The following is a 72,089-nucleotide window of genomic DNA, read 5'->3' as shown; positions in this document are numbered from 1 at the left end:
GAAGTTAAATGTGTGAATATTTACGCCACAGTAGTGGACTTGATTTTGAATAGGTAATTCAGTAAGCTGTCCAAGAAATATGTAGAAGAAATTTATTTTAATCTTATGCAAAATAGAAGACTTTTATTTTGGTTTGAACCTGAAATCATTCTTAATTAAGAAGATTTGTTGAGTTATATAAAGATATTTTTCTTTTTACAATTTGATTATATATTTTAACTAATTAATTATAAGTTATTTCTATAATTTTTGAGAATATTTGCTTTTTATAAATTTTACTTATTTAATTATTATTCATCAGGTTATTACTACTATTATTAGTACTTATAATTATGTACTAATTAGATTTTTTACCCCGACAACAAGTATGACATTTTAAATAATTTAAAATTTCACTTATCATGTCTAATAAAGCTTTACAACCTCATAGTTAATAACTGACACCATTTATTTATTTAATAGAGGAATTAAGAAAGTAAATATTAAAATTCTAAATATTAATACCATTTCTGGAGTTCTGAGAAAAATAAAAAGAGCATACATTCACTTTTTTAACAATTGTTTGAATAAATATAAATGTATATTAAAACTTCTTATACGAAAAATAAAAAAGTAATGGTTAAGTATTTATCATCCATCTTGTAAGAACTCCTTCAGGAACGCAGCGTCACTCGGAAAGGTAAATTATATCGTTATAATCACTTCTTAACTATTTTATAAAATTTATTATTGTACATGTTACATATTGTATCATTACATGTGTTGTTGAATTATTCTTTGAAAATATATAGATTTTTAATAAAGTTTGCAGGCTAATAAATAAAATATACTAATGCAGGGCTGTATAAATATATCAAATATGTTATTTTTATTTCACGAAACATGAGGACTAATACAGTGAGTATTTTATGACTAAATTGATATACATTGCATTAATGATAATAATAATATAAAAAATACCAATCATACCACGTAAATTATGAATTTGACATTGTTTCTAGATTCATTTTTGTTAAATGTATTTATGAATCTGTGATAAGTTTTGTCAATAAATTCATATTCAAAGCTTATTTAGTTGATGTTTATCTCATTTACGCGACATTGTAAATTCATTAAAAATTTGGAGCTCTCTAACTTGTAACTATAGTTTCTAATACACAACATTGGATATTTATATTATTAGTAATCGGTAATTATGATTCAAAGGTCCACGATGAAATCACAGAACAATATTAAGCTCTCTTTCATAATGAATCCGCTTAAATTAGGAAAGTAAAAATGTTATTCTCTGCTAAAAAATTAATTCTAAAATGATCAAAACATGTTATTCGAGGAACTCTCTGATGCTGTAATCCACTTGATGTTGACAGCCAGATTAGTATATGCAGGATTTTCCTGTTTACCAGCAAATTAGAGTAATAGCAGCAAATATAACAAGTCTCATACGTCGTCATATGTTGACATTATAAATGCTTCGTTACGAGTTTTTAAAGAGAACTCCAACACTGGGGCTAATGAAGCTAATTAGGCCCAAAAAATTATCTGACATGCTTCTGTTGTCCAAAAATGATTTGAATTTTGCATAACGCTGTTAAATAAAAGATAAGTTTTACTAGATTCGATTTTATATGTTTGTTACTATTGTTATTTACTATTGATATTTTTTAAGAATTATATTTCATATTTAACCTCACTCTGTCCTTATTAACAGAGATAGGGTTTCAATCAATAGCGGAAGCCTCATAAGAAATGAAAATCGTTAACTATAATCAAAATGGGATTTTTAAGTTTCAAAATCTATATTTTAAAAGATCACGTATTTGTTTTGCAAGGTGTTATACATTTGATTACTGTAAGTTATAAATGAAGGGTAGTTTTTTTTGTAAAAATCATTTGTTACACATAAAAAGAGGTCGATAAATACAAACACTATTAATGCTTTAAATAACTAAAGCCATACTCCGGCTGAAAGCAGGCATTGAACTTTAACAATACTCTTAACAGTTAAATGTTTTAATGTTTCCTCCTCGCTTTGGAAAGCTATCTTTACTCAATAGATATTAAACCGAAACTGCGTATAATATACATACACGTATACAGGTGACATAATATAGGCGGAGCCGATAGCCAATTATCACCGTACAGAAAAAAAAACCTGATTTTATCTTGTAATCCATGGTAGAAAATCCATCTAAGAAAAAGTCGTTCGGCTCCACGCCTAGAATGGAGTTTTAACTCAAAAGGATAACAAAGTATATTTTCTCGCAGATAATATTTTCCTATCTTGAAATGTACTTGGAACACGACCGTCAGACTAGATACTTATCTCTGCCACTTTATCGATCTGTACATTGTTAAAAGACTATGTTATAACATCTATTTATGTTAGGATTTTTAGAGCGTTGAAATGGTTTTAATTTTATACCACTAGTAAATTATGACACAATTTAAAATGTTAATTTTTATTTTTTCAAAGCCTCTGAATTCAAAAACTGTCTATTCAGTTTTTTGACGACATCTGTGATTTTAAAGACCTGCCCAAAATAAAACTTATAGTTAGAGAATGTAGAATAATTTATTATTGGTATATAATATTTTACGTGTCAGAGAATTATCCTTTCCTATGTTTAATTCTTTTGATACTATCCGATTTTGAAGTCTGTCAAGAATAATGCGGGTTGTAATAAAATATTTTATTTTAGGATATTTTGTCTGTCGATTTTAAGAAAAGTCAGGTCGTGTCATTATGCAATGCTGACTCTCAGCCGCTGAGGCTTGATCAACGTGACTTCTTCATCACAGGCTGCCAGTTTATTGATGTTAACTTTGTTTTTAAGTAATTTACTTTCTCGTGTATTTCTCTTGCTAAGATTTCGCTATTTTTATTACTATTAAGTAGTGAATGTTCTCTCGAGTTCTCTTTTCGTTGCAGTACGTTTCTGCCAGTTTATTGCAATATATTATTACGAATATTGTTATTATCCCAGAATTTCAGTGTTAATACCTGATTTAGAGATTGACCCATTCATAATTAATACACTATCCTTGAATTTGGGCCGAATGATAATGAAATTTGACGTTCTAGAGAAATGTATTGGTTTCATAATATATACATTTCGTCTTATGCACAGTTAAAAATATATTCTATTTCTGTAAGAGTTTAATATTTATATAGTGAAAAAACTGCGTATTATTTACTATATTTTAGAGTTTTAGTTTTTTAAGTTTTTAGGCTTTGCTTAGTCATATTTAAGGAATGTAATTTTAATACCCTTTCTTGGCATGAGATATATAAATTGCTAGTACCTTTTTAAATAATACAGTCGCACAATAGTGCCAAAAATGCTTTAGTTATTTTTGGCAACGTCAACCGGGCAGTTCAAGTATCAAGTGTTGCAGAAAAAATTTATTATAAACAACGTTTTTTCATAATCATTTTGAGTGTTTTCGTACATAATCTCATCAACATCCATATTTCTGCTTTTACTCAACTACTTGGTATGTTTGTTGCCGTCGCCTTGGGTAATAAAAATGTCAGCCAGCGACGGAACTAATAAAGAGAAAAGTGTACTCAGTTCTCTCAAAAGATTATGACAACAAGAGATCCGACGGCTATTACTGTTTTCACTCGTGTCACTACTATCTCGAGACAGAAAACAAACATGTCTGTGCTTGAGTGTAAAAACCGGTAATGTTGTGTTGTTCACCCTGCTAGGTTACGCTCACGTATGTAACGACTCATTCCATACACCCATCTCACATTCATTTCAATATTTAATTTAATTTAGAAATTTATTAGTAATAATAATTAAATAATTAAGGAATAACTAACTATAAATTGTCTAAAATTCTAACGCAAATAATAATAAATACAAAATTAAATATATCAAAATTAATCAAAATTCACCTTATTACATATAAAACTCAAAAGTTATAAAGTAAACTAAAGTCAGTGATACAGTGTGCAGGGATGATTGTTGAGTGAAGGCAGCAGAGGTTTAAAAGTTTAAAGGAGAGAGGGATATAGAAGAAGTGAAGCAAGATTTATTATTTTAAATAAAGAAACTGGTTACATTTTATTCAGCAGTATTTCGTTCAAAAGAAAGGTTAATTTATTAAATTCATATTATCACTGAAGTACAGAGAAGCAGAAGACAGACATAGGGTGAGAAAATTCCTTTTAAATTTAACAGTGATCCAATTGAAAGAACATAAAACCCAGGAACATTCGATTTGGATAAGAATTAAATATTAATATAATTAAATTTTACAAAATAATTTTTCAAAATTACAATATCTTTTATTAAAAAACAATACTTAATATTTCTATTTCACTAAGCCAACACGACCACCCTGTCCTAAAATTTAAGAACTGTATTTAAAAATTTACCATTATTGTATCCTCCATCTTGTTTCAAAATTCAAACCTTTATGTAAATTAATTTATCATGATTAAAGTTCACATTTGTATCATACTGAGTTCTTTATTATTTCTAGCTATAATCATCAGAATACAAATTAAGCTTAACCATTTATTTAGAGTATAGTAGTAGTATAAGACATGTACACCGTGTACTTGTAATGTATGTTGTCGCTGACACTGTGCCACACTCTAATCTAAATTTTGTCTAACAGCTAGGTTAGAGCCTAAAGATACGTTTATATGGGCAAGAAATGGTACAGGTTTTGTTTGACATTAACACATTCCTGGTCCAAACGGGTGTTTGGACTAGGACAGCTCTTGGACTTGGACATAGACAGCTCTCGTTTGCGCTGTTTCAAGCCGGTGTCGGAAATTAAAATTTCAATTTTAAACATTGCCGAGATATTACTGTTACGTGTGACCAGATTTTGTATTGACTCTCGCAACAACCAGTGACTGCAGCTATAACAGGTACTCGTGATTAACATTGTCCAGCTTCGTTCATATTAAGCGACAGCATTTACGCAAGTTATTACGTAACTATGGGCACAATTGTAAACAATGGGAGTTAATAAAAAGAATATCTGGTTCTGTAAGCGATAACAGCGTAAAAAATGACAAAGACTGAAAGTTGTGATGGAGCCTTTCCAGCTGTAAACAGAGCAACCTATCACCGGAATTAATGAAGGAAGGTATCCTGCGTTCATTTTAAAGGTTGATAAACGTTAAAAAATTAGAGAAATTGAAACTTTCCAATTACATCAACACCAGTGGAATAAAACATATATTCAATCTCTTAGCACTATTGTAGGTCGTATATACAAATATTAGATTTAGTAAAGATTTTTTCCCAGAACATTTTAAATAAACCACTGTTATACCTATCCGTTGAATGAATTCTACAATGATAAACTTAGGCCTCAGATGTTTCTAAATTCAGTGAAGAATTAATGTTGAAAAGACTGTTAAATTATTTAAATGGGTACAATTTTTAAATGAAAAAGAACATGGTTCTACTAGATGTAAATCAAGGGGAGCAGGGTTTAATTTCTGTTGCAGAACGAATGTATAATTACGTTTATTCAAATAATAAATTCATAGTTATATTTGTTTATTTTTAAAAAGCTTTATATCTCGTAAATAATGACGTTCATATCTGCTTTACACTCGAACAAGCAGGCGTTGGAGGTATTGCAAAAGTTAAAAAACCGTTTTAGGGGAAAAGAAAGTAAAAAGTAGGTAATTATTACATGTAGAAAATATAATTTAAAGTTGGTGAATCTCAGGGGTCAGTGCTCTCCGCAAATTTGCTTTGAACTTTTATTCATTATAGTCTATTAACAATTATTTGGAAGAATTAATATATTTGCTTTTCCTGACGAAGTTGCATTTTCTTACTCTGCCACACACGTTACAGTTTCCAAAACAGTTTTAATTCATAATTTGCTTATATCAAGAGGTTGGCGTAATAAAAAACATTAAAGTTAACAAAAACTAAACAAGTTTTGCTTTATCATATCACATAGTCATATCATATAACATATCATAACATATCATATAACATAATATTTCTATCCCAGTGCTGTAACTTATTCGATGATTTCGATTATCCTTAAGTTCATTTAAATGTAACAATTTATCAAGAAAGGTTTTTTCCAGTAATAATTTGACAGCAAGATTAAAATTTCATAATCTAATAATCTTGTTTCTCTTTTAATTTATTAATAATACTTAAATGTTCAAACCACCTGTGCTCATTAAGCATTAAGACAAATGTTTGTTTCAAAAGATAAGCTTGGAAGTTTTGATGTAAATGTACACGTAAAATTTGTTTATATTTTTCAACTGATGTACTTGCGGCTTTTTCTGCAGCCATCCATCAATGCAATGTCTGATATACATTGCCTATGATTGAGTAATAAAGTTTTAATTATAATTTTGCATTTATCTTAAAAACATAGTCTTTTACTTTAATGATACTATCTGCATTTAACATAAAAAATAAATTTTGAGCATGACTCTTAGTGTGTTTAATTTTGTCCAATAAATTAATATAAATAAATAGAAATACTTTAAACAGTGTAAATATATTTTTTATACAGTAGATATGATTTATAATAGAAAAACCCCAATTAAAGCAGGCTATGTAATTTTTAAGTCTGCAGACGTTGGCTGGCCTGTTTTCTCAGCCAGGCATGACTGTAAAAAGCGTCATTCATTGCTAAAGCTTCGCAGCTTTTTGAGGTTATACACATACTAGATTGCTTTCCATTTGTTTGATGCAAGTAACAAAGGTTATGAAAATATTATTAGTACTTTACATTTTTATAATGATTAGAAAAATATTAGATGTCAATGTTAGTATTTAAAAATTACTTTCAGTAGTAAAACCAAAAACCTTAAATAGATAAACCTATCCCGTAATATAAGAAACCAAATGAAAGAAAACTAAGTAAAATTTTTATCTCCACAGTTAAAAATAACAGAAACTTTTCTTTATTAACTATAAGAAAAGGTAACGTTTAGTGCATAATTTTTAATTTTTCATGTATACCCTCAAATGAAAATTTATGATACAAGCTTTAAAATTTAAATAAATTCAATTTTATACCACACCGTATGAAAATAAATACAATTCTTCATACATGAGGGTTTAGTAGATTTATCGATGATATAACAGAAAAATTTAAAAAAAAATGCTTCTATCTCTCCGTAAGGTTTTATTAATTATTGTATGTAGCTGCAATTAGGCATGTGTCTGTTTTTGATATCATGTATGATTTTTCTAGGATATTTTTGAAAAGTTTTTAAAACTTGTCAAAGAGCATTATTACATTTTAGATACTAGCACAAATCCTTCGCTCGTAATTTCTATGGGAAATCCCAAGTATTTGTTTGATCAGCTCTTGATTACGATTTCAACACTTGAATTATTGAAGGTCAATATAAAGGACTCCAAAGTCGAAATTCATAGGTGTCTTAGAGAAAGAACTTAGTGATGTTATACGATAGGGTCTTATGTTAAAAAATGGAATTAATACTGTCACGCATTATTGGTCATAATTAAGAAGAACCGAGGTTAATAAAGACTGTGAATATTTTTTATTTCAGGTTTGGAACTTCTAATTACAATGTATCATACTCCGACGAAAAATTATAATTTGATATTTTGCCCTGAGAAACTATTAATATACCTATATATAATTTTGTGATGAGGCTAGAATCAACACAGCACAGTTTTGTAAATCGTCTGATATAGATTTTGCTGTTAAAAATTAAAAACTAAAATCAAAATCAATAAAAACTAACATATTTCAATACTTACATTATTACAGTTGTAATCCATATTGTAAAGATCATACATGATACAGTAAAATCCACGTTCTTGCTTCCCAATCCACGTTCGAAACACATACTATTTCCTCGGTCCAGTATAGGAATTATATCAGTGTTTATGTACCTAACCAGTATCGTAAATTCTCATCAATAAGAAACGCATGCGGTGGCTTTTCAACAATTTTCTGTCATAACAGTTGCATTTAGTGTCTTGTGTATTGTTGTTTAATTCTACTTGATGTAATCACGAACTCACTGAACGCGTTGTTATAGTCACGAGAGAATGTTTTATTGAATCAAGGTAATTCCCAGTGCCTCCATTTTGCTTCTCAGCTACTGTATATGAAAACCTACAATTTCTGAAGAAATCATAACGTAAACCTTACACATTCCAAATTTAATATTGTAAGTAAAATCCAGAATCAATTATTTGGTTTGCATGGTTACGATGTTTAAAATAATAATTATTGTTACGTTGGTAATGTTTTCACACTATAAATGTGAACAAATTAAAGATAGTGGTTATATGAATTAATCATGGTAGTGCTGTCATAATACAATGTTTACAGAAAACAGTTAATCACATTAAAAAACTCTTTTAAAATCATATTACACACTCATATTACACACCTTTGAAGAAAAAAAATGGGATTTTCTGCTGCTTTGTAGATCAGTAGGACGTAGTCCATGGGATTTTTTGAAATAAACATAGGGATGAGTTTGAGATCCGTAAAACCCACAACATCTCTTTACAGAATCTTTTTCATTAGGTTATTTGCACTTATTTTTTTCGTTTTAAATTATTATTAGTTATTGGAATAATGGTTACTGATTAATATATACAAGAGAACACTTTCTAAAACTGGGTTTAAAAAGTTGTATGAAACAACAGTCCATTAAAACTTTAAAAATAAAACTAGCATGAATTAATATAATATTTACTAAAATTAAAATATTAAGGTTTAATAATCGATGTTTTAAAGGACCACTTGCCATTAAAAAGTGTTCTGTATAAACATTTTTCTGTTTTTAATCAAATAAATTAAATTAAATTTGACTCTTTAACTCAAAACTAAAACTGAACTATAAATAAAACTTTCTTATAAAATTCTATTTAAAACATACTCTCTAATGAACTCAAAATAAAATGAACCGTTACTCTATTATAAGCGAAGCTAAATCAAACGTATTTAAAATATTTGCTGAAAACTTCAACGAGAGTCACTTCCTGTTACTGTTGGCACAGATTCAAACTGAAAAATTTAATTATTAAAATATAAAGAAATTTAAATATTATTTACTACGTACTACAAAATATTGATGTTTTAAATTTATTATGTCTGTTGAAAAATAAATTTATATTGCAAACAATATTTAACTACTATTAAAGTTGAATAATTTACTTTAACAAATACTAATATTACTGTTGCGATGTTGAGTTAATAATTGAGAATGATCCAGTACTATTTTAATTCTTTTGTATCATTGTAATAGAAGATTCCGCAAAATCTCTTGCAAAATGGATTTGGAAAGAAAGAAAGAATAAGTGCACCACTAAAATAATACGCCGAACATTGATAAAATATACCGTCATTCGAAAGTCGGAGTTTATATACCGACCCCTTTTACAACCAAAACTACCTTATCACCGACGCTCTTGATCTGCCTTCGTCAATCCAAACATAGGACTAGAGATATTAAATGTCAACTGTTCTACCCCTATTGTAATCAGTTATTGTAGTTGACATCCAGATAAAAAGCTAGCTTTCTTTCTGTACTATTCCTACCTTCGCGTACCTTTTATTGACAAATTACATTTAAATAGTTCTAATGGTAGAGCAAATCTTGTAATATTCTAAAATATTTTCTTGTAAAATTTTTCTCAGAAACGTTAGTTAATTAAATTAATTTGGATAAGTAGCTACAGCATCTATTCATTCCAGGTAATCTAAGAATGTAAAATGTCAGTACAATCAGTGGAATGCGTTATGAATGACAGCAAAATAAACAAACAAAGGCACTTTCGCATTTATACCATTTACTAGTAGTTTACCCGCATCCTTGAACCCTAGTTCATGTATGGTCACTGCGTGTTTGAGTGAATTATATTTTTAAAGCCAATGTTTGATTTGTTACTACGATGAAGAAGATACGTTAAATATGTATATTTGTGGCTATTGTAATTTACTTTGTAAGCAAATATAAGTATAAGTGTGCCTATATTATTTATTTCGTAAAGTTAAACCGTTACTTAATTTTGAGTATCTGCGGACAGCATACATTGGACTTTTCCAGTCTCAGATAAAGTATGGTATAATTCTATGTGGACATTAAAATGAAAGTCATAAGATGTGACTGTAACAGGTAAATAATTAGGATTATGTTAGGGTGCGGTCAGTGGAAACACTACAAACCATGTTATAAAAGAGTTAATTTATTAGTAAGTCAATAATTTAGAATGTGTTCAATTATTCGGGAATCGTATACAATTACTAGTAGTTACCCGCGGCTTCAACCGCTAGTTCGTGTACGGATTGAGTGAATTATACGAGTATTTCGAACGTCAATGCTTGTTTTTATTGCTATAATCAAGAAAATTTGTCAAAAGTGTAAATTTACGGCCGTTGTAATTTACTTTTTTCTTAATATTTGTTGTTCCGTAGTTAATTTTGCGATACCCCGATCATGAAAATATATATATATATATCACAGATCAGAGAACCCAAGTTCTGTCAAAAGACAACTAATATAAGATTTACAACAGTCTTTAAAGGTATAGTAAGAGTTAGATTGTAAATTTGTCTTTTATATCTAATAATAAATATTTCCTTAAAATGTACAATTAAAAAGGCACACTAACGTTTTACATGTTTGTTTCTAAATAAACTGAAAAAAAATGGTAATATCTTAGAACATTTACAACTGTATTTGATACATTAATACAAAAGAACAGTCCAGTAAACTTTCATATAGCACAGTTCTTGACGACTACTTCAAAGGGAGTCTTCACTCTTACTTAGGGAGTCAAAACTCTATTAATCTTATATTTTGGTACATTTTTCTAAGGTATGTCAGTTTCTAAGGTATTTTCAGTTAATTTACACGCTATGAATATAAAAAATTAAAACGTGGTAAAATGATACATATTGGTGTGCTGACACAAAACATTTTAAAACTGAATAGTAGATTACATTTGACAGGCGTTGTCAATTAATATATTGTAACTTTAGCAACCAAAACAGGATTTTAGGTACTTTAGAGATTAGTGGGAGGTATCCCGGAGGGATTTTCAAAATAAGAATGTTCCTATATACATAACAGGGAGGTTTGGATTGTTCATGTTTAATTTCGGCACAATTGGTTGAATAATTTACGCGTGAAAGCAAAACCAACTAACAAAGGCACTTGCGCATGTATTATTATTAGGATTTCATCATTTAAGTATAATATAACTATCACGTAAGCCTCTAATATTGTTCCAATATTGCTATATAGAATAAAAAGTAACTATTTGTATTTTGTCCGATATCTACAAATGTTTTGTAACATTATGAACTAATATATTTATAAATAGAATCAGTTGAAATTTTATAAGGTTTTGACAAACCTATGTGTTTGATAGTTTACGTAAAGATCTTACTACTTATTTGAAATTTAAAATTAATTTTATGTTTAACACAAAAGTTATAAATGCTAGTAGTGCCTCGAGATAGGAGTTAATTTTTAGATTTTTTGATAAATTATGTTATATAGGTGAATTGAGTTGAATGCAATATTTGTTAAAAATGTTTCTTTTTTTAAACTAAACTACATTTCGTAAATTGAGAAACGTATAAGATGCTACTGACGTTATATAGTGTTCAAAAATTATCTAAACTGCAGCTTAAAGTTACGTTATTTTATATATTTTATTAATCCCCGTGGAATACTGTTCCAACTCAGCTCCGCTGGTCCCCAGTGCGAGGCTGGTGAGCGGTTTGAAGTGGTTTTGTGTGAAGCGTTCGTTCAGTCTGTGGCCCTTGATATGAAAAAGTTGGACTTTTAATTAATTTAAACGTGATATAATTATTTTTGAGCCTCAGGCATAAATATGTTTCATAAGTATGTTTCATGTTAAATTTAAATGGTTACACTCAATTTATTTCAGATTTATTATAATTACCTACAAAGGAAAAGCAGAAATGTTCTTTAAGGCTCAGTCAAATCCCAGGGAGTACCAAGCACGGTCATTGAACTCACCTTTGAAAAACGTCAAGTCTATACAGATCAGTTCAGTTTTTCGCAGATCTTTCCCAAGCCCGACGTTTCAGCTATTGGAACAATTTTAACTTGAAGTTTAATTTATGACCAATTAGTTAACTTCACAAATTTGGTTAAATTGCACAACTATCAGGAAAATTCTACAACAAATTTTTAAAATGTAACATTAAGGCTTTGTTCCTTTAGGTGTAATTGGTTTGAATACCAATATTTGATTATTGGTTTGGACCTCCGATATACATAGAAGAAACTATATTATACATTATTGTGAAAGGAGAAGAGAAATATGGAATTTTTACTATGTATAGATACCGATTGAATAACAGGGAATCTTGGGTATATTTGCTGCTGCGTATGGAGGGAGATAATATGCAGTCAGCTGCAGGACTGAGAGGCGCACATTCAGACAGATAAATGTTGAAATGTTTCATCGTATATCAAGTGGTGATATCATCCAATTTGGACTAAACCTATATTTTCTTTTCTAAATATGAATGGATATGCAGCAATTCCATTTCAGAATATTACCACTAATTTAACCATAACCTCATTATAAACTAGCCTACAGTATTGCCAATATCCGGTCTGTAAAAAGGAATGCTGGAAATTGGCCATTTTTAAACTTTAACACTTTAACGACCAACGCTTATGATACGTAATATAAAAACATAAATACAACAAAATACGTTTACATATGCAATCAGAGTTTAACTAGAGTTTTGAAAATATGTTCCAAAAACTAAAAAATAGCCATTTTTGTGGCGCAATGGCGCGAACCTTTTCCAAAAGGTCATATTGAGTTTATCGTATATCGAATTAAAAAAAAAGAATATGTTAATACATTTTGAAAGCAAACCTTTAATTTGGCTACAATTTAATTATTTGATAAATAAAAAACATTATTACCTCTTGTTGTGGAGAAAGTGATGGTCATGCCATGAGAACAGGAAAGCTATGTCTTTTTAATATCTGTCATTTTATAGTATCCCTGCGGTTAAAAGCCTCTTAACTCTACACTGAAATTACTAAATACTGGTATCTTGTAAGCGTTGAGAAGGATATTGATCACACTTCGCTGCTCACAAACAAATTAATTATTCTTAGTTACTATTAATCTATATAGAGAAATGTCCCTTTATTGATCTCTTTAAAAATTGCGTGCGAAGCTACGGGTAACTGCTAGTCTGATAATATCTAATAAGTAACGGTTAAAACAGGTTGCATTTTAATCTAAGTATAAGTAGAGACGATAAATAATGCAGATTAGTTCTATTAATACAGTAGTTACTGTGGATTACGGTGTTGATCACTTACTGGCAAAGCTTAGATGGAAACAGTTTAACTCTCGATTGCAGACGAGAAAACAGTAAACAAGTGAATAAATAACAGACAGGCTCAGGTTTAGTGCTCCAATAACTTTTAGTGATCTCTTTTTAATCGGCATGGGTTTGATTTTTCAATTGAAATCATCAGCAAACAGTAAACGAGTGAATCGTTAGAGAGAAGCACAGTTTTAATGGCTTCGCTTTAATCGGCTTATAAATGTGATCGATTTTCCAATTTACCTCATCAGCTCCTGTTAATTAACCTAGATTTTATAACCAATTTTAGCACTCATTTTACAGACTCGAAACTGAATGTTATTAGTTAGATTTCTCCTGAATAACGTATCGACAGCGCGATACATCAGTCAGTTTTACTAAACCTGCAGTAGCCACATTTATTATACCCACTCTGTTTACTGATTTAAATGTAATACATATCACATTTAGATATAGTTAATGTATTAGAACCCTCAACTGGTTCGTTATGTGTTATTATAAGTGTAACAAATTCCAACCATTTTTAAATCTTTATAGAATTTTAAAAATAAAAACTTTGATTTGTAGTTGTCACGAGATATAGCGTAAAATTTAGACTGACCGACTATTAAGTTCTATAATCATAGCTGAAAATCTAACTCTTTCAAAATTAAAAAAGACATAAAGTGTAAAATTTTTATATTAATGATTCATCAATTAGATAAATTACATAGTCAAACTTAATATCTCTTAATATATCTTCTGCATAAGTACTTCATACATCTAAACCAGAGTTTAGGCCATACAATGTACTATTAAGTCAATTAAGTTAAGAAATATCCAATAGCTGCTGAGGTGTAATTCACGGCGCGATCCGGAATGCTGCATCAACTAGAGTGTGACAGCGGAACTAGTTTCTGCTTGACTTACGAGTATTCTGTGAATCGAGCTGCTTCACTTATGGTTAATTTAACAATTGGCTATTTTCAGTTTAATTTTTACCTGAAATTACATATACTTTAGTTACAAAATGTGTTTATGTAATACAACATTATTAATCTATAATTTAATATTATTAATTGATGCTTTATATGAAAAAACCAAGAGGAAATTTGTGAATTTTTGTGTTTAAGCGTAACATAATATCAATAATTAATAATTATAATTAATTTTGTTCGGTAAAGTACATCTAAGAATATTACACAATATATTCACATATTAAAGATCACACAGTAAATTGCCTAAAAATGTGGTCAAAATTAGGACTTTGATATGATTTGTTGTATTAGCCTGTCCAGAATTACTCTTCTTGTACGCTTATATAATATTCTTGTCCATTAAGGAAAGATAAGGGCTGAATTCAATTTTGACATGTGAATAAATATATTATTCTTTGAATACTAGTTTCAATTCTTTTTAGAATAACCTTGACACATCTTTCTATCTGAAGTAGTCGTGTTTGAGTTAAAGTTATTACATTATTTACATCAGTAAAATCATTAACAGAACAATAACAGTAGACTGTAATTAACTGTAATTAATTGCATGTTTCCATTAGTTGGTATATTACGATGATGTATGCAGGCACGTTATAGTTCAATAATACGGCAGGTAATTTCGAGTTATGTGTTTCTGACACTTATGTTCGTCTTCTTAACGTTATTGTTATAAACACGTAAATTCCTCATTTAAAAGGTTTTGCGTGCTTTATTTTTTTTCTGCTCGAGTAAAAGGTACAACAAAATAAGAAATTATGTTTATGACCTATGATTACTTAGTTAAATTTACTAAAGGAAAACTGCAGACCCATGAGGACGGCCTGTGAGACTGTAAGAACTCATTAATTAATTTAAGCACATGAATTATGGTAATTTATGTAGACAATAAGAAAATAGACTTTATACAAACAAGAAATCTGGAAAAAGCTGTGAAAAGGGTAGAAAACTAATTTTTTTTATTTTGTAATTCTGCATTTTACTAAGAGTTGAGAAACTATCCACAAACTGAGTAATCAAGAAATTAAAATTTATAAAAATTTTTACCAAGAATGTAATACTGGAAGTTGATCACCTACACAAGATAGGCAGATTGTAGGGAAATCTCAACTGAATTGTCAAATTTAATACCGGTTCATAAATAACTCAGTATATTCCGAGTTAATGAGAATTATGTGAGTAGACATTTTTAGTTTTTCCCAGAGAGCCAATAATTGTTTATGTTAGCAGGTTTAAAAGGTAGGATCCACTTTACATTATTAAAGGGTGCTTTTACCTTAATTTGTAGGAAATTTGCTGTCTTCATGTGGACTAAAAAAACACTCAAGACAAATGTACTTTAGTTTTGACATATGATAAACAAAGTGAAAATGCGTTCCATGTTTGGGTCTTTTCATAGTTTTGCTGTTACCAATTATATTTATACAGCACACTGTGTTCTATTTACCAGCTCAAATATGTACAGAACCGCAGAAAAAATTCACTGTTTGTCCAAGATAAGACAAACTTATTAAATAATCAACAACTCAGTGTGGACGCAAGGTAATGACGTGCCTTTACTTAGTCAATATTGACTAGGAGAGGGTTTTTAATGTTCCAATAACACTCATAACTTTTAACAGACTGTACAGTCTGCAGTTTGTGAACCAATATCAAATAATCGACAACGCAGTGTGGACACAGGGTTAATGATATGTCTGTAGATAGTCAATATTCACAAGACAGGATTATTAATGACCCGATACCTCAACTTAGAACTGTTATCTGACAGTTTCATCTGAATTAAACAGATTTTAAACCCATATCAAATGATCAACATCTCAAAGTGAACGCAGAGGTAATAGTGTGCCAGTAATTTGTCAATATTCATCAGGGACAGGGTTATTAATGCCCTAATATCACAACATATATCCGTTCTTCATTACTATTAACTGACAGTACAATTTGAAGACTGCGAAACCCATATAAAATAATCAACAACTTAGTGTGGACTCAGGGGTAAACGATGTGCCTGTACTTACTCAATATTGATTGGAACATGGTTATTAATGTTCTGATTCCTCAACTAACAGCTGTCACCTGAAAAAATAATCTGAAGTTTGTGAATAACCAATAATGAAGAAATCAGTGTGGACGCAGCGGTAATGATCTCACTGTATAAGTCAATATTGACCGGGTCGGGGTTATTAACGTTCAAATACCTGAAAGCCCACAGCTTTGAGTAGCTTACGAGATATTCAGTGCCTGCTCCTTGATAACACTGTTATAAAATTTAATTAACTATATTTCACAATAATACTCTTAATATTTCACTTTAATGAATAGTACATGAGTGAACGAATATCTAAGGGCTCATAAAAGAGACACATTCTATAATTACATATAACAATTTCGGTTTTATTATCATAGAAATATATGCAGTATATGACAAATACTTAAATGTTTCAATGATTTTTATATTGTAATGGATTAACGTAGAACCCATTCAACCATTTTATTTTTATGAAACTTTTCAATAATCTTATTTTTAATTTCAATTACATTATAGTCCAAATTAAAACTTTTAATATACCTTACACTCGCCCATGAATGTGTCTGGCGGTTTACCAAAGAGAAGATAATTAAAGAGTTCTATAAACAACGAGTTTTCTGTACAGAGCTCTAAATCACTTTTACAACGCCAATGCTGAGTTCAGCTCTATTTCACCTCTGTAGCAGCATCAGAACTCTAACACTGTCAAAGCCGTGACTCATAGAATCTGGAGTCTATGTACGGACATAAAAAGAGATAAAAAGTCGGTGACAAATACGTTCACAACAAACTCCTTGCAAGGGTTTTAAATTATAGATAACTTAACACAAGAGAGCTTTTTCTAAAGACCCAAGGCTTGCCATCGTCTGTAAACTGGATGTAAGTATTGCTGTTGTCTTATAAGGTGCACAATAAGTGCTCTACAGCGTTTTAGAACGTGTAAGATTTCAGACGAAGCACTGAGCAGAAAGTGGAGCTAAACTCAACATCAACCTTTAATCCACCCGTGTTAGAAATACTTGTTTGTAAACAAATCATCAATAATATTTTTATTGCAAAATAATGAAGTAAAATTCGTTTATAGAAATTATATTTTATTGTAATTTATGTAGATTAATTAGAGGTAGTTTCTTTGGATCGATATAATAAAACTTAAAGTACGTTAAATATTTTTTAAATAGCTCTCACAAGCTTTGTTATTATTATACATACATTCATTTATATTAAAACCGAATGCCAGTTACTGAGGTATTACTGTATGAGTATACCGGAATCAAAAATCAAAAATAAGCTTAAATATTTTATGGTTTTTTCCTCTAATACTTTATGCCAGAGTATAAGTAATTAACAACATTTACAAGGAATTTTTATTACTTTAATTTATAAATGGTCTTAAACATTAAATCACTTAGAAACAAACAAGATCCCCATACACCAATTTTTATGGTTTACTTTTGTGCTCATTAAAATTATTAAGTGAAGTTTTTGTCAAAACAATGGTTACTCTAAAAAGTAATGCTATAAGAAAAAAAACATATTTTCAAAAATTATTTTTTATCGCATCTAGAGCATTCAAATAATGGAAATTCACTTAAATTCCTCCCAAAATTCAATAATTACTCTTACGTGGAACTTATTAACCCGCCATCACACAAAGACATACAAATCAACAAAAAAACATTGCACCAGCGTACTATAAAAATATAAGTAAATAATACTGTAGGTTGTAAGACTTGATTTCCGCAACGTAAGAACACAAAACGTCATGTAAGATGGAGGTTTAATACTTTCCCGCTGTTATTGTTGAGTGTTTTCGGAAAATATACACGCTTTTAAAACACAAAATAAAAAGTTGCATTACTAAAACTGGCACGAAATATTTTTAGGAGTATATTTTTTCAGAGGGCTGTTTGTTAATATATCACTAGTTTTTTAATATCACTAGTAACTTTGCACAATTTCAGAACTAAAAACATTAAATACATTACCTAAATAAAAATACTCTATATATTATTAAGAAGGTTTTAAATCACGAATTGGACTGCTCTTAAATTTAGGCATTTATTTTTTATAAATATAAAGTATAAAGACAGAAATAAGCCAGAAAGATGCAACAGTAATAAGTGTCTTTTATGTAGCAAAGGAGGAGAATCAATGAAGGTAGGGAAGGGTTTTCCCTAGTGACATTTATACTGTTGTGACAAAGAAAGGTTGAGTTTAATATTTTTCGGCTACTTTAGCAGTTTCCTTTAAGATATGATAAAGGAAAACTTATAGCGTCATTTTGAGGGTAAACTGACCATTTATCGGCCATTGACTAATAAAATGGACTCTGGAAACATCTGCGTGCGGTTCACGATTGAGCGCCTAGTATGGAGCGCCTGAACATTACTCCACTGAATTACATATATTTATTGAGAAGGACATAGAATGAATAACTCACTCTCAACTATTACGTGCGAATAAAGTTTGCTTATTAATATATCGTTTTGGCTTTTGTGAGTTTAAACCATGTTGTAATACTTATGTTTTGGATTTTACGTGTATGCTCACGTCTATTTTTGGTCTAATAGATCTCTCCGCTGATCTATAAACCAAAAGGTTGCTTTCTTATCTTTATTGTGTTATATAATACATTAGATCTAGTAAAATTATTCTAAATATTTAATTTAAGAAAAAGTACTCATAGTTTTGTGTGGAAGGGTAATACTCAATGAAAAAATGAAACAATGCTAATATGCGTAGGACCAATAAACACATATACATTACGTATTGTGTAAGGTGTCCGAAAAGCTACGAGACGGTTAAATATTTTTGGAACCATTTAAGATATAGCTTAAATACTTGGTGTTAGACAACAAATATAATTACACTTATCCAGTCACAAACTATTTTTTTCTGGTGGTACGGACCCACAAGATGCGGAAGAATTTTTTTAAAAAGCATATTTTGATTAGACAATGTAAATAATATTTAATTACGCATGAATCACTGTTATTTTATCCTTAGATTATGGCATTGTGTTGGGATTCAGGAGTAATAAAGCGCTCAAGTTTTTCTTCTGGTTACATTAATCAAACTACCATGAAACTTGTTTACGTTAATCTAATAATCGTAGATTCAACCCACCTTTGAACGGCTGCCATTTCCGACTCAGTTGTCCGTTTGAGGTCAGGTTTGCGGCATAGCTCTAATAATAAACACATTTAATATGATGCGCACAACTAATACTTGCATTTAAAAACTTTGTTTCTGACTCCTAGTGGGTTTTACCTCTAACGAATGAGCTGGAAACTCGATATATGTTAAATTAAATTTTTAATTATTGTCCAGTTTGTACCATGTTTTGTCGGTCTATCTTATAACGTTTGAAAAAAGTATTAAGTTTTTAAAATTGGTGTATTACATATAAATATTATGGTTAACCAATTTGTAATTACAAGAGTAAAATAGTTTCAGAACATCTTTATACAAATATTTAAAATTGTTGTATTGCAATCCGTAAGATTAAAATCGTTCTAGTTGATTCTACAAGGTAGAATATGACTGAAGAATGTAAGAGTATTTAAACCTGTCCACTTCTCAAGACGTCAGTGACTTTCGTGTTCAAATTCAAAGGCACGATTGTGATTGGATGTCAGTATAAGCCTCAGGTTTTCGTACTTCACTGGCTTGTCAACCACAAACTTTCGTCTAATCGAAAGATTTGATCATAAATGGAATATTGAGTGGGTTTACAGGCATCACGGAATCATAATTACATTCGCTAAGATATTCGAATCACTTCTCTATAACTATATTTTTTATAACGTAAAATCTGATATATCTCCCCTGCAGCATGGCTTTTTTTCCTTGTAAATCAACAGTCTCTAATCTAATGGAATTTTATTTTGACGTAGCATCTGAATTGGATACTGGTGGCAGGGTTTGATGTAGTGTATACAGATTTTTCTAAGGCGTTTGATAAAGTAGATCACGATATTTTGTTAGGAAAGTTATCTTGTTTTAATTTATCCCCGCCATTTATTACTTTTGTTGAGACTTATTTAAAGCTTCGCAGTCAGTTTGTTATGGTGTCTAACACTATGTCTATAAAAAGTACATCAGCACTTCAAGTGTTCCCCAGGGATCTAACTTAGGCCCATTACTATTCTTAATATATATTAATGATCTTCCTAATTATTTTACACGGTCTAAATGTCTTTTGTTTGCCAACTATTTGAAAATATATAGAAAGATTCGAGACAATCACGACCTTGCTGAACTGCAATCAGCGCTAAATGTACTTAGCCCTTGGTGCTTAGAGGAAACAACCTATTTTTAAATGTAAAGAAGTGTTTTGCGATGGACTTATACTAGGAAAAAATATTTAACTCTACCATGTTTCTTGTGAGCGAAACCTGTCAACAACTGTCTTAAGAAGTATTTTTTTCTTTTGAAACTTTGTTAACAAGACGAAACCGATCTATTATTTTATACATTTATAAAATTTTACATAACTTAGTTGATAGTTCTTTTTTAGCTGGTAAGGTTTTTCTGCACGTCTCAAGAAATAATCAGAGACCCTCTTTGGTTTTTTTTACACCACGTTGTAATACACTGCAGTTTTATAATTTTTCATTTTTGAAATGTAATTAGGTTGTTAAAACACGTATAAAAATGAATTGGATATATTTAATAATAATTTTAATTCATTTGTAAATAAGCTAAATATTATTTTTTAAAACTTAAGGTAGTAACCTAGTTTTGTTAAAGTTTTAAATTATTATTATTTATTGTATTATATTTTTATTTTTTCTCGTGCTGTAATAGAAACAGTTAATTTTTTACTCAGCCTAATAATGATTTTGTAATTAATTTTTTTCATATACGTACTTATAGTATATTCATATATTATAAATTATTATTATTAACTTGTATTTTCAATATAGCTGTTTTTGGGATAATATTTCTTGTAGCTATTGTACAAAATAAATAAATAAATAATTATACGTTATACATGTAATTAAAAATTGTTTACTCTTTTCATATTTTATTTTGCCCAAGTAATTCGTTAACGCAATTCTTGCTCTTTTGGGGGGGGGGTGGGGGGGGGGGGGGGTGGGGGGGGGGGGGGGTGGGGGGGGGGGGGGGTGGGGGGGGGGGGGGGTGGGGGGGGGGGGGGGTGGGGGGGGGTTATTACAAACGTTCTAGAATGATAATCAAATTTTACATGTGAACTATAACATTTGAAGGCAGTATTTAACTATTTATATTTCCAATCTTCTGTGTCACACTTTAATATGTTTTTAAAGTACCTTGTCTACATAACCTGACGCATTTACATAATTAAGTACTTTTAACAAGGTTCAATGTAGTATATACTTTTCATGCACCTTTGACAAATTTTCTTTTTCCAGACAAGAAAAGGGCGTGGAGCGATTATTGTGTATGCTTATAACAAAAATATCGATTGTAATTTCTTGGACATCGATATTGTTGACAGGAACAGCAATACTGGTATAATGATAACACAGTAATATTTTATGCCATAGTTTCAACATAGCGTTTATCCATTTAAAATATGTTTAAATCAAAATAATTAATGAGAATATTATAAGGAACATAGGCGCTATTGCAGGTTTTAAAAATTCATAAAATATACTATAGTTTATAATAACAACAAAAAATTAGTTTATAAAGTAATAAATAAAAATACTATTTTTATTCCACACTAATGAGGCATCTATATATTTTCCGGAAAAGATATTATACTTCTTAAATAGTAATCATTATATTTATTGATATCAGCATATTGTCAGTTTCACATTGTTTTATATAGCTTGATAACCATCCCAATTTCTTGTTGTATTACGTAAGTACAGAAGAAATACTTGAAACTAAAAATAAAATTATCTATTTGATTATATAAAACTGGAAACAGTCATAATTTGAACAATTAACTGTTAGTTTATGTAGAATATTTGTTACTTGAACATGATACAAATCTATAATGGGCTTTTGTCAATACTTATTCAATAAAAGATTGTATCGTGTACAAACTAATGTAGATTTAATGTTACGTTTAAGTTAACACGATTAAATATTATATTAACCATCCTAATTTAACTTAATTTCCGTCTCGATGTAATGTAGATCAATGATATTTGTGTGGATCAGGGTGTAACTACAGACAGGGCGCATCTCGTTTCAGATGTAAATATACAACTCCCAGCTGGGACACTTCATCAATATGCCCATATGCCAGAAGTTTTCGATTGCCACATAAATAACATGCCTGGGAATTAAATCAAGTACTGCATATTTGCACCTCATCGATACACCATCATCATTTAACGTAGTTACCATGAATATTCAAAATGATAAGATTGGATTGCAACATAAATAACATTTCCTGTCATATAGCTGATATATTTACTATTTAATTAACGTTATCAGTAATTATTTTTATTATTTCGTAATGTTGTTTATTGTATTTTCCAAAATATTTAAATAAAATAATCGTGATAGTTTATGTCATACTTATGTTTTTATTATTCATACGAATGTATATTTTTTATCCTAAGGTCTACTAACTAAAATGGCTAGACGTAAAATTTTAGATGCAAAATAAAAATATTTAATTTTGTTTTGTACTCAATGTGTTACATAAATCTAAAAGGTAATATTAGCATGTAGCAATATAATCGAGCACAAGAAAAAATAATTAATTTTTTCACTCCTACTGATGTATTCCCATCGGTTCTTTGCGTCATTCCTAATACCCTAAACCGGAAACCAATGGGTATATCCCAACCCTTAACCGTATTCTTATTAATACTCCACATGTCTCGATATATATTTCAAAATAAAACCTCTTCGAATTCAATCACACAGTATAAACCACTGCCCCATAATATCATCTGTAACCCACAATCTAATGTAGTCATCTACAATACTCTATATGCTATAAGTTTATGATTGACACATAAGTAACATGTCCCCTAAATAACATCATCAATTTTCCGTGTCTTGAATTTTTTTATAACCACTGTGAATGTAAGCACACGTTCGGACACGCTGCTTAGGTCTCCAGTACTTAACCAAGGTTCACTTAGCCTCACAAAGCACAACAGAGCGGAAAACTGTCATACTAGACTGTCAGTTGAGACAATATTATTTTTTTCTGCATAAAGAGGATTATTATTGAGGATAATTTGGTCTTGAATGTAAAAAAAATTTAATCACATGATGTCAAGTCGTAATCAATCGATACATCTCTATCTCTAAGCCTGCATATCATTAATATTCCATGTGTCACAGACAAACTAGCAAAATCATTGGCGGCGTGCAGACATAATGTTTGTCATCAAGTCGTAACCAATCGATACACCCCTATCTCTAAACCGGTAAATCATTAATATTCCAACAGCACTGACACACTAGCAATATCATTGGTGCGTGCATACATACTGATTGTCATCAAGTCGTAACCTATCGATACATCCCTATCTCTAAGCTGGAACATCATTAATATTCCAACAGCACTGACACACTAGCAATATCATTGGTGCGTGCATACATACTGTTTGTCATAAAAGTCGTAACTTTCGTGAAAATTTAAATAATAATGCATGTTTTTAGAATAGCACGTTACTTTGTTCCATCTAAAACGTATTGTTCTTACAGTATGAGACACTCAATGACAGTTAGTAATAGTTGAGCCTTCAGAATAGAACAATGTTCGAAGAAACAACGGTACTAGCATCGCTGTATTGTGTAGCCTTTAGCGGGGTGGCCTCTAGCCAAGTGTGGGTGTCCTATTGTCATAGAAATATGTTTGCCTTTTAGCTGGCTCGCATGTTGCTTTTAAGGTGGTCTCTGTAGTCGTAGAGCCTTCTCCGTTTCATAATTTGTTAGATACAAATGTGTATCAGGGAATGGAAACAGTGGTGGTACCAAAAAAAAGGTGCCAGAAGTGGTTTCAGAGAATAAAAACAAAAGTGGTATCAGACAATAGATACAGAAGTGGTATCAGAGAAGGGACTTTCATTAATAAGGCTGGAAGTGCAATGTTTTGCTCTAGTATTGAAAGTCAGCAGATTATGAAGAGAACAGTTTTTATTCCTTCAACATATATTACTTGAAACTGTGGGTTGAACAATTACACGGAATGATTTGTTTGGGAGACCTGAAAAATAGACATCGTGTTTGACTTCAGTATCCACGTAAAAATTACATGCAATATTAAAAAATACTCAACATGTTAGGTAAACAAAATCCGCATGAGAAAAAATGCATTCACGCCAACATATTTACATCAAAATGTGTGAAATTGGCAGCTGATACTCTTCTTCAGGGTATTATTTGACTAAAGAACGACTCCTTTATATAATGCATTCTTTATCATGCACAGTTTAACACAACATATTATAAAGCTGTGATTTGAAAATTTATCATATATATGTTCATTTCAAAATTGTCTAAGTTTAGTTGTAAAAACATACATTCTAGTGGAAACTACGGTAAATTGTAATAATATCCATTACAATTAATTGATAGATGTATTGAACATAATCGTATTAATAAACAGATTTTCAGATCGTTATGTAGTATGGGGCACAAACAGACTTAATTAATTAAAATAATACTTTTTCTTTTTCTATAGAGGCTTGATTAATTAAGCAATAGAGTTGGAGAGTTTCTGGTCTCTAAATAAATTTAAAGTACACATACACAGTTTACCGTTTTTTTTTTCAAATTACTTGTAACATTTAAACCATAAATATTCTTGAAATTCTGCCTTTTGGTTTTTGTTTTCCATCATTGCCCCAAAACTGTCTTAAGCTAACTAACCAACTGAGTGTTGCTTATAATAAGTTGAGTGGGTAAATGCTGGGATTATTTATAATATAAATGTATTATTATATGTTATTATTAGAAAACTGTTCTAGTGCAATATTGGAATGCTTCTTAAATATGGCACGTTTTCAGAGGTATTGAACCAATAGAATATGATATTTGTTTTGGCGTGTTTTTAAATTTGATGTAGATGATAATTTAGTAAAAATTGTTTATTTTTATGTTTCATTATGAGCTAGTGAGAGATACATTAGGTTTGTATTATCACAGCGTTTAGCCTTTTGGTATTATATATGCTTTAGAAGAACGTTTGTTATATAATATATTTCAGAAAATCTAAGCGAACTATGAAAATAATGGAATATAAATAATTATATATATATATATATATATATATATATATATATATATATATATATAAATTATATATTAATATATATATATATATATATATATATATATTAATCTTTTTTCAATTAAATTTTAAAGGTGGCAGTAAGTAGCATTCTGTTCAATACTAATTTCAGCTGAACTTCGTACTGAAAAATTTGGAAATGTATTGTCCCAGACATCAATAGATTGGCGGTTAAACTTATCACGCACTTAATATTATCAACTAGACACTACTTTAACTTTAACTTTTTATAGTAGAACTTAAAACCCAGAACCGTTCATCATCAGTTCACAACTGCTTCATAAATGTATTGTCTTAACGTGATTTTTATCCTCGCGATCTGCGTTCTTCAAACTTCTTATCAGTTCGTACATGCAAGAACCTATATTATTAATAAAATGCGTAATTCTTTGAAGCGTTTAAAATACTTGCATTTGATGCATATAATGCATTCGCTATAAGCATTTAGATTATCTAAAGTCTTTTACAAAACAAACATAACTTACTATAATCTGCAATATATGTCATTGACTAATCACATGTACTCTTACAATATAGAAAGTAATGATTCCCAAAATCTAAAATATAATCCAAAATATCATATTTATTATTGTGTAAAGTTCCGATTAAAACATGAATGAGAAGGACGTTTAATAACAAATTCTTTTTCCAGGACTGTTTTACTTTGAACTAAACTTTCAGGAATGTTATAGTGTCAATGGTTTCCAGAAACCTAACTGTAAATTCAAATTACTACTGGAGTGGAATAGAACTGTGTTGGCGTGAACTGAAATTTCCAGAACTGTTGTATTTTAAAGACGGTTGTGCTGATTAGTCTTTGCAGAGCTGTGGTAGTAGTATGAAATTTATAATGCCTTTATAAATTGGGAAGATGTTTATTATACTTATCAGAAATTGGTTGCTTTGAACTATGACGTATTACACCATACTGTGAACTATACTAGAAAACTTTTAATGAAAAAGAATCGAGGAACTGTCCTGTAGTAAACAAAATAGTGAATTGTTTCAATCGCTCCTACAGAGAACTTTAGGTTTTTAATACCAGCCAAATAACACTATTTGTAAGTGTGACAGCGTAAGTTGTTGAACATGGCTTTGGCTTGATAAAATGAAATGATAAATTGAAATCGATTTCCTGTTAGCATAAGTAAATAAGTTCAGCTCAATTTAGCCGCAATAACCGTGGTGCGATTAGCAATCAACGTAACCTATTTTAATTTGTGTTGTTGCTGTAACAGTGGTATTTTTCAGTAATCCTTTGTCTACTACAACAACTCAGCTCAAAAATATCAGAGCAGTTAAAATATTATTGACATATTTACTACATCGTAAGAAACTAATACATTTGTATTTAAAAGACATGTTTATAATAAATTCAGTGTGTATTAACTTTAGGTATATGTATTTTATTAATGGCCAGGTAAGTACGATAGCGTATCGGGATACTCAGCACATTAAATACTGAACATTTAGACTGGGTCAATTCTTCAATTCAACCACATAGCTTTTCCTTAATTTAATTTGTGTGTTTTTTTTAATTTCCCGACTTGTTTGAGTGTAAGAGAAGATTATTTTTATGAATAAGTAATACAGAAATTTTAAAAAAGAGTAATATTTTGGATATATATTAATAACATCATTAAGACATCTTAATCAAATGGATTGCATCGTAAAAAATTATAATAACAATGTAACTCGAAAATCAAAATTTATGGTATTTATGGTGAAATTAATTAATAAATTTATTTATGGTGAAACTTATGGTAAATTAACAGAAGATCCCTTTCAAATATCTAGTAAATTCAATAAAATTTCTACGGCTATGTCTGTATCAAGCTCATCTTTAAGAAGAAACAGCCCTAACGAATATTTACTAGTGGGACCGGTCTCTAACCATTCCATGCTTATGTCTCTATTGGGAAAGGTTTGTAGGTGGTAGTGGTCCTGAGATATTGCAAGCCAAATAAGTCCAGCGACATAAATGGAATGGTAACCTAGCTGATCAAGTGATGCTTCAAGCACATCCTGTCGCTACTTACTAATCTTTCCATCGTCAAAGGCGCTTTCTCTTCGCCATTGAAAACAGCAAGAGTACGTCCTAACCATAATAATAATCTTGGACCGTAAGATATTTTCTTCCTGTTTCCATTCTTCCGGTCTTAACCAAAATTCTTGAAAGGTTTGAAATTCTTAACCCTAAACAGTTAGGATTCAGGGAAAAATCGAATATTATTGCTGTAAACAAAACTCATTCGAATGTACTCAGCATGTGTGCCGACCTATCAAAGAACTTTACCTGTGTATATCACTGGACATTGCTGCATCAGTTATGGACATGTAGTTTTCGAGGTCATAAATGGTTTCGTCATAACTCAGTGGCAGTGAGCAGTGTGTGGAGGTAAAATACTCGCATGTCAATCCATAATGGAAAAGCGAAGCAATATGATCATGACGCAACTCTATGCGTCAGATCAAAATTTGTATGTCATTGAGCGTAACTCTTGAATTGCGCATTTCTCCACAGTAAATTTAAAAACATACAGTTATGATTCAAACGTCACGAATTGTTGGTGCCTTCTCCAGCAATAAGAGCAAGAACTTCTATTAGAGGTAATGGTGGATTACGTTCTTCTGGAAGAACCTGAATCCACTAAGTTCCCTAGAATGAACCTAGATCGAGGTCTGACATGGCACTAACACGTTAAAAGCATTTGCTCTAAGGTTGCATTTGTTTGGAAAAACTTATTATTAGCAATATTCTGTTCTAAGGATGAATTAAGAGTGTTATATTATGGTATGATACATCTAAAATGTCTTACGGCTTAAGATTACAGGGCAGCTATTCCAAATAAAAACTTGAAAAAAGGTCTTAAGTAAAAGAGCTGTCAGATTGATTTTAAAATTCAATCCCAAAGAATTGTATAAAAAGGCCTCTAGGAAGCTTAGATTACTATCTTTACCCTGCCTCTGTATTCTCGAGGTCGTCGTGTTTTCTCGATACAAATAAGAGTTGGTACAGGGCAGTGTTGTCCATCAGTTCAAAAGCAGACGCAGGGAAAACTTTAGAATCGAACAACACGGAAAGATAGCTTTTTAACTCTTCTCGTCTCAGGTTGGTGTCAAACTAGTCAGTAGGCTTCCATATAACCGAAAAAAAATCAAAGCACGTCTAAAATACATCCGGTGTCAAGGTGTTTTACTATGTTCATAATGAGCTATTGGGTTGATCATTTTTTAAATTAGTTAAAGCATTAATGAAGTAATGAGAAACCTCCGGTTTAATATAGAACGAGGACTTTTCATTTTTATTTTGAAACACTATTTCAATTATTTATTTCCTTAATTTATTCCATTGACGCAAAAAATACTGTTGTTAAATTGTCTCTACGCAACAAACACTATTGTGATTATCATCATCAATTATATGTTTATATTTTATTCTATGGTTTAACCTAAGGTGAAACAATATGTTAACAGAAGATTCAGTAAGATTTTTTGATCAAAGGATGAATATCCCAAGCGACACAAGCGATGTTTTTCAGTCCCAGGTGGTAAATGACTCGGTTTCACAATAGTGTGTTGAGAACTACGGCATGTATTGACTTTATTTGTGAAGCCAGTGAAAAATTCCAAATTTATTCTACGTACTCATTATATATTATAATTTTATAAACGTTTATATAATAATAGCAATTTAAATATCATGTAAAAAGTAATTTATCTGTGGCGTTAACAGGAAATTTTCAGACCTCGTTACGCGAGTAAAAAAGTACTATTTTAGATCTGAAATTTAATATCATTCTCAGGTGGAGAATTAACCTTAAATGTAGATGATTTTAGTACTTAGCAAAGAATTAAATCATAACAATCTGTGATGTTACGCATAATTCAGAAATCACAACTTATCCTTGTTTCTTAAAATAAATACTTGAGAGTCCTTGAAGATATTTATATTTGTAAATTATTTTAATATTTCGCCCTACTAATTAATACTTATTCATTTTAGAAATAAATAAATTAACAAAGAAATAACATAAATAAAATTATCATGTATTCGAACATAAAAAACACACGATAACCGACCAACTGGCGCAATAATGTGTGTGGATGCATACATTAAATATCTTTATAAAGGTCAAGAAATATAATTAGCATGTTTTCTATTATTTTTGTAGAATGTGTATTGCTGGATGTAATATGTAACGTGTGTGATATTTACATGATAGATAATATAGAGAAATATAAACAATATTTATAATTTTAAAATCACTCTAATGATGTTACTACAAGTAATAACACATATTGAACTAAATCATTTAATTATTTTTGCACTAAATTTCACATGATTAAATACCGCTGAGGGATTAACAGTAAATATTATCGACACGGTTTAATGTTTTTACTAAGAATTAAACATTTCTTAAAAGTGCTTCTAAATGGTGTAGCGTTTCCCAGGAGATCCTGCTGCCAATCCGGTGTTGTTTAGTAAGTACATATTGAGGTACAGCGTCGCGATGCCTGTGACTAAATAGTTGTGCTTGTGGATATACGTAACTAATTAATGCGGTGGCAACTGTTAACACACAGTGCGTTGTTTACAGTTCTCTGAAGTTAGTTAACATTCCTGAGGCCAATCTGGTGTTGTTTAGTAAGTACAAACTGAGGTACAGCGTTGCGATGCCTGTGACTAAATAGTTGTGCTTGAGGATATGTGTAACTAATTAATGCGGTGGCAACTGTTAACACACAGTGCGTTGTTTACAGTTCTCTGAAGTTAGTTAACATTCCTGGCGGCCAGTGTCTGGTGTTAGTTTGTATGCACAAATTGAGGTACAGTGCTGCGATGCCTGTGGCTGTATTATGCTTGAGGATATGTGTAAGAGATTAATGATGCGGGGGCAACTGTTAACAAGCAGTGCGTTGTTTACAGTTCTCTGAAGTTAGTTAACATTCCTGCGGCCAGTATGGTGTTAGTTGTATGCACAAATTGAGGTACAGTGCTGCGATGCCTGTGGCTGTATTATGCTTGAGGATATGTGTAAGAGATTAATGATGCGGGGGCAACTGTTAACACACAGTGCGTTGTTTACAGTTCTCTGAAGTTAGTTAACATTCCTGCGGCCAGTATGGTGTTAGTTGTATGCACAAATTGAGGTACAGTGCTGCGATGCCTGTGGCTTGTATTATGCTTGAGGATATGTGTAAGAGATTAATGATGCGGGGGCAACTGTTAACACACAGTGCGTTGTTTACAGTTCTCTGAAGTTAGTTAACATTCCTGCGGCCAGTATGGTGTTAGTTGTACGCACAAATTGAGGTACAGTGCTGCGATGCCTGTGGCTGTATTATGCTTGAGGATATGTGTAAGAGATTAATGATGCGGGGGCAACTGTTAAAAAGCAGTGCGTTGTTTTAAAAGTTTTTTACTTTACAGACTATAGGTCAGTTCATTTTTTAGTATATTTGGTCAGCCCCAAATAACCGGCTTCAATAACGCTTTGCCAAATATGGCTATGCAAAACACAGTAAAATAAGGTTTTGTTATTTATTTTTTTCTGTATTTTTACTTGCATTTGTTTACCCGCACCACTTGATATTGTTTTTTCTTGGCTTGAGTAATTGCATTTTTTTATAAGCAAATTAATGTAAGCAATCCGTTACGAAGGAAGTAAACTGGTTGAAGTAAAGTGCTGACAGAAAGAAACCAGGGACAAGCTGCACTGTCCACAGCTCTTAGAGCTGGAAGATTTAATGCATTATTAACGCTCCATTAGGGAATTGTTCCACAAAATATCGACTGTATAAATCATCACTTTTGCGGTGCAGGCTCGGATATTTTATAAACAGTTTTTGAATTCCATTAGGGAATTAAATTATACAGTATAAATATAATATTGTAAGTAGAACTTTTACTTGTGTGCTGGGTCTTATTTTATAGCTGATCAGTTTTATTACTCCAGCAAACTTGTAGGCAGATGATTTAATTAGGTTTTTTTTATGATATAATTTATTATATTTAATATATTTGTACTTCCATTGTGAAATTAACTAAGTAAATAATATTTATACTCTAATTTAATACTATACGTTTGCATAATTGTTACTTAGATTACCTTGATATTTTAATAGCAAGTTTAATTTATTTTCGTACCTTGTAGTAAGGTAAGGTATGATGTGTTAGATAAGCGCGGTATTGCCTTTGGAAGTTTTGATAAGTACAGAGAGTCTCTTCCAAAAGACCTGATTCGTTGTTATCTAATGGTTTACTGCTAAAACTATGAGTAAGCCGAGTGTTTTGTCAAGTGAGGTGGCCCTCTCTGGCTATGTGCTGCTAAGACATGACAGAATTCTAAAGATTGGTGGTGGTGTTGCGGTTTATGTCAGAGAGGGTCTGAGGTGTAGGCTTTTGTCCGCATCTCCCTCTGAATACTCGGCCAGGCCTGAGTTCATGTTCATTGAAATTGGTTTATCTGTGTCGGATGTCCTATTGATCGGTGTGTGCTATCGGCCTCCCAGAATAGGTCATCTGATAGACTTTGAAAATGCTCTCTTACACCACCTGCCTGGCTACAGTCGAGTCTTGATCATGGGCGACTTTAACACAAACTTACTAAAAGAGACAGATTATAATACTAGGCAACTGATAACACTGTTCGACTCTACTAACATTAATATACTGCCACTAGCACCGACACATCACACTGCCGAGTCAGACACCCTTCTGGACCTTCTAGTTGTTTACTGACCCCTCTGACATGACGCAACTAGGGCAGCTTCCAATTCCAGCAGTTTCACGTCACGATCTTTTGTACTGTGTTATCAAGGTCAAAGTTCCAAAGCCAAAAGTAAAATTTATTAAATACAGAGATTTTTAAAAGTATGGACGAAGCCTCTTTTATGCATGATGTTTATTCGACCCCATGGCAGAATCTACAGACATTGCAATCTGTCGAGGACATGGTTTGAAGCTTTGAACACCACCATTCTGGGGCTATACGATAAACATGCACCAGTTGTTACAAAACGCATAAAAAAGCGGCGCCCAGTGCCTTGGATCACGTGTGAAATTCTTAGCTTGATGGCTCAACGTGATTCCCTGTATAGGAGAGCCGTCGAGCTAGTGACCCTGTTTTAATAGTTCAATATCGACAAATTATAAATAGAGTTAAACAACTTCTACGAAATTCCAGATTGAGATACAAGCGTAAACTGTTTGAAAAGAAACAGTCATCTAGCGATTTGTGGCGCAATGTTAGAAAACTTGGTTTGGGCAAAGACCACGCTTCTCTTCCGATCCAATTACCCTTAAATGATCTTAATGACTATTTTGTTTCATGTTGTCAGACTGTCAATACAAACCAAGTTACGGATTATGCTAAAGAACTTCTAAATATGCCTATCAATCGGCACGAATATGACAAATTTACTTTCAAACCTGTAATACAATCAGACATTTTGAAAGCCATTCGCCGTATTGGCAGTAATGCTGAAGGGTCTGACGGCATAACAATTCAATTAATAAAAAACATTCTTTTTGCAACCCTCCCAATAATCACATACATTTTCAACATGTCACTGAGACAGGGTATTTTTCCTTCACTTTGGAAGTCTGCTATTGTCTGCCCATTGAAGAAGACCTCAGTTCCAACATCTTGCCAAGAATTCAGACCAATTAGTATTCTGCCTGCTCTATCCAAGGGCCTTGAAAAAATTGTGCACTGCCAGATTACTGATTATTTAACACGAAATAACGTTCTAAATCATTTAAAATCCGGATTTCGAACAGGACATAGTACTGAAACTGCTTTACTGAAAGTCACTGGCGATATACGATTCTCAATGGACCAAAAACTAAGCACAATACTGACACTCTTTGATTTTTCAAAGGCTTTTGATTGTGTAAACTACAGACTACTATTGGCTAAATTGAGAATAATTGGTTTTTTCAGAAAATGTCCTGCAATGGCTGAGGTCTTATCTGTCTGGCGGAAGGCAGTGTGTACAAGTAGGTGACATACCATCCGACTGGCTGAGTGTTGAGTGTGGTGTTCCTCAGGGTTCCATACTTGGTCCTCTCTTTGTTTGTGTTGTACGTTAATGTACTGGTACACTGCAAGTCCCACATGTATGCCGATGACCTCCAGATATATCTACATGTTAACATACACCAAATCGATGATGGCATTACCATGATCAACTCTGACATAAAAAATTTACTGGACTGGACTAGTAAACACGGACTTAAACTAAACCACGACAAAACTAAACCAATTGTGATATCTCATTACCGGTCTCGATCTTTGATCGATTTTACATCTATACGTAACGTTACTGTGAATGGAACTGTACTACTTTATTACGATAAAGTTAGGAACTTAGGGCTGACAATAAACTGTACTCTTAGCTGGACTGATGCAGTGACAGAGACCTGTAAGAAAGTTTTTGCATCAATGCATTCACTGAAAAAACTGCAGAGGTTTTTGCCACTTCACATAAAACTGTTGTTGGTTAAAGTACTCATACTGCCTCACTTTTCTTACTGTAACAGTATGATGAACGACATGACTGTGGCTTTGGGTGAAAAACTCCAGAGAACCCAAAATTATAGTATGAGATATGCATTTGATCTCAGGAGAGATGAGCATATAACACCCTATTATATTAATTCAAAGATTTTGAATTTGAATTACCTCAGATCAATGAAAATCTTAACATTGGTCCATTCAATTTTAAATTCTGGCTTTCCAAATTATTTCTTAAACGATTTCCAATTTGTCTCTCAAAGTGGTGTGGATAGAACTCGCTCTGGTCGTCTGTGCTCCGCATGCCGTTGCACAGAACTGCTGTATATGACAAGTCTTTTGTAGTAACGGCATGTCGTCTGTGGAATTCCCTTCCTCGTAGTATAACATCCTTGGAGAGTCGTCCACGGTTCGTGGCGTCGATGAGAGTGCACTATCTGGGGCGGATGGTTGGGGCGGGGTCGGCATAGGTCTCTTCGCTGCGGTTGCACTGGCATGAGTAGAGTGTGAGATGTGTGAGTGGTTTGAGTTGTGTTTTCTTATATGCATTATATACAAGTACATGTTATTATTTCGCGTGTGAGTATGTGATTATAAATATGTTTATATACCTTTTTATCGTCATACATTTTTTATTTTATATTCTTAACTAAAGTTGTAAAGTTCATATTGAAAATTTTTACAATACAATATTTAGTTTTATTATTATTTAGAAATGAAAATATTTTGTTCTAGTTTGTATATGAGGTTAAATGTAAGAAAGGGCCATGAGGCCCTAATTTCGCCTCAAATAAAGAAATATTTCATTTCATTTCATTTACTCTTTCCCTTATAATCGTAAGGTATTATAATTATAATACAGTAGTCCAATATAACAAGGACAGTATTGGTGGACAGACCTGATTCGTTGTTATCTAATGGTCTACTGCTAAAACTATGAGTACTCTTTCCCTTATAATCGTAAGGTATTATAATTATAATACAGTAGTCCAATATAACAAGGACAGTATTGGTGGTCAGGTAAAATGCGTGTATTAAATAAACGTGTACCTTGTTTTACAAGATATTTATATATAATCTATGCGGGTAGATGTATTAATGTAGATGGGTAAAATAAAATATGGATTGGATAGCAACAGTGCGAAGAGCAAGGCAGATTTATTCTGGTACATTTTTGAAGTACATCAAAATCCTAACTGAACAGTTAAAAAAAAGGTAGAAGTATTTGAAAGCGAACATGCAAGGCTTTCAGTTGATTTCATTTTTGAGATATACCGTAGTAACTCAGATTGGCATTAAATAAATATTTACATCCCCCTGGCAGAAAAACTAGAAAATATGGTTGCCTACTTTGTGAAAGTCACCAATGGACGCTCAGCCAAATTCCATCGATATACATTAACAAGTCTTCGGATAAAATCTTTCCCAAAACATCGTGCTCATAGCATAGTCTACACGCATTACAATATCACACGTTAAAATTTGCATACTACATAATGATGCAGTTGACGGTGAAGTTAAAAGAAACGTTACAAAATTCTTGCTCTTGGAGATCCTTGCGGTTCATTAAAACCCCACGAAACAGAATACACAGGTAGTGTCCTGAGATAAACAGCAAAACATTGTTTATTCTCTTTGACAGGCGTGATTCAAAGATCCCACGGACCAACAATTTATTTATCTTCTTCAGTGAAGTATCAGTACCCGATATTTTCCAACGAACTGTTACCCTCTTTTGAGCAGTTACAATGTCACTTCTCTTCGTCTATTGTGATTTAAAGATATCAAGGACTTGCAATTAATTTATATTGATCAGTGTAAGATCAGTACTAGGGGTTTTATTGTATATTTACGACGATTATCTAATCGGAGTCTATTTTCATGTTACAGACACATTTGTGTATTTTCTAAATATGTTTTAAAATAGTTTAAGTAATTTCTTTCTATATCACTATTTGTTAAATATACTTTAACTTCACTACAGTCAACACTATCGTAGGCTTTTGAGAAACCTATAATTAAAACTAGTCTGTGGCTTTTATTATCAATTGCGCTGTATGCTAAGTTTACAAAATTGTCCAGATCTTGTTCAGCAGATCTTTTTTCTTATATTTAACGAATTTATTGTTACTTAAATAATTATTTATGTGATGGACCACATATTTATAAAAAGATTTTTTAAATTTCCGAAAGGATTGTTATGGGATAATAATTCCTTAATTGTTTATGTTCTTTGTTTGTATAGCCCTTAATGTTTTTAAACAGTCCTGGAAATATACCTGATTTCAAGTAAGTGTTATCAACTCACACAATCCCACTAGTACTCTTAGTTATTACTCTTTCATTCTTAAAAGATCTAAAGTTATATCTGAGGAAAATAATAAAGTAAAATTAATGTTTAGTTATATTCGGAACTTTTTTAGAGTTTGAAACTGATTAAACTGAAAGTCCCCACATTAAACCATTGGTTAGAATGTAGTTTAAGTGTCCCGTTTTATTTTTATCCATTGGTTTAAACCACAGATATATCAACCAAAGCGATTCATATCAAAATGAAATATAACGTTAGAATCAATTTTGTTTTCTGCTGTTCTTTTAAAGGTTGGCATTCCAATGTTTGTATTACTAATTGTATATTTATTGTAAAATTATTTAATTAAAATATTATATTGACACAATAGACATTACATTTTTTTGTGCAAGTCATCACTAAAAATTCAAATATAAACAGTAAAACTAATATTTAAAAAATAATTGATAAAATGCTTCAAAACACTAATATCGGGAATGGCTGGACCTATTTGGCTAATACTTTTAAATTATTACCTAATCCTGAAGAACGTTTATAAGGAACAAAAGTAATAAAATTTCAAAGAATGTTTATGAATTCGGGAAAGTTATTAAAATACTTGCAAGTCGTAATCCAAAGTTAACCGACAGGTAACAGCCGTTGACACTTTCAGCTGAAGTTCGTCAAAGACGAGGAACCATTTGTTTCCATTAAAAATGTTCTGAAATATTAGAAATACAGTTCTCAATCAGTATCCCAATTTTAAAGACGGAGTTATTACATAATTTTTGCTTTAAATTGCATCAGTGACGGATGGACTAGCTAATGAACTGGCAGTATTATTATGACGTTGTTATAAAATCCACCTTAATTGACAAAGTTGCAAATGTTTGCACGTAAGATACTTTTGTAACTAGTTGGCTCACTTGTCATTGTGTATAGTATTCTTATTGTAGATTAAGGAGTATCAAACGGATAGCACACTGTTCCCCTTAAAATGGAATCAGAACATAAGCAAAGGAAGTAGATTATATTTTAATTAAATAGTCTTTTTATTAAAATTTGGATCCTAAATCATAAATGTGCAAACAACAATAAACTGAACTGTGGATCCGTAAATAAATTAGACGAGGATTAAATTTAAACGGCCGGAACTTTCAATATTTGACCGCAGCAACTGTTTAATCGTACAATATATTTTCTCCATTGAGACAAAAAAGCAAACTCTCAGTATTGCACTTTAAATATCTTAGACCGGAGGTAGAAAACAAGTCCTGGCTAGCAGTAGACTAGTTTTAACCTAAATAGTTCTTGAAAAACAACATATATCTTTTCTTCCGCGGGGCAACATCAACTGTGTAACCGTAAATACATTAGACGAGGATTAAATTTAAACGGCCGGAACTTTCAATATTTGACCGCAGCAACTGTTTAATCGTACAATATATTTTCTCCATTGAGACAAAAAGGCAAACTCTCAGTATTACACTTTAAATATCTTAGACCGGAGTTAGAAAACAAGTCCTGGCTAGCAGTAGACAAGTTTTAACCTAAGTAGTTCTTGAAAAACAACATATATCTTTTCTTCCGCGGGGCAACATCAACTGTGTAACCGTAAATAAATTAAACTGGAAGGTAATTTAAACGGTCGGAACTAACTCTTTCTGATCTTCGGAAAATTTCCAGTCATACATAAAATACAGGGTGTCCCACAAGTAAACCGAGAAACTCCTCAGGTGGTTTCCTTTCATTAAAAAAAGAAGTTCATTTAACTATATGTCCGGTAACACTTTGTTTTCTAGGAAAGAACGGAAATAAAGGGAAACTGATGTTTTTATGGCGTAAAGATAGTTACTAATATAATTAATGTATAATAATCTAATAATAAACAAACACAAAATTTAAAAATTAATGCTTAATTAAATCAAAACATACGAGAAATAAGTCAGAACATGAGATATCTGTTTATCAAATGAACGTTCTTCATAAAACATAACGTTTTAATGGCTAATATTTTGCTTAAGATTTATTCCAATTTTCATGCCATATAAATGGTATTCGACATAAGTTGCCTGATAATATATGCACAATATATTGCTAACACATTTTTCCGAATTATTTTCAATGTAAGCAACAATTATTTATGGTGACTTGGCGTGTAGACATTTATTATTTAAACACTGTTATGAAACCCAATGAAATGAATGAAAGTGCAAATGTAACACATGGCAAGATATCCTGAGATATTCTTATTTGTAGACTTAAAATGTTGTACAAAACTTCTTTTAGACAACTTCAACATAGACAACAATGAGTTATGTTTTGCGTTATGACCAACCATGGAATTTGGATGTATTTCGTTGAAACCTATCACTCAGTATGTTGACACATTCTTTTTCCAGGGGATAGACAAATGTATTTCTGTATAATTCTTTATCGTTATATCTATAATTAATTATTAAATGAGGTTTAGAATTAAAACTTTCCATTGAACCTCAGTGAAGCCCGTTACTCTTACATTGTCAGCTGAGCATGAGCAAGCCTATCGTTTCGTCTGTGCTTGTGTTTGTTTGTTTGTCAGTGCAATATCGCGAAAGCGGATTTTCCAATAGACTTTAGAGTTTGCGCGAAGCCTCATATATATGATTAACAATCAGTTTCATGATGGTGCATGTCCCTCTCTCTGATTGGGCTCAGATTTAGCAAATATTTTTACATTGGTCTCAAGACTAACCATGATTGCAACGAGAAAAATTATTAGAATTTTTCATAAATTTGGCATTGTGTTATTGATAGAGGTAAAAGAAAAACAATAAAGTGGAAGTTTAATGTTATAAATTGGAGACAGGAGGTGATATCAGAGCACTATTCTTATTACCCTCCTTAGCTCACCGAAACTTTTGATACTTAAACACTGTTTTGAAATAGAACTTAAGAACAAATATTTTAATGTAACATTTGGAGATATAAATCCAGAAAAATTTCATTTGCATGTTTTAATTTTGCTTTAAATTCAATTCTTGTTATAGACATGAATAAATGCTATAATGTTGCATGTGTAACTAAGGAACGTGGCTAAGCCTCATAGAAGGTTCTCGCTCAGGATGCTGACACAATGTCTTTAGGGGGGATGCTAAAGTATATTTTTTGTGTCATTTTTTGTATGAATATAAATTGATATTTATCCAAGATCAGCTCTAGATAGAGGACTGCTCAAGAATGAAATGAGTTCGAGATCTTAAGTTTTACAAGCTACCTTAGCGAAGTCTGCAGTATATAGTGACGTATTCCATCCTTTTATATAAAGGGAATTTTACCAGTAATTTTCAATTTTGAGGATGGTTAGTTAGTTTTAAACAGTTTCTGTTCAGTCTTCATTATCAATAATAAATCAATCTCCTTTACAGATACACATCTTTTTTAGTTAATTTACAAATCTGCAAACTACTGACAAGAAAACCAAAGGACCAATTTCTATTTATAACATTACAGCTAAATTGCATCTTATATCTCTTAACCTCTGAATTAATAATTCAGTCGCATACAGCTACAAGGTACAAGTAAACTTACCTTATATGGGAATGTATTCATTCACTATGTAGGACATTTTGAATGAAAATTTTATATAACGGGGAGATTACAGTATCGATATAAACAAGGTCCACTTTTACACCAGTAAAAGGGCTTGTTTGTTTTATACTGATTGAAGTCTTTGATTAGTAAATGTTTACTTCTGCTCTGATTCACTAACTGTGCAAAGCTTTGACGTCCAATTAAATACATCAATACAGATTGTGAGATAATAGTCTTTTACGCATGTTTGGGGCATTCATCAGCTGGGATTACGTTAGTTGATAAAACCACAATTATCTAACATAATACGTTCCTTTTACTTCAGAAAGAGCCTAAGTATATTAAAGGGATTTAATTGATGTTTTCATTATTAGAGTACGTTATACTTAAAACTAATCACTCATTACAAAGTAGGGTACATTTATTCAATGATTTTTAAAACAAACATTTAAATTGGTATTGTATTTTACACATTTAACGGTCTTAGTCTAATCTTAACTGGTCATGCATATGTTTACTGCCATTAAAAGTCTAATTTTGATTTTATGATTAATAGTTGATTAACTAACAAACAATGTATTTTATTAGACACATAGTGCTGTAAATTTTTCAAACTCTAAAGGATATAATCATTTTACATTTCCCCTCTTAACGCCTAAGAGAAAATATATTACTCCAGTGGATGCACCCAAATAAACTTACAGAACCTCTCATCTTAAGGTACTATTATCATATAATTGTTGACCTCAACATCTATAGATTTTAGCAAGACATTTGTGGAAGTCGTTGGCCTACCTATGAATTCCAGTCTATTTATAATTTACCCAAATCTAATGCAATATATCTGCAAGCGAAGGATATAACTCGTTTTTATTATAAGTCATAACATGCAACAGAAAATGTTCTTTTTGGTTCTCATGTTGTATGATAATTATTATGATACTTTCACGTATGAAGCCTATATTTATACCTATTTGTAGAGGATTTACACATATTGCCAAATGAGATTAACAGTCTCACATAGGCAGCCCCGCAAAAAACTGTGGGGCTTGAAAATATTACTAGTTATTAATAAGTTATTGGAAAATCGTTTATTTATGAAAGAATTATTTTTTTATATTTAATATAATATATTATTAATATTAATAATTATATGATCTGTATAACTGTAACTATTACAATAATTAAAAATAACGTAAGTTCGTATGAAGTAATCAAACTCATATTGAAGCTTACGGAACAATATACGATAAGAGATTCAGGCAACAAGATGACTATTACTGAAATGTTGTGTAGCAGAAGTCAAGTCCATAACACACACTTGTCCCGGCCCAGCAAGGGGCCACTAAGCAATAACAGGGCCCTCCTCAACTTAGGACACACGTTAGCAATTCGCTTCTACACAACGAGCTGACATACTTATTAATACTGGTACCATTGTGAGGTGATAACTGAGTCCATAACACACACTTGTCCCGGCCCAGCAATAGGCCACTAAGCAATAACAGGGCCCACCTCAACTTAGGACACACGTTAGCAATTCGCTTCTACACAACGAGCTGACATACTTATTAATACTGGTACTATTGTGTAGTGAAAGTCGAGACCATAACACACACTTGTCCCGGCCCAGCAATGGGCCACTAAGCAATAACAGGACCCTCCTCAACTTAGGACACACGTTAGCAATTCGCTTCTACACAACGAGCTGACATACTTATTAATACTGGTACTATTGTGTAGTGAAAGTCGAGACCATAACACACACTTGTCCCGGCCCAGCAATGGGCCACTAAGCAATAACAGGACCCTCCTCAACTTAGGACATACGTTAGCAATTCGCTTCTACGCTATGAACTGATATACGTGCTAATAGTGATAGTGATGTGTAGGAATACTCGAGTCCATAACATACACTTGAACCGGCCCATGCAAGTGGCCAATAAGCTATAACAGGAACCTCCCCAACTAGGACAACCGATAGCATTTCAGCTCTACACAACAAGCTGACATACATGTTAATACTGGTAATGTTATGTAGCGATATCTAGTCCGTAACACACACTTGTTCCAAAATCGGGGCCCTCTACATTTCAACTGTACACTACGAGCCATCGTAGGTGGTAATTTTGGTTTCTTTTTGTACGGCACTTTTCTACGTAGGTACAATATTGTCTGCTACGTATTTTTATGTAAGTGAACTACTGTTAGGTTTAATGGTTTTATAAAGACACTTAGAGAAGTTCGGATCTATATTTATCTCAACATGTTAGGCTATGTTATTAACCACGTATTTTTAACGAACTATTAGGTTTCTACATTATTTTTTCATATAGTTTTAATATTTAAATAATAGTTTAATCATCAACAAAGAATCTTAAAGAACATCTTTCTTTTTTTATAATATAGTGTATCTTTATACAGGGTGAGTTTTTTAAAGTGATCCAATAGCTAACTTTTTAATTACACGACTTAGCACCACACTTTAAATTTGGAACTTGCTCAATTTTAAGTTTCACTCAGGGATACACTTTCAAATTTTTTGAAGATGGCCGCCACTTTCCAATATGGCGGTCAACTTTAAAATCTCTTATGAAAAACCCCCTGTATTTTATGTTGTTTTTAGATTTTACTCAACAAAATATTACATTTTTGCTTTTGAGAGTTTTTCAATATCTCTAATGGTTCAGGAGCTACGTGGACTGGAAGTTTTCATAATTTTTGCCAATATGGCGGCCAACTTTAAAATATTTTATGGAACATCCTGTATTTTATGTTGTTTTTTATATTCTACACTACAAAATAAGACATTTTTGCATTTTAGAGTCTATATCTCTAATGGTTCAGGAGCTACGTGGACTGCAAGTTTTTATCATCAGTCCGAAAAAAATCCGAAAACTGTTATATTTTAAACTAATTGCACAAAGTGCCTCAGTGACATACTTCAAATTATAAATGTAACATTGTGTACAAAGAAGGAAATAGGATTTTTCTAGACATTTGCCATCGTTTTAGTGATACAATACAATCGGTAACACTACGATTCGATAAATGCGATCTGATTAGAAATTGATCTTATACGTTCAATGTGTACATGTTTGTAAACTATACACTATATCTGTACGCTTTATCGGTTTCTTTTGCTTATTAAACGGTTTCCATCCATTAGAACGGTATATGTTCTTACAATCTTTGTATTTTAGAACGGTCTGTTCTCAGAAGTAAAGTTCGCGTTTTTAGAACGTATGGGATAAAGAGGCTATAGCCCTTGGTGGGAAGGGTTGATTCCATGGGAATTTTAAGTTAAGCTCCAATTTATTATCGGCAAAAAAGCTCAAAATGAACTCGTTACATCATTTAAAACATCAGACACATCTAGTCCAAAAGATAAAGTGTCATATAGATGAACAGGTATTCTCATTGTGTCAACAAGTAGTCGAAGAATTATTCAGATTTTTTTCAGACAAATATGACTCATATTGCGGAGTCAAATCTTATAACAGCGTCAGATCCCACACGCTGCCCTAACAAGGCGATGAATTTGACCTTAATTTTACATTCACATATGGGATATTATTCTATTAAGCTATATTACGTAATCAATTAGAAAAATAAATAAAGAAATACTCTTGAGCAAACAATGTCTCTTTTCATGTTAGATATTACATTTTCCATAAAAAACAGTTCTGGCTTTGGATCAACGAACACAAACACTGCATTTTTACGTGATCTAAATGTCTTGGAATAATTAACATTTCATTTAAACATACACAATGTAATGAATCATTTACCTAAAATTTAAATTAGTTATTAGTTATTTAAGCTAAAAAAAATTAAAAAAAATTAAAAAGTAAATATATTTTTAAGATATTTATACAGTAAATTTCAGTAGACTCACAATTTTCGTATATATTTTATCACAATTTTTGTCGTGGTTTATTGTAAATAAACTGACAGTTTTGTTTTTAGCGAAAATGTTTAGATAAATGTAGTGTATATTTTCAAAGTACATAATAGGCTATTATTTTGAAAAATGTTAGTTAGTATAGAGAACTTTCAAAATAGTTTATTTCAATATACAAACATTTTTTATTAAAAATTCACTGATTCTAAATTTACTGAAAATGGTTTCATATTTTCGTAAGGTCGGTGCCTAAATACATCATCAAAGACTTAAAAAATTATCATACAAGACCACAATCACATATATTTAAAACATTGTATTTAAAATCATTATGTAAAATTAGCTTTATTTAATAATATTCAATCAAAGCATTAACACGTGGTATTGATTAGAATAGGGTAATGTATACAGGAAAGTTCTTGAGGATATCCTACCATGTAGATATTTCCACCGCAAACTAACTTCTCTAATATAGAACTTTGTATCTGAACCCACATCTTGGTCCTTCGATTAATTCCATTAATACTTCAGATCTACTTGCTATTCACATACAGTTATATTCATATAATTTCCTCATTATATAATACTTGTTTTCCTTAAGTAATATACTCAGTTTTCAAACAATTATGTAAAAAAATACTATTATGCACAATGTGTAAGCATGTTATTTCAATAGCAATTGTAATATTTACAACAAATTTACTATCAAACAAAATTGGCATAACGTATTTTCTTACTTATGCAGTTTTTTTTTATTTTTACATAAAACATACGAAACATAATTATGAAATAACTGTAGCTTTCCTTAACAGCGTAAATCTATTAATTTTTTACAAAAAATAAAAAACTACGGGTTTTACTAAAAAACTAGTTTTTTAAAAATATTGGAAAGTGGCTTAATTAAGGTTGAAAAATAAACTGTTATAAAAAACTTTTATTACAGCAACTACAATAAGAAGATTTCTTCAACACTCAATTAATCTCCACATACAGTAATAGATATGTGTTTAATATTTTGGAAAATACTGTACTTAATACTTTATATTCTACAATACAAACTAAAGTTTGTGCAACTAAAACAATTTTATAACACTTGTGGTAAGGTTTCGCATTTAGGAGATTTCCCCCTTGTTTGTTGTGTCTGGACGAAATTGCACTAGTGTGAAGGAGATGTTTGAAATAATGACATAGTAATACTTACAATAAAGACAATAGTCAAATATAAACAAACAAAATTTAAAGTTTACAACGGGTTGTATACAGATATCCCTTCTCTCTCAGCCAGAATATCTTACCGGAATGAAATATTGTGGCCCTAAAACCATAAATAATACAAAAACTATAGCACAGCGTAATAATTACAGACCAGAAGAAAGTCAAGGTGTAAGAATCCAGTATATATTGAGGCTATGCAATAAAGGATACTTGCAATAAGAAAATAAAGTAATAAAACAAGTTTGCGTTTATACTGATATGCCTTTAATCTTAGAATAGTAATAGGTACGCCATGTGGTTCTACACCTGTTTTCGTTACCGTACACTGTTATAGATACATGGCGCTAGTATAGACAAATTCTATTACAAAATGACAGCCAAACAACATATTTGTCTACTTTATAATTAATTACATTTTTAATTGAAGTGAATCCATTAAATATTGCCATATAATACTTGAAATTTTGTACTATGTTTCTAGTCTTCAAACGTAATATGTCATACACATATCTCCTTAAGTTACTCTTAGAGTAACGGCTATCACATTATAGTTACATTGAAAGCGAAATGTAATGATTTCTCCTTATACTGAACAGGGACACATTCAACAGCTCTAGTAGTGATTGATCACCCAGCCTAGCGATATCCTCTCACGCGCCATAAAACTTTGTGAAAATCATATTACTTGTATTATTTATGCCATTATAGTTACAATGAGACTAGCAAACACAGTGGAATGTAATGAGTTCTCCGTATCCTGACCAGGGACACATTCAACAGCTCGAGTAGTGATTGATCACCCAGCCTAGCGATATCCTCTCACACGCCATAAAACTTTGTGAAAATCATATTACTTGTATTATTTATGCCATTATAGTTACAATGAGACTAGCAAACACAGTGGAATGTAATGAGTTCTCCGTATCCTGACCAGGGACACAGTCCACAGCTCGAGTAGTGATTGATCACCCGGCCTAGCGATATCCTCTCACACGCCATAAAACTTTGTGAAAATCATATTACTTGTATTATTTATGCCATTATAGTTACAATGAGACTAGCAAACACAGTGGAATGTAATGAGTTCTCCGTATCCTGACCAGGGACTCAGGCCACAGCTCGAGTAGTGATTGATCACCCAGCCTAGCGATATCCTCTCACACGCCATAAAACTTTGTGAAAATCATATTACTTGTATTATTTATGCCATTATAGTTACAATGAGACTAGCAAACACAGTGAAATGTAATGAGTTCTCCGTATCCTGACCAGGGACACAGTCAACAGCTCGAGTAGTGATTGATCACCCAGCCTAGCGATATCCTCTCACACGCCATAAAACTTTTGTGAAAATCATATTACTTGTATTATTTATGCCATTATAGTTACAATGAGACTAGCAAAACACAGTGAAATGTAATGAGTTCTCCGTATCCTGACCAGGGACACAGTCAACAGCTCGAGTAGTGATTGATCACCCAGCCTAGCGATAACCTCTCACACGTCCTAAAACTTTGTGAAAATCATATTACTTGTATTATTTATGCCATTATAGTTACAATGAGACTAGCAAACACAGTGAAATGTAATGAGTTCTCCGTATCCTGACCAGGGACACAGTCAACAGCTCGAGTAGTGATTGATCACCCAGCCTGGTGATAACCTCTGACACGTCCTAAAACTTTGTGAAAATCATATTACTCGTATTAATTTATGCCATTATAGTTATATTGAGACTAGCAAACACAGTGGAATGTAATGAGTTCTCCGTATCCTGACCAGGGACACAGTCCACAGCTCGAGTAGTGATTGATCACCCAGCCGGGTGATAACCTCTGACACGTCCTAAAACTTTGTGAAAATCATATTACTCGTATTAATTTATGCCATTATAGTTATATTGAGACTAGCAAACACAGTGGAATGTAATGATTTCTCCGTATCCTGACCAGGGACACAGTCAACAGCTCGAGTAGTGATTGATCACCCAGCCTGGTGATAACCTCTGACACGTCCTAAAACTTTGTGAAAATCATATTACTCGTATTAATTAATGCCATTATAGTTATATTGAGACTAGCAAACACAGTGGAATGTAATGAGTTCTCCGTATCCTGACCAGGGACACAGTCCACAGCTCGAGTAGTGATTGATCACCCAGCCTGGTGATAACCTCTGACACGTCCTAAAAACGTTGTGAAAATCATATTACTCGTATTAATTTATGCCATTATAGTTATATTGAGACTAGCAAACACAGTGGAATGTAATGATTTCTCCGTATCCTGACCAGGGACACAGTCAACAGCTCGAGTAGTGATTGATCACCCAGCCTGGTGATAACCTCTGACACGTCCTAAAACTTTGTGAAAATCATATTACTCGTATTAATTTATGCCATTATAGTTATATTGAGACTAGCAAACACAGTGGAATGTAATGAGTTCTCCGTATCCTGACCAGGGACACAGTCCACAGCTCGAGTAGTGATTGATCATCCAGCCTAGCGATAACCTCTCACACGTCCTAAAACTTTGTGAAAATCATATTACTTGTATTATTAATGCCATTATAGTTATATTGAGACTATCAAACACAGTGAAATGTAATGATTTCTCCGTATACTGAACAGGGACACATTCAGCAGCTCGAGTAGTGATTGATCACCCAGCCTGGTGATAACCTCTCACACGTCCTAAAACTTTGTGAAAATCATATTACTTGTATTATGTATGCCATTATAGTTATATTGAGACTAGCAAACACAGTGGAATGTAATGAGTTCTCCGTATCCTGACCAGGGACACAGTCCACAGCTCGAGTAGTGATTGATCACCCAGCCTGGTGATAAACTTTCTCTCGTTTTCTTAGTCTAAACCTTCCAACTTTTACTAAATTCATGTTCCTTGCCTTGGGAAGAGAAACATTCAAATACTGTCAAATTTAATGGGTACTTTTTCTATCTGTTTTTCAGTACTGCGGTCCCTAAGCGTGATAAATTTTGATATAAAAGTCCTAAAAGATCTGCAACATGGTTTGTGGGTGTCTTTTGTTCCATAGGGGAATTCGACTGATTTAACAGCCAAAAAGTAAAAGAGCAGAAAACCAGCACACGTTTATGTGTGCTACCTCTTTCATCACGTTAAGTATGGGCTTTGAAGTTCCGTTGTATTTTATTGTATAAATTAGTATACTAGGTATCCTAGCAATTCCTCCTGCATGAATGTTTTTTAAACCAAACTTCTGGTGGCGTTTAATTTCGCAAGCCTTTTGTAAAAGAGGAACAATGCCGAATATTAGAGTTATGTATCACAATCTTGTCTAATACGGCGGTCTTTCAAAGATTTAATTCAAGAAACATGGTAAGAATCAATAGGAATGTTAAAAATCTTTTAATTTTAGTAATACAAAAAAGTTAAAATATATAATCAAAATATAATTTTAAAATACCTCAACCTTTTTTTAAACTCAAACTTTATGCTCGAAATTTCTTCCGTTTATTTTTTAACAGAAATAAAATCTGGACACAAAAGACCCAACATTTCCAGCGTGTTTTTAATCCGTATCCATCGAGATTTTGTGGTCTGATCTCGTATAATTTTTAAAATCCCTCAGAAGAAAAATACTAAGCGGAGTAAGATCGGGTGAGCGAGCCGGTTTGTCCACAGGACCATTTCAACCTATCCATGTCCGGTATAAGAATGATGTGAGGTGGAGTAATCGTTTGAAGGTGAGGATTGTAATCGTCTCGAGTTATTTCCTGTACTGCAGGAACAATGTAGCGTTCCATCCGAACTTCAATCAATATAAAGTGAACTAGCAACAGAATGTACAAATATTCCTGCTTAGATATTTAACTTCTGAGGGTGCCTTGTATAGTTACAGTCATCTAATGTGGGGATCTGCAAGACGCATAGTAAATAAACATGTACGTCAAACATAAAAGTGCTCTAATGGACTGCAAATAAAAAGTTTTATATTATAACTAAATGGAATACCATCACTTTAGAAATCTAGACTAGAAAAAACGAACCCAGTTATGTCACTGTACAAGAACACTAGTAAGGGCACGAACAATACTTTACATACGCACCAGCAAAAGTAAAACAATGCAATATTCACGGTATTTCACTTTCGCTGGTGAGAGTCACACATATATGTAATAAATATAAAAGATTAATTGAGATTAGTTAGTTAGTTTTGAGAATCTCAATAATTTTACGCATCTAAGAGCTTATTACTTGTAAAGACTATACGTTTTAAACATTTAAGCGTTCAATTACAAAAGATTGGAAATTTTTTTAAATAACCAATGCAAACCTTGAATAATTACCACAGCTTTTAGATCGATATTAATAATTGCTTTAAAACTGGACAACCCTTATATGATATAAAATAAAGCCTTAAGAGTGTTTAGAATTTTGAAGGTCTAATATGCCTAAAATCAAGATAGTACATGTATATATGAGTCTGAAAGAGTAAATTGAAGATATATCAACTTAAGAAGGTAGCACTACTATGTGGAGGAGTTCATTAACAACTCCTACATATTGATTTCATACAGTTACTTATTATGGTAATCATTTAAATGGCCCGTGGTAATTGAAAACCATATGAATTAACATGATATATTAACGTCTCAATATGAATTTGTCGGTTTAGTTTTATCTGAGTTTTTACTATTTTTTGTGTTGGTAACGTGATATTTTAATTAAATGTATTAAAAACCTAATTAATGTTTTATTTATGTATATCTTAGAAACAATTTGGATACAGTTTGGTGTTTAAACACCAACATTAAAGCTCACACTATGAAATATTAATGAAGTTTCGGGATCACTCAAACTTATCCAGAGTCTATGGCCTGCACACATTTCATCCCCGGGCTTGAGTTGTATTGCGAGAGGGACCGTAATAACAGTTTTACTTGCTTAAACTCTCTAATAGATTACATGGAATCGCTTACAAGAATGTGATATTGCAGGCGTAGTCAAAGTCAGGCATCCATCTCATGCGCGCTTCTGTCTTCAGCTCTGTATCGAACTCTATCTCAGTGTTCTGTGACACAATACCATTTGGTACAGTTACCACTTAATACTGTTTTACATACAGGGGATTTTAATTTATGATATATAATTTAGATTAAAACTATTTAAATCCTCAAATATATACTAGTACCATCTAAGACTCTGATTGTACAGATCTAGGAATTCTACAGTTGTATTTTTATGCAATTTTCAAATTTATAACAACATTATTCTATTGAGCTTGATGCAATCTACGTCCACTTGCAGAGCTTTATGGCTCAACCACATCTGTACTGTTTGCATGCATTACTTCATGTTTGTTACATTGTTAGGATTGCAGTAGAGGTTTACGTTAAAATATAAGTAGAAAAATTAAATAGAAGACTAGCGCTAACTATATCTTGTCACTTTAGATTAACCCTAGATGTAGCTCTACACGTCTTACATACTATGGTCATTAAAAACAGATCATATATCTGTCCCTACCACAGAGCTGTCTCACGGAACTCTTTGTTGTATTTATAACCGTACTGTGAGAATGCAACTAACACGAAAATTTGCTCTCTGAACTGAATATGGTAGAAAGCCCGTACAAAATAACTAGACTACTGTCTTTTATATAGAGTACTCCTGTATATGCTCGTAACAGCCCTATCAAATTTTTTGTAGATTTATGTTTATTTTACTTTCATTGCCATTTACTTATAAAAAAAAGATGCTTTAATTTCATCATTACTTTTTGTTATTATTCTTTTTCTGTTTTATCTACTTTCATATGTTTTCCAAAAAAAATTCTATCTTCCCCATACTCTATTATTAATCCTAGGAAGAAATGTAGATTCTTAAACAATAAATATAGCTGTGGATTTTGAAAATATGTATCTATTAAAATGGTATGTGAGTTAAAATAATGAATAACTAAACAAAGTTATAAAAACACGTAGATAAATTCCTTCTTTGTAAGAATAAATTTACGATTTTATACAAAAATTTATGAATGAATCCACTGTAATTTAAATGGCCGGGGATATGAATAGGTCCATATATATTGTTATCCAGTATTAATCGTCTCCACTCCTATTCTGCTGAAACAAAGTGCAGTAAACCACATGAAGCAGGCAGACGCTCACACATCCGGCAATACATTGTAATGGAAGAGTCATTATTTATTCAAAGCGTCATGTGTCAGCGACAGTGACTGGATTTCTCTGGCGATTATACATCAGAACATTATATGTTGAACCTTTGGACCACCAAGACCACGTTAGTTTGTGCAGCAGGTTGCTTATACAATTATACAAATAACTCTTCACAGAGTTACCAATATCTATACTGCTATTAGAGATCTAGTATTTTAGGCTACATTTTAATCATCTTTATTAAAGAATGGAATAACATTACATCACTGACCCCCGCAGTACGAAAGTTTCCTTGTGCAATATTTGTTTCGATCGATGGCGTTTTAGGCCACACACACATGGTTTTTGGCGTTAATCACATGATCTTTCCAATACATCTTCAAAGCGATTTATGTAGTAATAATTACAAATTACATGGTTTTAATTAATTACGATACATCTGAAGGGTATTTTTAGGTAAATTTAAGGCGTAGAGTTTACAAATCCTGACTGCAGAGTATCGAAAAGTATAACCTCAATTGTTGTCACCCAGGATTGGCCACCACGATCGCAAACATATTAAATATAGTTAATATTTGAGATTATTGATGGTTATTAATGAAATATTATCAAACGCTTACTCCTTATAAATTGAAATGTTACCATGGAACATTAAGACTATGATCTTTCAGAGTATATAGTTGGACTAGCTACGTGTCACCTTTTCAAAATTAATAAAATGGTTTAACGTGCATTTTAAATTAAAAGAAATTCAATTGTATATAAATGTCCTATGTGGTACATTTAGAGATGTGTACGGTTGTGGTATATATGATAAAATACACAACCCACTGTCAAGAACACACAGTAAGTACTGATTACTTACGGTGCGCTGTTGAACACTTGAAAGTTATACACTTTGTACCGTTGTGGTATATATGATAAAATGCACAACCCACTGTCAAGAACACACAGTAAATACTGATTACTTTACGGTGCGCTGTTGTACACTTGAAAGTTATACACTTTGTACCGTTGTGGTATATATGATAAAATGCACAACCCACTGTCAAGAACACACAGTAAATACTGATTACTTACGGTGCGCTGTTGTACAACTTTGTACCGTTGTGGTATATATGATAAAATACACAACCCACTGTCAAGAACACACAGTAAGTACTGATTACTTACGGTGCGCTGTTGAACACTTGAAAGTTATACACTTTGTACCGTTGTGGTATATATGATAAAATACACAACCCACTGTCAAGAACACACAGTAAATACTGATTACTTACGGTGCGCTGTTTGTACACTTGAAAGTTATACACTTTGTACCGTTGTGGTATATATGATAAAATACACAACCCACTGTCAAGAACACACAGTAAGTACTGATTACTTACGGTGCGCTGTTGTACACTTGACAGTTATACACTTTCTCGTTCATTATAAAGTTTGTATTTCCTCTGCTAATGACCTGTTTAGTGTGCGGGTTGAGTTTAATTTATTTTTAAGTAAATTTAAATAGTTTTAAATACATTTAATATATTAAATCGATTTAACCTCCTTTAGAATAAAGTTAAGTTAATAGCGTCCTCATATATACTTATTTCCTGATAAAAATCCATTTAGACTTTTTTGCATCTCCTTAGTACACAACGCACAAGGCACAAGATGCATTTGAAGACTATGTTAATTAATAGGAAAATGTATTCTGGCATTTTAATTTATATACTATGGAATCAGCCTGATAAAAGTTAGGTATATATATATATGACTAGCACATACCTGCGGCTTCGTCCGCAATTAGTATGCAATATTCCGTGTATTTGTCTAAATAGCGTCCAAATTTCAGTAACAGTAGAACTATTTTAGATCAATCTAGAGAAACTCCCAAGTCGGACTTAATAGATTTTTAAAGAACCACTTGTGATGTAATATGATAAGGTCGTGATATTTTAAAATGATTATAATATTTAAATTATTTATATATATATAAATAATTTACTTATATATATATATATAAATATAAATATATATATAAATTTAATTTACTTTTATATATATAAGTAGTTTATAAAAGAAGTAAAAAAAGAAATATTCAATTAAATGCTAAATAGATTAACTTCATTCAAGAGCATATGTATAGTGGTCCATAAACGAAATTTAACATGTTATCTTCTGTTTTAATTAGGCCCTAAAAGTTTAATTTAGTTCCAACTAAAATCAAGCGAAGTGATATTTTTATGATATTTTGCATATTGTTTTAGGTATTTTTGTTAGAAATAGAAAACGTGTAGTTCTTCAAAACCTAAATAGATTTTTATCTTTATTACGACTTAGAACAAGAATGTTATATGAAACAATCGGGTTTTCTGCCGTTATTGTTTGAAATTATATATAAAATTTTGTTGGCATTACAAATCAGTAAAAAAACTACTGATACTACAGAATTACAAAATATTAGAAGATTTGTAATAATTTTAAACGTATATAAGAGTAAATAATTGCTGGAATTAATGTTATGGAAAATTTCTCACTACAGTAATATCCTCAACCAGGTAACACAGAGTACTTGAACTATCACAAATACGGTTCCATGATACGTAAGCTCTACAGGGATGTTAGATCTGTATATATGAGATTGAGTGATCGGCTTATAGGCTCAGCAGCGGTACATACAAGACTTATCTGTGAAATTCAAGACCTCGAGAGACATGAATGTACAGAGCGAGTAAAAATCCCTTAAACATATCGAATATTACCGACAAATGACAGTAGAAAAGTTTTTATATTATTTATATCTAAAAACATCATCATGTTTCAGTTTGTCGTTTCTAGCCTAAATATATAACAGATAAAAACTTTGTATGTTTGTATGTTTTAGTTCCTCAATCGATATTGTATAAACATCTGTTTTAATTAATTTCCTCAATTTGACGGGTTATCATAAATATTTATATTTTAATAAAAAATATCATACTTTTTGCATTCATATATTAGAATCAGAGTTTTTAAATAATATTGTTTGTTCAATAATTTTCTATATACGTTGTTTTTAATATTGAAGTAGATTATAAACTGTATATAAAAATTGATTAGTACATATCTATTGCATACTTTATAGTTATGGTGTAATTCATAACACTCAAAAAATTGTATCGGGTTAACAGATTATTGTAACAACTACATGTGAATATTTCATAAGACTTTACCTATACCAGGTCTTATGTTGTGGTAAGTGTACTGTCATTAAGGTCAAGTTTAGACAGTGACATCCCTCGTGACCACGAAATTTACCGAAGCTTGTTACGATACACGTAGTCATATAAATGAGTCTTACAGATTTATACTCTCGATATTAAGTTTAATGCAAGTAATAACTAGTTATAAAAATTTCCATGCATATAGAACTCTTTATTTCGTTTTTCTTAGTTATATTCTATGCACTAGTAAATATTTTGCATATGCACAAGCAATGTTATTAATATTTTCAATCAAATTTTTTTAATAGTGATTCAAAGCATACTTTAAAAATGTTTAAAATACGCCAATATTTTTAAAGCAAAATATAGAACTATAGTACATAGGAAAATTTCAGATGTTAAAATGAAATATGTTACTAACGAATATAATTAACTGACAGTATTAATACAATTTTAAGATTTTTGGCAAATAGGTCAGATACTTTACGCTGTAATATGACCATTAGAGAACAGTCATGCCACTATCACGATGCTCACTACCACAGTTACTAAAATAATTATTATAAAATTTGCATGTAAAATAAATTATTTAATAAATACCCATATTTTTGTGTTCACTTAAAAAGATACCACTACTTTATAACATTCTGTATACTAAAATCGTAACTGCAAATGAAATAATTTTTCCTGAAAAGTAAGTGTTATATTAGATTATAACTCAAGCGTAAAATAATTCCAAATCAAAATGCTTTACTAGAGCAATAAAAAGCATTCATTTGAACACACACGAGTTGTTATCAGATTCCAGACGCAGCAATAAAATGAATGTGAATGAAGGTATTCTCAACATTTAAACAATACCGTATTGGAGTATACTGGATATGGTAATATTACTCAATACAGAACAGGCTTATATTTAACTGAACATTACTCAGACTTGTAAAACATTACATTAGATTTCCTGCCAGTATCAAAACGTGATTTAATCAATATACTGTTGGAGTATATTCGACACGGCAAAAGTACGCAATACCGATCAGGCTTATCTATGACTGAACATTACCCTTTCAACATTACTTTCGATTCGCTGCCAGGATAAAAACGTAATTACATAAATCTAAACCATATGTTGGAGTATATTGGATACGGTAAAAGCACCCAATATCGATCAAGTCTTATCTTTGACAGAACGTTACTCTGGTTTTTACAACATTTCTTTCGATTTGCTGCCTGCCTCAAACCGTGTGCACACCAAATATTCGAAGAATTAAACCAATCTTTTTTAGTGTTAGAATACACCCAATATTTTATGGTTTCTTTATCAGTCTGTGCTAAGCACAAAATATTTCATTATTTATCTCCCTTACGGTGCGGGTCATGTAACTTACTTTTCGTTTAATTCGAGTTCTGTTTTATTAACTCTTATTTTCCACTGAATATTTCTTATAGTTAAGCTAAATCCACTTTATATAGACAATGCAATACCATTTGTCTGCATTGACATTTGTGGTTATTTTTATGCCAATACCCTAAGCTCTGTTACCCCATAACTTTATGGAAGATAAAAAATATATAACCCAAATAAGATATTGCAGTATTTTTAAGAAGTTATAAAAGAAGTTTTTGAATTAGTGGTGTTGTATAAGCTGACTGCAAAAAGTTTCTGGCAGTGGAAACCGGCAAAAATTGTTAACACAGCTAATCGTGGAGCATATCTATTTTAAGCTAAACTTACTAATAACAGTGTAATACTTCAAAAAGATGTTTGCAACAAATACATTTAAAAGTGTTCAGAAATAGTGCATATACAAGAAAGCTAATCTTTTTTAACAGCAAATTTAATTCATAAGTACGAAAAAGACAAGCCACTTCTTATGAGATAGAAAGAAAATTAATAAAAAAATAAAGAATGCATCTTTGACAGGAATTTACAATGTCTTGAGGTATTCTTGAATGATATATTTACCATCAACCAGCTTCCTTGAGTGCCGAAATTATGGTCTCACCCTGGATCAGCACACATAAATTGTTCGTATGGGAGTTACCCTTGGTAATTCTGATTACTTACTATATGAAACACTGAGCGAATTGCTTTAGTTTTTTAAGATCACTTATAACTATAAAAAAGGCTCAGCCAAAGGAACAAGCAAAGCTTTGTTATACGCCAAACTTTATATGAGGCAACTTGAATAGGATTTGTTCAGTAACGATATTTACAAAGATATAATATTTAAAAACAATTTTGATAATAACGTAGCCTATATTTTGATTACGGACATATAATTTAAAAATATATTTAATCATGTATACCAGTTTTTGAAAACTAAAAATTATGTTCGAAATCTTTTTCAAGTTAGTAAGATTTTAAGAAAACGGATATTTAAAACTAAAATTGGTGAAATAAGCTAGATCAAATATTTTTTACAATATTATAGCATATTATATATTATAGAATTTATAATTTTTCGACAACACTGCATGAAAGAAACGACACCAGAACTTCTCAGGAAGATTCTTCCATGTAAAACTAAACCTGAAACTTATTAACCCAAACTATTAGCCAATGAAAGGGGATATATCGTTGTCAGGCTCCCTCCTTGTTACTGGCAGGAGCTCAAGTGAACGGAGAGGAAGCACTTTATAATAAGTTATTTAAATTGAACGACGTCCAGAAAATTGTTTATGACGTTTCAGACAAGGTGGTTAAATATCCGGACATTTTCTTATTCTGTGCTCAACAGCGGTTGAAGAAAAGGTTAAGATATTAGACGTTTTGATAAAATTGACCTTACTCTATGTTTTAAAGTCTATAAATAAAAAAAAACTGAGAATGACACTTTGCAATTTTAAAAAATACCATAAATCAATGTTTACACAGAACATTTGGTTAAATTTAATTTCTATATTTCGCAGCTTTAGGGATCAGTGGGGCATAGCCCGGAGCAAAGTTCTCAAGGTGTTTGTAACTTTACTTTGTCCATGTAGCATTTCAGTAGATTTTACGTGAGTAACACGTACATATACAGAGGCTAAGATATACAGGGTGGCGCAGAGAAACGGGAAATTTTGAAGTTGTTGTTAGTACTCCTGGAAGTCTTGTAGGAGTTGGGGATGGAAGTCATGATGCCAAGTAGTAACGGTCATTTAGTTGAGATGGAGCAGTGGAGTGGTGAGGAGCGTGGCGTTTCCGTGAGAGCGTACTACAAAAATGGCGATAGTGTAACAGCTGCACAACGAGTGTTCCGACGCCATTTATGATATTCCTCCCCGCGGTTGAGTTCCTTCTTCACATGCCATACCATCATGGGTTACAAATTTTGAAGAGACTGGTTCGGCCTTAAAGAAAAAACCTCCTGGGCGTATAGTGATTGCTCGAACCCCAGAAGTGCGCGTCACAGTAGAAAGGAGTCCGCGTCGTTCTGTACGAAAAATCGCCTCATCATTGCGACTTGAGCATCGGAATGTGCAAAGAATATTGCACGGCCTGCAGTTTCATCCTTAAAAGCTTCAGATTATTCAAGCTCTAAAACCAAATGACGGTGAATTACGCTTACAATTTTGTTAACAGCTACTGAAATCAATGAGGACGCAAATTTCCTTGAAAATTTTTGGATGTCTGATGAAGCCCACTTTCATTTAAATGAGCATGTCAATAAGCACAACATGCGTTACTCGGGCTCGCAGAAATCCCGGTGAACTTCATCGACGTCCGTTACACAGCCCTAAAGTTACTGTATGGTGTGCAGTGTCTTGTCGAGGGATAATTACTTCTTCGGATGGTAATGGTTCCACTGTTACTGTCACATCTGAACGTTACGTTCATATGCTAAATACATTGTTTGCTCCATGGCATTAAATGCTTTTTCCAGATATTGACATTCAGCAAACCTGGTTTCAACAGGATGGAGCCACCTCACACACTGCCAATCTGTCAATGGCAGTACTGAGGCGTTTGTTTGGGGAGCGCATAATTTCAAGGAACGCTAACGTCACTTGGCCTCCACGGTCTCCAGACCTCTCAGTATGCGACTTCTTTCTATGGGAACATCTAAAAAAACGTTGTGTACCAGACTAGGCCAAGAAATCTTCTTGAGCTCAAGACTCAGATTGAAGAAGAACACACGTCGCCATTATCCCAGAGAACACATTACTTTCTCACAATGATATGTTTTCGAAATCGATTGAATGAATAAGTTAGGCGCAATGGACAGCACTTAACTGATGTTACTTTTAAAAAGTGACGTTAGATTTATTGTTATTTCCAACATTTCTCATGTAATTTCCACTCTTTGAGCATTAAAAAGCTGTTTGTGCAATTCATTGGTTTATTATGATTATTTCAAAATTTCCCGTTTCTCTGCGCCACCCTGCAATTAGATTATTATAAAATGGTATAAATATATTGATAGTGTTATTACCTGTATGAAAATTTCAGCCATCTAAATTTGTTTACGATGGTATTTGTAAAATTAATTACATATTTAATTTACTAATTTCAATATATAAAATATTAAAGTTGCGAAAGTCATAATAAGTCTTGCTATGCGTAATAAATATATTTATATAGTCTATGGGATATAAAATATAGCGAAATGACAAATAATAGGTAATCGACAAAATCTTTTTATCAAATGGATTTATCCACTAATTTGTGAAATATATCAGAGGTAATTTAATTACTGGATAGTGATGATAGGTTGACGGTTAATAATGAAGTGATTAATCGTGATCGATACACTAATGAGTTTGCTGAAGGATTGAGGAATGGTAATGGGATTCTGATGGCTCTGTTTAAATTTTGCTGGTGGCCGCAAAATTTATAACTATTTTAATGACCTTTAAAAGGCTTTTGTTCATTATTTCTATATCAATCTTCTATCGGGTGTAAACCGTTTCGTATTCAACTAACTACAAGCATTGATAATTCTAAACATTTCATAATTATAGCTTTTAGAAAACTTACTTTGAATAAACAATTTTGAAATAAAGTACACATTTACCTTGATTATACAAGTTCAGTTTAGTTGAATTTACAGTATTATAAGGTTCACATTTTATGGTAAATTTCTAATTCAAATTTTTGTAGAGAAAAGACTATTATTATTCACTTGTTTCGACGTTACTTGAATATTAAAATTGTTTTTTTTCATAACTATAGGATTGTGTACACGTGAATTTATTACTTTTCAAAATTTATATGTACGTGTTTCTCACTTTTAGCATATTTAAACTGTCCTTAGGCCAATCTTTTTCCACACATTAATATTTTCCAGCTGCTCCAAGAGCTGAAAATGTTGCGGTGGTCCAAGCCGCAATATCGTTCCGTTCGCCCCTTCATTCAAGACGCTGCAGATGTTTGGAGTAGTTGGGTCGTTACAATCGATTTGTGGTAGTCTGGCTCCTGGCTTACAGATGCTACTTAATCTTGTCTTTGCCGCTCTTCGTTGCTGTAACCAAGCCAGCTAGTGGCGAACTTGACTATACCCCGCGATTTCACTCACCTTGAATCGCAGTTAATGTTTCCTGTTCGGGTTGTCAGTGAATGATGAGCTAGGGGAGGATATTTCCATGTTGTGTTGAGGTAGAGCATACATGATTTATTATTCTGCAGGCGTCATGTCATCGATTTGCACGTAGGTGTTGGATTGAGCCCTATATTTCTTAATTTGATGAAATGGTGTTCAGCTTTAAAAACCTCAATGGTAGTTTTAATGTTTTTAATGATGTTCCAGTGGTCAGGACAATTTCAGTGTCAACAAGTACACATGGCCACTCTACTTGTAAAAGCGGTCAGTTACTTTTCAAAAATTGTAATGTTTATAATTTTTTTATATTGATTGGAAATAAATTCATTTTTTACATGGTGGAGGAGACAGAGGCGGATCTCTTTCAGTGGCGCGGTCAGTCAAGGAGGCAGTAGACTTTACCGGGATAACACACTAAACAAAACACTCAGCATGGGCAGAAGCATTCGCTGGTAGGCTGAGGAGCTACCACACTGGACACTGCTGGCGTTACGGGGTGAAATGAAAAATGCCTTTACTTATGGCATTTTAGGCGAAGTTAGGACTAAAACGTCATCTCTTCCAGGTAAGCTCTAAAGTTACAATGTCGCAAATGACATTTAAAACTAAATTATGTTTACTAAGTGATTAAGACACAACATAACAATTTACATTCAAAAATTAAATATTGAGTATATTGATTGAGTGTGTTTGGTGGGTTGTTCACGATAAATATCTCGTCAGTGTATTGGCAGATAGGAGAAGCGAGTATCTATCCTTACTGAGCGTACATATGCTGTTAAGAAGGTTTAATTACCATGTATAATTACAGTCACGTTCAGCATTTTTTATACTGTTGTTGTGTGTTCACCTTCACAATGCAGCACTAACCGAAAGGTAAAATAGAGATAAATTCAAATTTTATATTGTAATAACCCTACCCTAAAAAGCTGTGCAACTTTGCAGAAATTCTTATGTTCTAACATATATTGTGGACTAATTTCTTAATGCATAATAAATTGTTTGAAAATGTGCAGCAAACAATTTTAAATAGTCCGAGATTTGTACTGGCAATGGAAAATAATTTACAAGAAATAGAGTGTAAGATGTCAAATTATTTAACTTGGAGACTGTCGGCTGGAATACTTTTTGTATATAAAAACATTATTTTGCACGCCAATAATACTTTTACTTTTTATAGTAAATATTAAATTTTTCCTTGATTTGAATGTTTTTGTGTGTTATATATCACTAAATCTAAATAAATAAAACTAAACACTACTTTTTAATATTAATAAAATTTGCATACGACAGTGTCTGTATACTATTTAAATATTTTACCGCCTGATATCATATATGTTTATTTTTTTTTATACCCTAACGCTTAGGCTAACAAACGGTGCAGAGTTATTTATTGAGAGCGTACCCCCATTGCTGTAACCTCTCATAGCGAATGTGATAAACCATAATTTATTACACCATATCATTATGTGTGTCCGTCCTCATCATTACATTACTCTGGAAAATTGGACTGCATGTGCTATGTAAATATTATATCATACAAACGACGAACTTAATATGAAACAAATAATTAAAGTACGAGTATTTAATGTTACTGTACAAGTATGGTGTTCCAGATAACCCGACTAAATTTAATAGAGGTAAAACGACTTCTGCAGATGTTTTGATTGAATAGATTTCCCAGCAAATTGAGATCATACATTTGTTTAAAATTATTTAAAAGCTGTAAAAGAGGGATTTGCAAAAAAAGAGAGTTCCTTTTCGAAAAATCAAATTTTTCAAATGCAAACACACATCATAGTGTACATAGTTTAAAAAAGTATTTGTATCCTACACATTTTAGTGAAGACAAAACTAAATGACCTCAAGATCTAATTAAATTAAACGGGTTCCAAAAATTTTTATGTCTGTTTTTTATATTTTTATTGTTTTATTGTCACTGCTGTAATACGAACTCTTTGTGGACTCAAAAACAGAATTGATTAAGCTAGGAAAACAACGGCATGTACGGTAAGCATTTGTAGGGTCAGGATGCATAATTTTAGTGAGAAGAGATGCCACAGTTTAAGCGCATGGTTGATGTGATAGTTAAATATCATAGTAATTTTTAGCTTTAAAATTTTAATTTTTATTTAGTTACTTAATTGCCTAACTATTTGTAAAGAGGAAATGTAAAATTTTATTCGTGAGTGTAAAACAGTTTACTTGACCCAGTTGAATAAGCTTCAAATCATTATTTTTGAATACTATTTATGTCCTGTGAATTCTAATATATTTTATTATAGTATCGACAGCTAAAACTTAAACTCACTTTGTACAGAAGTGTTAATTATAACCACATTCTAAAACTAATGTAGATCTGGTTGAACAACAGTGTTTGTTAGCAATAGTCTTTTGAGTGTCAATGTAATACCTGTTTATTTCAATTGATAATATTTATTTTAATAGAAACTTATTTTCATATTATTGCTCTGTGTTTAGCTGAATTGTCCGTAGGTATTGTCATGTCATGAAGAAATGAATAACTTGTTGGATATTTAGGGTATTATAAAGCGTGGCAATTTAATGTTCATACGTGAAATAAATTTAAATGCAATAGATGATGATACTGACGGTTAAAAAAATAAATAGACAGAGAACTTGCATAATAAATAAACCAAATCGAGTAAAAAAATATTAAAATAACGTGTATCTATCACATCTGTCTAAGAATACAATATAACGTAATTACTGATTTAAAATGGAAATACTAGAAAACAATATCAATGCACAACATGATAGGCAACTCTTTAGAATAATGTGCTTAGTGTATATAATAATAAGATTTGTATAAACGCTCTTTGTGATTTTAATTAATTCTTCATTTTAACGAAAATTCGTAAAACTTTCTACTCCATTCACAAGAATTATTTTAACGTCAGGTAAATTGCTACTTAATTTTGTTTATATATTTTATAATAAAAACCGTACACCTGAAACAATAAGAACAACTACCTTAAAATCGTACCACTGAAAATATACAAAAGATACCTAAAACCGTACACCTGAAACAAATACAATAACATACCAAACCGTATTACAGAAACAAATACATTCTTAAATCCGTTCAATGAAAACAAATACAAAAAAACCTAAACCGTACAGCTGAAGCAAATACAGCAACATATATAACACATGACAGTAACCATTTTAGAGGAATAGATTAGAACATAAGTACGATGTTTGTAAATATGAGACACGATACCTTTTATAGTTTAATTTTTAATGAAGTTTGGTTTCACTAGGGAGCATAAGGATTTGTTTGATTAACTGTAAAATGTGAGCAAATTTTCAACAGTAACATCTAGTGATCATGTACACTATACAATCCTATATATCTTTATTGCACAACTCAGGTACAGTGTAAGAGACAACAGAGTTAATGGCATTAGCACAGCACTCTCGTTGTGCCTTGAGCCGGTTTTGTTTCCCTCAGTTACATGTATTCTCGTTCTACATTACACTTTTATTGTTTTAGTAGCTTGTGTCAAAGTTCCTTTTCTGTGTGAAATAGTGAAAAGGTACATCTTTTGCTTGAATAAAATAATTACACATCTAGTTTAGTAGAAGCTGACAATATTCGAGTTGTGAAATAATAACAGTCATTATTACATTACTGTTTTAGTTAAAAATAAGGGGTTTGAAAGTAAAGCAATCTCAGTGTAGATTTCATTTTATCAAAAAGGTCTTAGCTCCATTTCGATAACCCGTGCATTATTCAAATAGTTACATTTAAAACGTTATACACTTGAGTTGGAAGAGATATCACATATAAACAAAAATAGATTTCCAAATGATTGATACAAAATAACTATCATAATTGTTCGCCTACAGTAGTACATTTTGTACCCCTATTGTAAAAATAAGTTTAAAATTTCAGATATTTCGCACAATCTTCATCTACTTAAAAATGTACTTAGCTTTGGTTGACAACGATGAATACCTTATTCGAAAATCAGCAACATATTACAATAATATATTCAATTAAATTTATTTTTTATGAGATTATTGAATATATTTGTAGAATACTTTATTATGCGCCAAATTAAAGGTGCATTGAAGGAAACATGATTTACCGGACATTTTCCATCGTTCAGTGAAAGAAAAATTCAGTAACCCCACGTTTCGAGATCTGCAATCTGATCTCTTCTTCAGGTAAATAACTAACCTAATACATAATTACAAACTACGTAAAAATAAACTAATCATACCAAAGCGTTGTGGCACGCCTAAGTCAGGGATCACAACCACCATGTTGTGAGTCAACTTAACTAACTCTAAAATTTGCACTTAATATAAAACTACATATACACAACACTAATCATTGAAACTGAACTATAGAATATAGGTCACCATACGCCTACATTCGTATACCAACCACCTACGACTCAACAGAGGCTAAAAGCAAATGGTAATCGTCACGGCAGAAAGAAACAAGGAAGCGGAAATAAAGGGGAAGGGGATCAGGAAAAGGCCTTTTTATTATTATTATTAGTTTATGCTAGACGAACTTATTAAAACCATATTGTGACTCCACATTAGTTTATTACAAATATCTGATCCGTTTGAAACTTTTTGTTTTCATTTTAGTCATTTTTTAGAATTGGCAACCAAAGCGGCCTAGTCTCGACTGATGGTTGACTGATTAGTTGGTCTGCCAATTTAATATATGTTGCCTATATTAATTTCCTTTTGAAGAAATGTGGTTCCTGATGTATTATGTAGGCTTCATCGCAAGTCATATGATGGTTTAGGACCAACAATGGTTTGCAATTTTTGACTTTTTTATGAGATCCATTCTCATGTTTTCTTTGTGCTCTTTTATCCTTGCATTTATTGATATTTTTGTCTCGTCTATGTATTTCCTATTGCAACTACATTTTATGCTGTAAACACAGGTAAGATTTTAGGTCATCATAAAAAATAAAATTAAAACTAAGAAAAGGTATTATAGTATATAGTGTAGTAGTGGATCACCTCACTTTCGTGTAAGCTCAATGTCCATCTTCCTGAGTATATAGATTAACTTAAAAAGCTAATCTCTTGCCCTTTGACTATTTTATGAATTTGCAACGCACAGTTTCTGATATAAATAAAATCAAGACTCAAGTATATCATTTGTCTAAATAGTTATAATATATAATGAACTGTAGAAACTTGTAATTTGTTCATTATTTCTTTTATGTGGTGTTTTATGTTGCTTCTTAGTAGAGAAAGTGAAGTTTCTGTACATAAGGTTGGTTTTAAACGTGTAGTGATATTCCAATCAGCAAATGTACATGTATATTTGCTGGAAACTGTAAAAATATTCAAGGACGGAAAGCGATCATTAGATTATGTTATAAAAGTGTAATTCTCTTAATAATGAAACATAAAGGTAACTGAGTTCGGATGAAGACCTTTATCCGCAAACAGTTTAAATTCTTTTTTCAGTGAAACATTTAGTTTAGATGCATAAAAACATATTAGTTCCACTAAACCACTAAAGAAGTGTTTTGACCAGGCACCTTTATTCCGTGATCAACAAGTCATCTAGTATATATTGTTTTAGAGAAATATCCAGAGGATTCCATACCGGCTAGCTACATCAGTGTCGTGTGGTCTCCATCCCTCATATTGGAACTGCCACTTTCACCATGTTTGCTGTACCAGTTGGGATGCGGGTGAACTTCATCATTAGGTGTTATATAACTGTGGGGAAAGTCACTGCGGTAGGACTGCCAACTGTCACCTCCACCATCTATTGTGTACCAGTTGGATGTGGATGGACTTGGACATTAGGAGATTTAATACTGTGGAGAAATTTACAGTGCTAGATATGGATACTTAGACCTGTCAAATGCACCATGTATGCTGTAGCAGTTCGAATGCGGATGCACTTAATTACTAGGAGGTATATTACTGTTGAGTAAGTCACTGTGCTAGGACTCAATACTTGGACCTGTCAAATGCACTATGATTGCTGTACCAGTTCGGATGCGGATGCACTAGATTACTATGAGGTATATTACTGTTGAGTAAGTCACTGTGCTAGGACTGAATACTTGGACCTGTCAAATGCACTATGATTGCTGTACCAGTTCGGATGCGGATGCACTAGATTACTATGAGGTATATTACTGTTGAGTAAGTCACTGTGCTAGGACTGAATACTTGGACGTGTCAAATGCACTATGATTGCTGTACCAGTTCGGATGCGGATGCACTAGATTACTATGAGGTATATTACTGTTTGAGTAAGTCACTGTGCTAGGACTGAATACTTGGACCTGTCAAATGCACTATGATTGCTGTACCAGTTCGGATGCGGATGCACTAGATTACTATGAGGTATATTACTGTTGAGTAAGTCACTGTGCTAGGACTGAATACTTGGACGTGTCAAATGCACTATGATTGCTGTACCAGTTCGGATGCGGATGCACTAGATTACTATGAGGTATATTACTGTTGAGTAAGTCACTGTGCTAGGACTGAATACTTGGACGTGTCAAATGCACTATGATTGCTGTACCAGTTCGGATGCGGATGCACTAGATTACTATGAGGTATATTACTGTTGAGTAAATCACTGTGCTAGGACTGAGTACTCTGAACTGTCACTTGAACCATGTATGCTGTATCAGTTCGAATTTGGATGCACTTGATTACTAGGAGGTATATTACTGTTGAGTAAGTCAATGTGCTAGGACTGAGTACTCTGAACTGTCACTTGAACCATGTATGCTGTATCAGTTCGAATTGGGATGCACTTGATTACTGGGAGGTATATTACAGTTGAGTAAGTCACTGTGCTAGGACTGAGTACTCGGAACTGTCACTTGAACCATGTATGCTGTATCAGTTCGAATTTGGATGCACTAGATTACTAAGAGGTATATTACTGTAGGGAACGTCACTGTGAATACTTGGAACTGTCACATGCACCATGTTTGCTGTACCAGTTCGGATGCGGATGCACTAGATTACTATGAGGTATATTACTGTAGGGAACGTCACTGTGAATACTTGGAACTGTCACATGCACCATGTTTGCTGTAGCAGTTCGGATGCGGGTGCACTTGATTACTAGGAGGTATATTACTGTAGGGAACGTCACTGTGAATACTTGGAACTGTCACATGCACCATGTTTGCTGTACCAGTTCGGATGCGGATGCACTAGATTACTATGAGGTATATTACTGTAGGGAACGTCACTGTGAATACTTGGAACTGTCACATGCACCATGTTTGCTGTAGCAGTTCGGATGCGGGTGCACTTGATTACTAGGAGGTATATTACTGTAGGGAACGTCACTGTGAATACTTGGAACTGTCACATGCACCATGTTTGCTGTAGCAGTTCGGATGCGGGTGCACTTGATTACTAGGAGGTATATTACTGTAGGGAACGTCACTGTGAATACTTGGAACTGTCACATGCACCATGTTTGCTGTACCAGTTCGGGTGCGGATGCACTTGATTACTAGGAGGTATATTACTGTTGAGTAAGTCACTGTGCTAGGACTGAGTACTCTGAACTGTCACTTGAACCATGCATGCTGTATCAGTTCGAATCTGGATGCACTTGATTACTGGGAGGTATATTACAGTAAGTAAGTCACTGTGCTAGGACTGAGTACTCGGAACTGTCACTTGAAACCATGTATGCTGTATCAGTTCGAATTTGGGTGCACTAGATTACTAGGAGGTATATTACTGTTACGGAACGTCACTGTTTTAGGACTGAATACTTGGAACTGTCACATGCACCATGTATGCTGTATCAGTTCGGATGCGGATGCACTTGATTACTAGGAGGTATATTACTGTTGAGTAAGTCACTGTGCTAGGACTGAGTACTCTGAACTGTCACTTGAACCATGTATGCTGTACCAGTTCGGATGCAGATGCACTTGATTACTAGAAGGTATATTACTGTTGAGTAAGTCACTGTGCTAGGACTGAGTACTCGGAACTGTCACTTGCACCATGTTTGCTGTATCAGTTCGAATTTGGATGCACTTCATTACTAGGTGGTATATTACTTGTAGGGAATATTGATATGCTAGAACTAGAAACTTGGAACAATTGTTCTACATTTGCTGTACCAGTTCGGCTGTGGGTGGACCAAGGGTATACTATTAGGTATATTTATTTCTACATGGTTGGCATTATTTTTCACACTTTATAAGTTGTCATGAATGAACAGGTAAGCCTGGCAATAGGTGGAAATTATTAACAATAAATTTGTTCTGCTAATAAATTATATATTTAAACTAAACATATCTTGACTTCATATCACAAGTCAAATCGAGGATAAAATATGTATTATGGTAATGCCGGTTGCACAGTTAACGGATAATATTATATTCCGTGACAGGTCGTGTGACAGCATGTCAGCGACAACAGTGTCACAGTGTGAAAACACATTTTACGAGGTAATTCGGTCATTTAGTGTCACACGTCGTGATGAAAATCTTGTTTGTTTTCATGCTTATGTATATAAATATAAATTTATTTTTATTAAACCCATCAGCAAAGTAAATAAGGTTAGAAATTAACATTCTGTGCGAGGAATAAACAAACCCCTATGTTCATGTGGCCACACTAATTTGACTATTTATCTATTTCAAACTATAATTACATTTTACCTTCTCTAAATTTCCAAAATTAATTTTCATTTTTATATTTTCTCCTGCCTACTTTGAGACAATTTTATTTAATATATTTTGATTTACATTCTTTTATTTGGAAAATGTCTACTTAACCATCTTGTTTTAACCATCTTTTTATTTCTTTACTTATTTCCTTCCATTAAGCTGTCAGTAGTCAGCCATTAAATATGATGTTTATACATGCAGTATGTTAACACTCGAATTACTAAAAGTCTTTTATAACAAATTTTCAAACAAGTTCTCCTTGGTAGTGTCGCTTTCACCTCCCACTATATTCTATTCCAGAATTGTTCTAATCAGGATTTTCAGCTCTTCAAAGATATCAGGATTTATCAAATGACCAGAAAACGTATTGTGCTCTTCTCAAGCATTTTATCATGGACCTTCCGACATGTTCACATTCCTTTTAGCCATCTTAACGTTTCGAAAATTAGCTCACAGTGTAAGACAAAAATGTCATGGACATGGGTAATGCTTTAGCTGTGGTCTAGACTCAAATCAAATTCATTCATTACGGTAAAAATAAATTACTACATGAAGTAGGCCACAAGCAAATGAAACAAAAAAAAACAATCAAATAAGGCCACTTAGTTTAATTAACCTAATATTGGTAGAAACCGACATAAAAAGTTTTCCACTTGATAGGTTTTCAGGTGTCACAGGAGTAAATAGTGCACGTCGTTTTAAAGACGTTTCAATCTATAGATCGGGCAGACCATGTTACCCTTGTGGCTGGCATTGTATTGATGACTGAATGAACCTTCTGCAAAAGGATAAAGATTATACATGAAGAAAGTTAAAACCAAAGTTTATTGTAGATGTTTGGGAGAGTGAGGAGATTTAGTAACTAAGTAAAGGCTTACATAAAGTACTACGACAGCTTCAGACATAACGAAAACAATTCTATTTTAGAGTCTCAATCCTCAGTTCACTAGACGATCCCCAGAATCCAATAGCGTATATAACCTTCTTTACTCATAAAGATAATACATTTCAATGGTTATGCCTCTAAATATAAGCAATTGTACTAGAAAAGTGAATGTAATTAAAGACAGCTTTGTGTATACCATATGATTGTGTTCAGGCCAGGTAAGTTTATTATAAAAAATAAGGCTGTTAACTGGGGCAGACCCTGATTACGTTACCATCAATAAATCAACGGCATCAATAAGGGATCGTGATTTTAGATTTGACTTTACTCAAGTGAAAGCTATTAGACTCAAATCGCCTTTGAGCCAATATGTTATCGATTCATAATTATTTGTTGGCTGTTAATATCAGAGCAGGATGACAAGTTTGTCTTTCCTTCGTTAATGTACATAAATGTATGAGGAAGAAGTAAAAGAGAAACAGTGTTTAAGCAATTCATATCTTTCTACTTTTCCCAAAGGTCAGAACGATTGACACAGCTGAAAGATGTAGACTAATTACAGTGTACCCCACTGACACAGCGGCCCACTTAAAGTTCAAAAAACGACTGATATAGAATTATTGACATCGCAAGAAATCGAATGTGATTTTTTTACTCAAGCCTGAATTGCAGTCTAGAGATAATTACATTAAAAGTATCGTACAACTCTTCCCAGAATATTTATCTCAGGCATTTTATTAATCAATAAAATAAAACAAGGTTTTAAAGAAGGAAAGAAAATTCTCACAAAATACTTGTAAATAAAAACAAAAATAATAATGTGGGAAGTCGATATGTGTGCCGAATGAACAAAACACATGGGGTAGAGATATCTTAAATAATAATTTCATAAAATACAGAGATGTAAATATTCATCATTGTTGGATACCAATAGAAGATGAACACTCGTATTTGGTAAAAGTTGTTAAAATTAATACGATTTAACTTAATACATATTTCTGCACTGTCACATGTCTTCAAAGTGATGCATCGTAGAAATGTTACAGTGAAAAATATAACTAATATTAAATATACATTACCACTTATAGTTCTCAATAGGAGGCCTAAAAGATACAAAAATAGGCAATCTATAATTGGTGCTGAAACTGATTCGCCTCAATATTCCTTTTTGCAAACTTTGCTCATTTTATAACATACGGTATTATTATCTTTGGCCTTAACTAGCTCTATCAAAACAGGTGATAATACTTCTTATTTCCTCTGGGTTCTTGTTGTACATACATGATCTCACAATAATTAGGCTGTGAATAATTCATACATTCAATTAATTTGTTAGGAAATCTGTCCCACTCTCAATGCTTACTTTGTTGTGGACGTCAGTAGATTTGTTCAAAACATATCAGACAGAATTTTATTATTTTTGACGGTCAAGCATTATCAGTATTCCATATCCTCTAATCGATTATTTTCCAAGTCGTTAAAAACTAATGGCAAATTATTGATTGACGAAATTTGATTATACTTATTACTGTTCTTACTGTCTGTTTATAGTTTAGAATTTATATTAGACTTTAGTTCAGATTTACGTGCTTTTTTCCATACAATGTTTCAATTTTGCCGAATGTAATTTTTCGAACCTTGATATGAAGTGAGAAATCTTCCACACCACTATGAAGTAAGTAATAGTGATTTGAAAAATTCCAACTTCCGCACTTGATACTGTTCGTTGATCCAGGACCTAATTTACATATTGCAAAAAGTGTAAAGTTTTGTTTTAAAAAGAAGGGTCAAATTTTAACTCATTGAAGGCTAAAGGTTAGGTAGGTGATTCCTGGTGATTTACTTGATGACTGAGTTTTTTTAAACCAAAGCCTGCATAACTAATGAATTACCTACAGTAATATATGCCATCTTGAAAGTTGAATGTTAATTTGTTGTACTCGTGTGTTTCGAGTACAGCCAATCGTTGGTTAACACATCGAGACAGGGAATAAAATTCATCTGGAAACATTATGAATCACTTTTATCAACTTTTTCGACACCTTAAAAAGAGAAATTTAAATATTTCATACGACGATTAGGATTTAATTCCTGTAGTAGGCATATTTTATATGGTTTGTTTTCAATATTTAAAAGTTGTAGATGCTCTTGGAATACCTAATTCAAGACTTCAGTGTTCTAACTTACATACTTCAAAGGTATCCTAGTTAATTATTTTCTGAGTAGTTGGATAATCTTGTACTGTCCATTTATGTGGTATGTGAAATACTTCTCCTTAATAACCGGTCCAATATCCTCGAACTATTTGAAAAAATGACCTGTCTCTCCCGTATTCAGTCCAGATTATACTTGAATTGGAAATTATAAACTGCATTCGCGGTTAGTAACGAAAAACTATCACACTCTAAAAATATTTCAGGAACAATAAAAATACAAAATTTTAAATGAGGCCTATTAATTGGAATATGCAGGTAATACTTAAATGAAAATTAATATATATATGGATTTTTTTCGGCATTGAGTGTGTCAA

Source organism: Homalodisca vitripennis, chromosome 6, assembly GCF_021130785.1.
Source record: "Homalodisca vitripennis isolate AUS2020 chromosome 6, UT_GWSS_2.1, whole genome shotgun sequence".
Classification (NCBI taxonomy): domain Eukaryota; kingdom Metazoa; phylum Arthropoda; class Insecta; order Hemiptera; family Cicadellidae; genus Homalodisca; species Homalodisca vitripennis.
Note: the sequence above shows the minus strand (reverse complement) of the source record.